A 67,138-nucleotide genomic window follows, 5' to 3' on the forward strand; every position below is an offset into this window, starting at 1 on the left:
GTAAGCCTGCACTGGTAATTTATCCAGAAATTCGTTGCCCTGGATAGACTTGATTTTCATACAAACCTGCATCGCACTGCTCTGTGTATTACTAAAATAAAACACATCTTCTGAACGATTTATTAAGTGAATGTCTGTAGGAATTTTTTTCCGATAGTTCTGAAGAATTCTAAACGATATCTGATCGTCTCTTTTAATTTTTTCTTCCGACACATCGGAAAGACTTTTGAACAATTTCTGGACTGTTTATCTGTAGTAATTTTTGTTCCGACAGATCTGAAAGAATTCTGATCAATGTCTTAACATCCTGTCGTATGTTTTTTTTTAAGTTTTTCTTCCGACAGTTGTAGCGTGTCACCCTATGTCTGATTAGAGAAGAGCGACATCTGGGTTTGAACAGTCTGTTTTTTTATGGCAGCTGGTGAATGCAACCCTGCGATACCAGCATATGTTACCTCCACATACAAAGGTAACTACTACAATGAAAATCGAGGAAACCATATGTCGTTTGTTTTTGCTATTTTGGAAAACAAAATTTTATGATGGTTCCTCGGTGGACATGATGGCTTGGGGGGACCATAATGGACAGTAAAGGGAAGATGACGAGTTCTTTTTGGATGGAGCCGTGCAAGCAGTAAGAGGTGGTGTCATCAGGAGTGTAGAAAGTGGTGTTTTCAAAAAGAGAGAAGGCTTTTTTTGGTTTTGGATTCGGCAGAGAAAAGGAGGCGGAACTGGCTTTTACCCAACAACAAAGAAAAAGACCAAATTCAAAGTTTTAAAGTGATTTATTGAACTTTCAGCACATTTGCTGAAAGAGGAAAAAAATTAACTATAAATTATTGAGAAGTTTTAAAAGCTGTAACAAAATAAATGAAAATAAATACAAATAAAAAAACTAAAGAGCTGAAAAAGAAGATTATGAAAAAAAAAGGTGATTAAAATAAATCGAACTGAAAGTTATTAAAAGCTGAAAAAGAAAATCTATGAAAACTCTGGAAAAAAAAAGAAATGTTATCAAAGTAAATAAAAAGGAACCTGAAAAGGGAAAAGTTTCGAAACAAAGCCAAAGAACCTGAAAAAAAAAGGAAAATACCAATGTAATAATAAAAGACCTGAAAAGAAAAAAAAAACTAAAAACCAAATCAAAGTCAATAGTTAAAAATCCTAAACTTGAAAATCAAAGACAATAGACACCACTAAAGTTGATCACAAAATAACAAAAAGCCAAACGCGAAAACATAAAGCTACACCTCCACCTCCTCTGTCCATCGTGGGAAGCTCTATATCAAAAGCACTGGTCAGCCGACAGTGCTGCAGGTACCCTTTTCCTCACAAACACTATTGCGGGACGTATACGTGAACTTAGACGGACGGACAGGACCTTGACACACATATTTCCTACGAATAAAAAGAAGGTTATTTGTTAATAAAGCGGCTAGGCAGGCAAACACCAGACACTTACCTTTCTATAAGTAACACAGCGCTAGAATAAATAGGCGCTGTCCTCAGCTGTTAGGTCGAGCTCAACCTAGGGCCAGGGGGTAAAGATTCTAGACCTTTGGGGCGGAAAGGAGCCCTTACTGCTGTTGGTGTTCGCTTTGCGAAGTTAGGCCTTTAAAAAGGAATAATCATGTAAGACATAAAAAAAAAGCCAAAGCTTTTATTTACGGGAAATACAATACAGCCGGAATACACATACTTACCACAACCAGACGGACGGACAGACAAGAGGAAAGCGTGGGCACTGCTCAGCCGCCCCAGCACTGACTCCAGTTAGGAGAGACGACCCTGAAGGAAGGCCAGACACCAAGAGAAGACCCAATACACCTGTGGAGGAAGAAGAATTTTATTACTATTTTTCTCTTTGAAGGAGAGGAGTCTATATAATTGAAGTTTTTTTAATTGCCACTATGCAATTCCTTGTTTTGTTTTCTTTGCTTTTTCGTTTGATTGAACTTTGTCTGGCAATGAATTTTTGATTCGGCTTAATAAATACATACCGTTTATAACGTTTGAAATGAAATTCGCCTTTGCCTAGTTTTCATTTCACAATGGAGGAGTAGTTATCTAAGGTAAGAAGGGGGTAGTGCACCAAGCTGTAAGGGGGGATAAGGGAGACCGATTCTGGGGTATCCAAAACTGTTGGACAACGGATACCATGGTTGGGGTGGGCCGTCCAGGGCACTGTAGGATATCTCAGTGCCCCCTGAAGAGCGAATCCATAGCGGAAGGTGCGAGTAAGAAGGCGAAAGACATGCCTGCCTTAACATAAGTGGGACCCTGTGTTTTTCATTTCCATCCAGAGCTGGTTTGAAATTTGTATTTTTTTTGTCACCTGTCTCTGGACATGGTGTGATGGCAAGAACCGCGCCCCAGACTGAGCCACAGCCGGAGCTCTAACGCCAACAGCCAGCGCTCGCCAGCACGCTATGTCCCCTTTCTCCGCTGAGATAGTTCGGACCCTCCGGGGTCCACGACAAGAATGGCGCCCGCAACATGGGGCCCGAGTTATCGGGTTGACCGCATCATTTTATCGCCACAGCCAGCAACTGATCGGATTTCGGTTACCGGATTGAGTCCCGATCGTAAGTTTTCAAAAGCTTGGATCGCGTGCCAAACTGGTGGTGACTGGAAGCTGGTTAGATGCAGGATGTGGCACGGTGTTTTACTAATCTTTAACTCCCGTAAGTCACGAAGTTTAAGGATTTTGGTATCCGCATTTCGTTTGCGACGGGCCTGAGGAGAGAAGGAGATGCCATTATATACAATAGTTAACTGCAATAGCCCAAATTACTTTTGCTTACCTGTCCGTCCGCTTAATACAATCATACCCATGAGCCAAAGCACATGAGACGTTGTTGGGTTTATCTTTATGTTTTCAACAACAGCCGTGTGGTTATGTCCGTAGGTAGCAAACGTAATACCAATATACTACAGCATCTCAGGGTCATACAATACATTACGGCAGAGAAAGCAGTTTCCGGATACGTTTGGAGAAGTCCTATTTGGAAACTTAGAATGCTTCGCTTATCCGCTTAGATTTGCTCTTCTCTCACTTGTTCCCCACCTTATAGTAGGATATATGCACTACACTTTCTACCTTGTTTGTGAATTTTGGTTTTCATATCTGCGTTTAAAGAAGAAGACATAATTAGTGTATTTAGAGTTTGAGTTGGCTGAATTTGGTAATTTGGAATTGTCATCAAGTTTAATTAGTAGTATAGGTTATAGGTTGGAGTAGGTTTAATGGTCAATTCCAGAGCAAATAGTTACACTAGTGAGGTTCCTGATCCGACCACATCGGCTATGGCAACAACAACAACCACAGTAACCAACATGGCGACAGCCATTACGACCACAGCAGCAGCCTCGGCAATGGCAATGGCCACAACAACAGCAACAGTCACCCCCATGATGGTCACGTCCGCGGTTTCCAGTCCAGCCTTGTCGGTATCGGATATGTCGGACGTACGTATAACTCCGGACACGCCGGAGTTCAGCAGCTTGACAGCTCAGACGGTCCAGAGAGAACGTAGAGAGAACCGGGAGACGAATGCTGCACGCCAGGCGCTTTACCAAGCTCCACGAGAAGGAGGTTCCCTAAACGCGGGCATAGATTCGGCCATTGGTGTGGGACAGTTAGAGCTCATCAGGTTACTCGATGAGAAGTTGAGGCAGCTGGTACCCCAGCTTGTACAGCAGAGCTTGGCCCACTTAAATGTTCCGATGGGCACAGGCGTCCCACAGACAGCGACCGCACAACCAGCGCAGCCACACACGGCCGTAGGCCAGCAGATACCACCATCGAATCGAATTCCGAGAGGCAGCGAGTACCGAGAGCCAACAATGAATCAGTACCAAACCTTTCCAGCCGTAGACGCCCCGCAGAGACCACCGGATGGGTGGCCATCCCCTCATCCACCACCGGAGCAGTACCACCTGGGTGACAGAAACACATATCTTCCGAATGCTGTAAACGCGCCGGCGCCACATTACCCGCAAGTTTCGCCTATTCCGAATCGTCAGGCCATTAGAAGAATAGATGTGGAGAAATGGCGGGTGAAGTTTGATGGCACCACGAAGTCGATGAGCGCCGAGGATTTTATGTTCCGTATAGAACAGCTTCGGGAGGATTATCGGTGTGAGTGGGATGAGGTGCTGGTGAAGTTCCCACAGCTGCTGGAGGGACCGGCGGAGGAGTGGTACTGGATGCAGAGGAGGTTGGGGTACATTCGCAGTTATCCGGAATTGAAACAGGCATTCCTGGCGCAGTTTCGGAAGTTCGAGAGCGACTTCGATATACAGAGGAGGATGATGGACCGAAGGCAAGGGTCCCACGAGTCGTTCGAGGACTTCTGTAACGCTATGCTGCGCCTTCGCCACCAGCAACGGGAGCCCATGAGGGAGGAGATGATGGTGGAGATGATGAAAGGCAATCTCAAACAGGCAATGGCGGCGCTGGTCTTTCCGATAAGAATGTATGGGTTGCAGCACTTCAGAGAGGAGTGTAGGAAGGCGGAGTTGCTGCTAGCAAATCAAAGGCAGTTCGCTCAGGCACACCGCCAGCAATTTGCCCCTAGAGTAAATGAGCTGGAATATGACCAAGAGGAGCCGGAACTGGAAATAGAAGCCATCAGTAGGCAGTCCAATTATATCTGTTGGAACTGCCGGGAGAAGGGCCACGGTTTTGTGGACTGCCCATCCACCACAAGGAAACTGTTTTGCTATGGGTGCGGGATGGAGAACGTGGTGAAACCCAAATGTCCGCGGTGTCAGGGAAACCGACAAGCGGGCCCGAGAGAGGGGGAAACGCGCCCGAAACCGATGCACCCCCAGTAGTAGCCGATCATGTGGAGCAGGACTCCGCTGGAGTAACTATTTTAGAGAATAAGGATAGGATTAAGAATGAATTGGAGAATGAATTAAATTCTGAATTGAGATTAAAGGAAATAACGCCTTGGACCATAAGGAGGGCGAAGTACCAAGAGGTTAGAAACAGAATTTTTAGCGAAGGTAACCTCAAGGTGAATAAGACAAGAATTGAGAAAGCCAGGCTCAGGTACAAGAAAAGGAAAGACCTTAGAAAAGAAATAGCCTCTGCGAAATTGTATGAGGGTGAAGATTCCCGGCTTTACATGCGGATAAAGATTGGTGAGGAAGAGGTCGAGGGACTGTTGGACAGTGGCGCCACGGTGAGTTGCCTTGGCCAGGATTGCATTGAAAGGGTCGAAAAGGCCAGGATTCCCATATTTGCATATAGAGCCGTAGTTCATACAGCGGACGAGACACCCCTAGAGGTCGTAGGCCGCATCCGAGTGAAGGTAAAAGTTAAGAAACTTGAGAAACAGATTGAGTTCTTTTTGGTCCCAGCCTTGAGCAAGGCCCTATACCTGGGCATCGATTTTATGAAGGCTTTTAAGTTGGTGGCCAGCGTCGAGAGTTTGTCCCTGGGGGCTGAAGAGGATGAAGAACCAGTTGACCCATCCCGTCACGCCTTAAACGAAGATGAGGAGAGAAGATTGGCCACGGTAATTGAGCGTTATCCATCCTTTGAGCATCGAGGTTTGGGCAAGACCTCTCTAGAGATGCACATTATCGACACTGCAGATGCGGAACCGGTAAAACAAAGGCACTATCCCGTCTCTCCAGCTGTGCAGCGCTTAATGTTTGCCGAGCTGGACAGAATGCTTGACATGAAGGTCATTGAGCCAAGCCAAAGCCCATGGAATAACCCGGTGACTTTAGTCCGAAAGGGCACAAAAAACCGACTATGCCTGGACGCCCGGAAGCTCAATGCCCTTACGGTTAAGGATGCTTATCCGCTCCCAAACATAGAGGGCCTGCTCAGCCGGCTTGGAGATACGCATTTCATTTCGAGTGTGGATTTGAAAGATGCTTTCTGGCAAATCCCGCTCGATATGAAAAGCCGGGAGAAGACCGCTTTTACCGTTCCAGGGAGGCCTTTATACCATTTTACCGTTATGCCTTTTGGGCTGTGTAACGCGGCCCAAAGGTTATGTAGGTTAATGGATAAAGTCATCCCTGCACATCTGCGTGAGAGGGTGTTCGTCTACCTGGACGACTTGCTAATCGTGGCTCCAGATTTCGGGACGCGCCTAGAGCTGCTGAGACAAGTGGCTGTTCTGCTCACGCAGGCCGGCCTCACAATTAATGTGGCCAAGTCAAAATTTTGTTTCCGAGAATTGCGCTATCTGGGGTACATCGTCGGTGGAGGCCGGTTGAAGCCAGACCCTGGTAAGGTATCGGCCATAATGGATTTTGCCTTCCCCAAAAGTGCGAAGCAAGTACGAAGCTTCACGGGAATGACTGGGTGGTACCGCCGGTTTATAGCAGATTATGCCACAATTGCCGAGCCCATTTTTAATACATTGAAAAAGGGGAAGACCTTCGAATTTGGAGAGGCAGCGAAATCTGCTTTTGAAAAGTTAAAAGAGGCTCTTACGAGGAGTCCCGTCCTGAGGCACCCCGATTTTGAAAGACATTTTTATGTCCAATGCGACGCTTCGGATGTGGGTGTGGGAGGAGTTCTTTTTCAAAAGGACGATGACGGCGGAGAGCACCCAATAGCCTACGTTTCAAAGAAGTTAACGGCAGCTCAGAAAAATTATTCCGTAACAGAGCGAGAGTGTCTGGCGGTAGTCGTGGCACTCAAGAAATTCAGGCCATATATTGAGCTTATGCCCTTCACGGTAATCACCGACCATTCGTCCCTAAAATGGCTAATGTCCAACAAGGAGTTAAGCGGACGATTGGCCCGGTGGAGCTTATTGCTTCAAGGGCATAGCTTTGAGATTGAGCATCGGCGAGGAAGCCAGAATGTGGTGCCTGACGCTCTCTCACGGTATAATATGGATGAGCTTGGTTTCTGGCGCTTGTTGGACATGGACGCACCGGAGTTCAGGGCCGAAAACTACCTCGAGAAGGTAAGGGTGGTCGAGGAGAATGGAGAAAGGTTGCCTGATCTTCGCGTTAAGGATGGTCGCCTCTATAAAAGGACGGTTCCGGTGACCACAGATATACCCAGCGAAGAGTTCGCCTGGAAGCTATGGGTACCAGAGGAGGTAACCTCGGAGGCTATCGCCAAGGCACATAACCCACCAACGGCCGCCCACTCAGGCTTTCACAAGACCTTGAGGCGTTTGAAGGAGATGTTTTACTGGCCGAATATGGGTGCTCAAGTGCGAGCTTACGTGCAGAGATGCCAGACATGTAAGGAGTCGAAGCCTAATTTCCAGAATATGCAGCAGCCCATGGGTGAGGAAGTCCAGATCGATAGGCCGTTCCAAAAAGTCTATGTAGATTTTCTGGGGCCTTATGTTCGGTCGAAGACCGGAAATTCGTTCATATTTATCGTTCTGGACCACCTCACCAAGTTTGTTTTGCTCAAACCCATGGGAAGGGCCACATCGCGCAACGTAATCCGGTTCTTGACGACAGAGGTTTTCCATAAGTTTGGCGTGCCTGAGACCCTGATGTCTGATAACGGTAAGCAGTTCACGAGCAAGGATTTTACTGCTTTCCTCGAAGCCTATGGGGTCACCCATTTCAGGACAGGTCTTTACTCGCCCCAGGCTAACGCTTCGGAGCGAGTGAACCAGTCTATACTGGCAGCAATAAGGTCCTATTTGCAGGAAGATCAGAAGGAGTGGGACCAGAATATCTCGGCCATCGAATGTGCCCTGCGATCTTCGGTACATGCTTCCACGGGTATGACACCATATTTTGCTCTATTTGGAACAAATATGGTAACTCATGGAAGCGTGTACAGGTTGGCTCGCCATTTAGATGTCATGAAGGACCCGGAGTATGCCGCTTTGCCTAAGGCTACCCAATTGGAACTCGTAAGGGAACGGCTTCGAAAGAACATATCGAAGGCCTATACAGGCAGGGCCGTTAAGTATAATACAAGGGCTAGAGCGGTTCGATTCTTCCCGGGTCAAGAGGTATACCGTCGAAATCACCAATTGAGCGATTTTAGTAAGGGCGTTAATGCCAAACTCAACAAAAAGTATTTGAGATGTCGGATTGTACGCCCGGTGGGAAGATGTCTTTACGAGATTGAAGACTTGAAAGGCAGGACAATAGGGGTATACCACGCGAAGGATCTTAAGCAATAGGCATAACGATGATAGATCGCTATACTACGGCGACACCTTTGATGAGGAAGTAGCAATCACTTACCTGGTTTATGGTACTTTCCAAATCCTCCTTAGGAATCCAAGGATAGTAGATGTAAGGCAATAGAATAGTAGGCTGTAGGATAAGTATTGAAATGAATTAGAATTTGAATTATCTTTTAATTTTAGATTTAAGGATACTTAGCTTTAGTTTTGGCAGGCACGCAGTTTCTGGGTTAAACTTAGATTTTTTTTTGTTCGCCTTGGGCGGCAGTTTAGGCGAAACCGTCTATAGATGGTCATTTGAATTGCTTCCATAAAATTCCTTGCAAGTTACATCCCATGGTCAACAGGCGGTGAAGGACGTGTGTGTGTGTACGATGAGTAAATGGACCTAGAGGATTGGAACTTTATACTTACCTTATACTTACCTGAATTATCCGTCGGGGACTGAGAGCGACGAAACTCGTGGTCTTACGCAGTCGCGAGTGCGGGGCCGCCAGGAGTGTTCCAGTGGTGTAATGTGCACAGGGGTTAGAACGAGGTAGTGCCATTTCTCTCTGCCTATCTGGGGTGCCTCGACCGCCGGAGAGCTCGCTGTCAACCTCGCAGTGGGTGACCCGTCTTTCTATCACTATGGCATCTTGGACATGGAGCGCGAGTTGCGGCGGAAGGCGTTTTGTCCGGACGAGAGATTGTCATCTTTCGATGCCGGCCCCAGGAGATCACTCAACCACGGTAGAGCCTCTTGACGACCTCGGTGTATGTCGGGCCGACCCGTCTTTCTATCGCTATGGCATCTTGGACATGGGGCGAGGGATGCCGTGGTGAGTGCAAGTAGGGGGCTGAGAGGAGTAATAAAGAATACGCCGTGGCGTATTATTTATTTGACAATTACCAGTTCATCTGCCCTGGGCACATTATGTCGCTGGTCCACGTCTGGTATGGTCCGTGCTCTCAAGCGAAGCGGCCGATGCGAGTTTGGTGTCGTTGCAGCATCTGGAAAGAGAACCAAGAAGAAAGTTTGTTTAGTCAAAATGCAATTTTTTTTCTAAAATTATTTATTATTTTAAGATTTTCCTTTGGTTTGATATTTTTAATTTTTTTAGAGGAATTTTTGTTTTTATTTTTTTTGAAATTTAGAATTTTGAGGAATTTTTGCTTTTGAATCTCATTGTATTTTTATCTTTGGGAGCTTCGTAGTTTTTTTTAGATTCTTGTTTTTTTTTGTTATTTAAAATTTTTCTGATTTAAATTAGCGGCTTGTTATTTTCACTTATTTGACCAAATGAAAATAGACTTTAATTTTGTTTATATTGTTTTTTTTAACATTTTTAACTTTGGTGTATGTATTTTCACTGAAATAATTCTTTTGTTTCACATTAATTTCATTCAAACATTTTAGCTTTGGTTCCGAAAATTTTCTTTGGTAGAGTTTTTTTTATTTTTATTTCGAAAATTTCTAATTTTCCATTTCCTTTAATTTTTTTGTGTTTACACAATTTTTATAAATTTTCTTTTATTTTTTTTCCCGTTTTCCAAGTTGAGATTTTACCTTGATTTTACTTTAACTTTCTCACAACACTTTCACTTTGCGTTCATTGAACTTATAAATGATTCACAGCATTTCATTATCGTTCTGTTTCTTTCGATCTGTTTAAATCACAAGAAGAAGAGAGTGTTAACACCTGTTCTATGTTTGCATTACATTAGGCACATGACACACACACATTTTCCGCAATTGTTTTTGTTGGTTTCTCACACTTCACTTTTTGCGGAGTAATTTGTCTTGGCACTCAGTTTGGTTTTAGCACCCCCACCTCCATTCATGATTTGAGTGGTTTACAGATGATGGTAGGGATACCGTAAAGTAATACGCACTTAAAGTCACACACACTTGCACATCAAATTAAACCGTTTTTTTTTTTGGTTGAATTTTTTTTAGTTAGTTTTTTTGTAGGTTACGTTTTGCAAACCACATATGATTTGTACATAACCACTTAAATTTATTTTTCTGCCAATTTTCACTGTTGGTTATTAAAAATTTAGGTTTTTACCTTTTTTTTTTTCTATTAATTCTTTGTCCGGCATTATTTACTGGCCGGTGCCTGTTATTTTAGTTTACTGCCGTTTGGTTCCATTCACACACACACAGCACCGTAGAACAATTTTTATCTTATAATTCACTTTTTCATGGGAATTCCTCCACGGCCGGCATATAATTTTCTATACATTACACTTTTGTTTATTTACATTTCATTTTTATTGCGTTTTGTTAGGCAAGTAGAGTTTTTTTATTAAGTTTTTTTTGGCGTAGTTACTCGTCCATTCATTTCTATACACACACACACGCACACACGTAAAGTTTACCGCACTTTTTTTGGTTTTTTTTGGACGCACCTTGTAATTTTTTTTTATTCAAAGCATTTTTATATGCTTATTTTATTTTATTTTTTTTTCGTTTTTATTTCACAATATTTATTTTTACCACTTTTACTTACCTTTTATTTTAAATGCTTATTCAGCATATTTTTTCCGTCCGTCCGCTTTAGTGATATAATTAATTTGATCAAGGTATGTCTAAGGAAGGTATAACTGGTTAGTCGAGTACCGGATAGGTACTACTCGACTCAAGGTATACTTATAGCCCAAGGTACATTTATTGGAGAAGAATTACTTTTTCTTAAGGAGGCTACACCCACTGAGATAGGTTTGACTAATGCTACGTTCACACGTTATGTTATTATATACATGACAAAAATTTGTTTTTCCCTCCCATCCTATGACGGTGACGTCTAAAGGATGATTGGGTTTGTAGCGTGTCACCCTATGTCTGATTAGAGAAGAGCGACATCTGGGTTTGAACAGTCTGTTTTTTTATGGCAGCTGGTGAATGCAACCCTGCGATACCAGCATATGTTACCTCCACATACAAAGGTAACTACTACAATGAAAATCGAGGAAACCATATGTCGTTTGTTTTTGCTATTTTGGAAAACAAAATTTTATGATGGTTCCTCGGTGGACATGATGGCTTGGGGGGACCATAATGGACAGTAAAGGGAAGATGACGAGTTCTTTTTGGATGGAGCCGTGCAAGCAGTAAGAGGTGGTGTCATCAGGAGTGTAGAAAGTGGTGTTTTCAAAAAGAGAGAAGGCTTTTTTTGGTTTTGGATTCGGCAGAGAAAAGGAGGCGGAACTGGCTTTTACCCAACAACAAAGAAAAAGACCAAATTCAAAGTTTTAAAGTGATTTATTGAACTTTCAGCACATTTGCTGAAAGAGGAAAAAAATTAACTATAAATTATTGAGAAGTTTTAAAAGCTGTAACAAAATAAATGAAAATAAATACAAATAAAAAAACTAAAGAGCTGAAAAAGAAGATTATGAAAAAAAAAAGGTGATTAAAATAAATCGAACTGAAAGTTATTAAAAGCTGAAAAAGAAAATCTATGAAAACTCTGGAAAAAAAAAGAAATGTTATCAAAGTAAATAAAAAGGAACCTGAAAAGGGAAAAGTTTCGAAACAAAGCCAAAGAACCTGAAAAAAAAAAGGAAAATACCAATGTAATAATAAAAGACCTGAAAAGAAAAAAAAAACTAAAAACCAAATCAAAGTCAATAGTTAAAAATCCTAAACTTGAAAATCAAAGACAATAGACACCACTAAAGTTGATCACAAAATAACAAAAAGCCAAACGCGAAAACATAAAGCTACACCTCCACCTCCTCTGTCCATCGTGGGAAGCTCTATATCAAAAGCACTGGTCAGCCGACAGTGCTGCAGGTACCCTTTTCCTCACAAACACTATTGCGGGACGTATACGTGAACTTAGACGGACGGACAGGACCTTGACACACATATTTCCTACGAATAAAAAGAAGGTTATTTGTTAATAAAGCGGCTAGGCAGGCAAACACCAGACACTTACCTTTCTATAAGTAACACAGCGCTAGAATAAATAGGCGCTGTCCTCAGCTGTTAGGTCGAGCTCAACCTAGGGCCAGGGGGTAAAGATTCTAGACCTTTGGGGCGGAAAGGAGCCCTTACTGCTGTTGGTGTTCGCTTTGCGAAGTTAGGCCTTTAAAAAGGAATAATCATGTAAGACATAAAAAAAAAGCCAAAGCTTTTATTTACGGGAAATACAATACAGCCGGAATACACATACTTACCACAACCAGACGGACGGACAGACAAGAGGAAAGCGTGGGCACTGCTCAGCCGCCCCAGCACTGACTCCAGTTAGGAGAGACGACCCTGAAGGAAGGCCAGACACCAAGAGAAGACCCAATACACCTGTGGAGGAAGAAGAATTTTATTACTATTTTTCTCTTTGAAGGAGAGGAGTCTATATAATTGAAGTTTTTTTAATTGCCACTATGCAATTCCTTGTTTTGTTTTCTTTGCTTTTTCGTTTGATTGAACTTTGTCTGGCAATGAATTTTTGATTCGGCTTAATAAATACATACCGTTTATAACGTTTGAAATGAAATTCGCCTTTGCCTAGTTTTCATTTCACAATGGAGGAGTAGTTATCTAAGGTAAGAAGGGGGTAGTGCACCAAGCTGTAAGGGGGGATAAGGGAGACCGATTCTGGGGTATCCAAAACTGTTGGACAACGGATACCATGGTTGGGGTGGGCCGTCCAGGGCACTGTAGGATATCTCAGTGCCCCCTGAAGAGCGAATCCATAGCGGAAGGTGCGAGTAAGAAGGCGAAAGACATGCCTGCCTTAACATAAGTGGGACCCTGTGTTTTTCATTTCCATCCAGAGCTGGTTTGAAATTTGTATTTTTTTTGTCACCTGTCTCTGGACATGGTGTGATGGCAAGAACCGCGCCCCAGACTGAGCCACAGCCGGAGCTCTAACGCCAACAGCCAGCGCTCGCCAGCACGCTATGTCCCCTTTCTCCGCTGAGATAGTTCGGACCCTCCGGGGTCCACGACACAGTTCGGTAGGTTTTCTGAACGATGTCTTAACTCTGTGTCGGATGTTTTTGTCTTTTTTGGGCTTGCTTTTTCACATATTAATTTCTTTGAACCATTCGGAATTTTTGTTAATTCAGTTTTAATGAAATTCGGAACGAATTTTGAACTCTTTGACAAAGTTTTTGTCTTTTTATACCCACCACCATAGAATAGGGGTATACTAATCTAGTCACTCCGTTTGTAACATCTCGAAATATTGATCTTGGAACCCATAAAGTATATACATTCTCAATCGCATGAAATTTTGCACAGATACTCAATATTGATGTAGGTCATTGGGGATTGCAAATGGGCTATATCGGCTCAGATTAAGATATAGCTCCCATATAAACCGATCTCCCGATTTGACTTCTTGAAGCCCTGGAAGCCGATATTTTTGTCCGATTTGTCTAAAGTTTTGCACGAAGTGTTCCGTTATGACTTCCAACAGCTGTGCCAAGTACGGTTCGAATCGGTCTATAACCTGATATAGCTCCCATATAAACCGACCTCCCGATTTGACTTATTGAGCCCTTACAAGTTGCAATTTTTTGTCCGATTTGGGTGAAATTTTGCGTGTAGTATTCTGTTATGACTTTCAACAACTGTGCCAAGTACGATCCGAATCGATCTATAACCTGATATAGATTCCATGTAAACCGGTCTCTCGATCAAATAAAATTATGCCTTTCAACTAAATTTATTTTGTATAAATTTATTGCAGAACTTAGCACGCTATTACTTCTTTATGCTTGCTTTCTTGTGGCACATATATTTTTACCTGTAGAAATTTTCCCGACAGTTTTTTGTTGCTTGACGATTTTCTATATGAATCCCTTTATAATTTGACGATTTTTTTCGGGATTTATTTGTACTAAAATTAACCCTAAAATAAAAGAAAAAAGTTCAGAATTATCGTTTATGTCTAACTTTGTACGACAGATCCACTGTTTAAAGGGCCGTTGTTGGTTGTGATAACTTTAACGCATTGCTCATATGTGTATTTTTCCATCATTAAAATTGAGTTAGTCTGAAACGCTTGACCTCGGCCATTCAAATTTAATGCCCATTTAAATATTATTATCCCTCCAATTTTTTCGTTATCGCTTGTTTTGTTTTTGCAACAAAAATTATATCCTCATTATAAAAAAAATTATATATAAATATTTATATGTTTTTTTTGAAAAATATTTGAAAAAATTTATTCAACCTTCAATATTATTAAAGTAAGGGTATTGATAAACAATCTAGTTGCCTTCCATCCTCCGAAAATCGCACCATTTAATTGATTTAGGCTAATTTAAGAGAGTGGCGATTCTGTGACGATTTGTTCTCAATTTTGACGATTTTTACGATAAACACCTGGCAGCACTGTGTTCAAGAGCAAATTTGCTTTCAAACACATTTGAATACTGGAAGAATTCTTTCAGAATTCGGTTAGTAAGTTGGAAAGTACAGCCGAATTCTACATATTTTTATTCCAGAATTCGGTCAGAAATCGATGCGATGAGTCGGAAAAAGCATTCGAATTCTTAAGGAATTCTAATTTACACATCCGTATTGATTAAGGGTTGGTATTCTATTCTGCTTTCGGAACAGGCGCGGAAATTTTTAATTGTTTCGCGAGCGTAATTTAACATCAATCAAATGTTTTTATGGAAACAAAAACATTCAATTGCTGTAAAATTTCGCTCGCGGAACAATTAAAAATTTCCGCGACTATTCCGAAAGCAGATTAGAATACCATCCCATTAGCAGAGTACTACTTTTTCGCTTATTTGTAGCCAACGTTTCGCCGACGTTTTTTACATGGAGTTTGACAGAATTCCGCCTACAAATCTGAACAGAATATTCTGCTTAACTCAACAGCAGAATACGGTCAAAAGTCTTAACGACAACTCTAAGTTTGCTTCCGAATTTCACATAATTTTGGTTCCGATTTAGGTGCGATGTGTCGGCGAAAACATCAGATTTCCCTCCGACATTGCGTTCGCTAAGAATTCGGACAGACTTCGGATCCGAATTCGAATGATTTTGCCGAATTTTCGTATAGACTTCTGACCGTATCCTGAACGTTTGGTTCACTGGGTAGGCACATAAATCGTCTTCTTTGTCTGCAACCTACCCCAATTGCTGCCGGCAAGCGCCATGAGGACCATGTTCCTACTTTTTTACTTTGCCACCGATTACTATATCCTGTGCTGACGACTTGTAGAAAACGGAAACGTTACACCATTGCATATCATACTGAGTAGCTGACGAACTTCCACTATTCATATCGTGAACAATTTCGTCAAAGATTTGTTGGCGGATGCCTTTAAAATTGCTTGCAGCGGAATAGACAAATATAACATCGATATTTTGATTGATTTCAATGAATTAAGCTTTTACGCATTAATAAAAAACCGAATCAAAACACCACTACACATATATCGCGCGAAGCACTATCTCTGAAAACCGGCGTTGGCTTATTCACTATTTGTTAAAAACAGAGCTGCACTGATTTTGATTTTGGAAGATAGCGTACTCATTTTATCGTCGGCCAACTACTCCTACCTTTTTATACCCTCCACCATAGGATGGGGGGTATACTAATTTCGTCATTCTGTTTGTAACTACTCGAAATATTCGTCTGAGACCCCATAAAGTATATATATTCTTGATCGTCGTGAGATTTTATGTCGATCTAGCCATGTCCGTCCGTCTGTCTGTCTGTCGAAAGCACGCCAACTTCCGAAGGAGTAAGGCTAGCCGCTTGAAATTTTGCACAAATACTTCTTATTAGTGTTGGTCATGGGTATTGTAAATGGGCCATATCGGTCTATGTTTTGATATAGCTGCCATATAAACCGATCTTGGGTCTTGACTTCTTGAGCCTCTAGAAGGCGCAATTCCTATCCGATTTGAATGAATTTTTGCACGACGTATTTTGTAACGATATCCAACAACTGTGCCAAGTATGGTTCAAATCGGCCTATAACCTGATATAGCTGTCATATAAAAAGATCTGGCGACTTGACTTCTTGAGCTTCTAGAGGGCCCAATTCCTATCTGATTTGCCTGAAATTTTGCATAACGTATCATGACCATCAACATGTTTATTATGGTCTGAATCGGTATATAGCCTGATACAGCTCCCATATAAATCGATCTCTCTATTTTACTTCTTGAGCCCCCAAAGGGCGCATTTCTTATTCGAATTGGCTGACATTTTACACAGGTCTCCAACATATAATATAATTGTGGTCCAAACCGGACCATATCTTGATATCGCTATAATGGCAGAGCAAATCTTTTCTTATATCCTTTTTTGCCTAAGAAGAGATGCCGGGAAAAGAACTAGACAAATGCGATCCATGGTGGAGGGTATATAAGATTCCGCCCGGCCGAACTTAGCACGCTTTTACTTGTTTTGGTTATTGAGGGTTGGACGAGTACTCGTATGTATGAACGACTCTTCATGTCACTAGGTTATCGAAGTCAAAGATTCTACAGTCGAATTAGGTTAGATTTGTGTGGCAATTTGCCATCAGACTCACTTAGACGTTTTCGTCCATTGTGATACCACAGGAACAGAAGAAGGAAGATGCCTTCTAGTCCCTAGTCCTGTTGAACCATCCTGATCGCTTGAAAGCCCAATAACTTGCCAACGTTCACATCTGCTAAATCAGACAGGTTCTAAAAGAAATGAGCAAAAGTCGTTACTGATAATTTTCAGTCTGTCAGCATGTTTTCCGATAAGACAGTGACCTGTCATGACGGACACAATGACTGAGACGTCTGTTCTAGCCAGTGATAGCAAAGCGGTAGACCTCTTTGTGACCATATATCCTTGGTTGTCCTTCGGGCCTGGTCCCAGAACAGGTGAATTTTCAACTGTTCAGCCACCTCGTTGAGAGATCTGCGACAGTCGAGGGCGGTTTTTTTGTTCTGAAATACGTTCTCCAGGGATTTAATGGTTGTCTGAGAGGATATTTATGACAATCGTCGTTATGACATTACATCTTAGCCATTTCACCGTTTCCTTAATTGCAAGGATCTCCGCTTGATATACACTGCAGTGGTCGGGTAACCTTTTCGATATGACCAGTTCTTGATCTTTAAAGTACACCCGAAAGCCCACCTGGTCATCTAGTTTGGAACCATCCGTATAGAAGTCTATGTAACTTCTATTACCAGGGATATCGTAGTTCCAATCGGTTCTACAGTACTTTTTATCAAAAAGCGGCTCATGTAGGATGTAATCCACACTGCCTGGAACACCAGATATTGCATCAAGGATAGCACAGTGTCCGTAGCTGCCATATGACCAAAGAGAAAGCTCCCATAACCTCACGGCAGTGGTCGCAGCAATTTGTCTAGCCACAATGTCCAGAGGCATTAGATGTAGCATTAAATTCAGTGCATCAGATGGTGTCGACCTCAGTGCTATGGAATTGCTGCGTGATGAATCAATTTGTTCCTTTTGTTTTTGTTTTCTATCATGTAGTAGTTGTTGTGTTTTTTATGAATGAACATTTGGTGCTCATAATTCTATTTTTGCCCTTTTCGCAAAGCTGTTCTAAGTAGTGGAAGGAGCGATTGTGGAACAGATTGGGTAACTTGTTGAACCTTTTAAATATGAGTAGTCGTTTCTCAGTTTGAGTACTTTGTTGTTTGTTCCACTTGCCGAACGTATAATAGCGTTCCAAGCGCCTCGATCTTCTGCGCTCATTCTAAAATCTCTGACACCAAGTTTCGTGATGTCTCCCACCATTTGATCTTTCCATCAGGCTTTTGGTCTTCCCGGTTTGCGTATACAACCGTGTTTGCCTTCAAACGACTTATTTACTATAGCTTCTTCATCCATTCTGACAACATGGCCTAGCCAACGTAGCCGTTGTATTTTGAAGCGTGTAACTATGCTATCGTCGTCATACAGCACGTGGTTCATACGTCGCCTATATTCTCCATTAACGCAAACTGGTCCACATATTTTAGGAAGAATTTTTCTCTCAAACACCCCTAGCACTGCCTCATCTGCTTTCACAAGTACCCATGTCTTAGAATCTTATAACAACACGGGTAGTATCAGTATTAACTGGCTACTTTATCAAAAGTATCATCTGTTGGCCAGTATTAATCTTCGCTTTATCTCAAAACTGGTGTCATTCGTTTCGGTCACGACGGTGCCGAGGTAGATAAAGTTACTGACTATCTCAAAGTTGTGGTTCCCAACTTTCTCCTTTTTCTTTATCTGCTCTGTTGTACAAGGCGTTTTGGGAGTTGAAACCATCCATTTTGTCTTATCTCCATTTACTGCCAGACCCATTTTCACTGATTCTCTTTCGATTCTTTCAAAGGCTGCAGTTACTACGTCCGGTGACCGACCCATGATGTCGATGTTGTCGGCATAGGCGAGTAGCATGTGTGCTCTTGTAATTAGTGTGCTATATCTATCCCCATCTGCGTCTCGTATAATCTTCTCCAGCAGGATATTAAAGAGATCACACGATAGGCTGTCTCCTTGTCTGAAACTTCGTTTGGTATTGAATGGTTCGGAGAGATTCCTTCCTATTCTTACTGAGGAATGCGTATCAGCAAGTGTCATCCTGCAGAGTCTTATATATTTTGCCGTTGAACGTAAAGTGGTATCGAAAGCAGCTTTGTAGTTATCAGACCATTCCTTCTATCGGATTACATAAATTATTTAATATATAATATTAAGGCATAGGCGTCCTTAATAGAATGGCTGTGAAATATTGGTGCGCCAGCGGTTGTTGCAGGTTTGCCGAAAAGTCTGTACGTTCGTTGGGTTGAACACCAATGTGAGAGGGAGTCCAAATAAAGGTGAGTGAGCTCATTTTTGGCTTGTTTATTTTGTAAATGATGTCGTTTACCAGGTATTTGTTTAATGTGTTATTTTTAACTGAAGGCGTGCATTCTTGCTGTCGGTAACAGAAGCTGCTTTTTCAAAACCATCTATTATGTCGACGGCATTATTATTTATATGAAGTTCAGGAGGTTTTTATTGTAATTTGAAATAAGAATTTGTGATTAGACGATATATTGCAGACAGTATGGAAGTGGGAGTGAATGTTTAGTTTGTCCTTTCCTGGTCCAATGCTTTCTTTGTATTTTCTGACCACTTGTCGCTGTGCTGTCATGGTGGCGTATGCGCGGCTAGTGCTCGCCGGATGGGTAGGTTATTGCGCAAGTGTATCACTTATCAGGAACAAAAGTTTTACATGTCAGGCTTATCTAAAAAAAGGTATGTTTGGCCCGAAAAAGAAACGAAATATCCAATGTCTAAAAAAGAGGAAGCACCACACCTACCACCTGTTGGTATGCCTTCTCGCCTGGTCTTATGGTGAGGAATAGCCCTCCCTCTAGACCAAGAGCTCCACCATAGCAACTTTCCAGTCTGTTGCTCCGTACCTACCTCTTCATCTTATACCCTTCCTATCCCCTTCTTAAGATCTACATGATCTCAGAGAAAGGCATGAGTTCCGTTAAACGTTACAAACATTTTTCAAGAACGTATTTATTTGCTATAAAATGCCTCCATAACTAAATTCATTTCAAATTTATAAATTCATTAATTACAATTCCATTTGGCAGAAAACAATCTAATGCTGATCCGGTCATATTAAAAACAAGTAAAAGCGTGCAAAGTTCGGCCGGGCTGAATCTTATATACCCTCCACCATGGATCGCATTTGTCGAGTTCTTTTCCCGGCATCTCTTCTTAGGCAAAAGAGGATATAAGAAAAGATTTGCTCTGCTATTAGAGCGATATAAAGATATGGTCCGGTTCGGACCACAATTAAATTATATGTTGGAGACCTGTGTAAAATTTCGGCCAATTCGAATAAGAATTGCGCTCATTGGGGGCTCAAGAAGTAAAATAGAGAGAACGACTTATATGGGAGCTGTATCGGGCAATAGACCGATTCAGACCATAATAAACACATTTGTTGATGGTCATGAGAGGATCCGTCGTACAAAATTTCAGGCATATCGGATAATAGTTGCGACCTCAAGAAGTCAAGATCCCAGATCGGTTTATATGGCAGCTATATCAGGTTATGGACCGATTTGAACGTTAATTGACACAGTTGTTGAAAGTAAGAATAAAAGACGTCATGCAAAATTTCAGCCAAATCGGATAGGAATTGGGCCCTCTAGAAGCTCAAGAAGTCAAATCCCCAGATATGTTTATATGACAGCTATATCAGGTTATGGACCGATTTGAACCATACTTGGCACAGTTGTTGGATGTCATAACGAAATACTTCGTGCAAAAATTCATTCAAATCGACCGATTTGAACCATATTGGCACAGTTGTTGGGTATCATACCAAAACACGTCGTGCAAAATTCCATTCCAATCCGATAAGAATTGCGCCCTCTAGAGGCTCAAGAAGTCAAGACCCAAAATCGGTTTATATGGCAGCTATATCAGGTTTTTGACCGATTTGAACCACACTTTGCGCAGTTGTTGGATATCATAACAAAACACGTCGTGCGAAATTTCATTTCAATCGGATAAGAATTGCGCACTCTAGAGGCTCAAGAAGTCAAGACCCAAGATCGGTTTATATGGCAGCTATATCAAAACATGGACCGAAATGGCCCATTTACAATACCAACTGACCTACACTAATAAGAAGTATTTGTGAAAAATTTCAAGCGGCTAGCTTTACTCCTTCGGAAGTTAGCGTGCTTTCGAGAGACAGACGGACGGACGGACATGGCTAGATCGACATAAAATGTCGCGATGATCAAGAATATATATACTTTATGGGGTCTCAGACGAATATTTGGAGTAGTTACAAACAGAATGACGAAATTAGTATACCCCCCATCTTATGGGGGGTTTAATTTAATGGGGGGGGGGTTAATTTAAAATCATTCATGTCGGACAAATACGTATGAATGTTTATCTCCATGGGACTAATGGGATCTGCATTCTCGTCCATTTCAGGGCTCCTGTTGCCAATAATGAAGTTTAGCCCTAATTGGACGCTTACTCTCCGTCCGTCTGCAGATCGTAATGTTTAATGTAGCTATTAGTTAAAGGTATAAATTATTTATTGTAGTTTGCTCTTATTTTTTTTATACCCTCCACCACAGGATGGGGGTATACTTATTTCGTCATTCTGTTTGTAACACCTCGAAATATGCACTTCCAACAACTGTGCTAAGTATAGTTGAAGTCGGTTAATAACCTGATATAGCTTCCATAAAAACCGATCTGGGGTCTTGACTTCTTTAGCGGGCGCAATTCTTATCCGATTTGGTAGACATTTTGTTGAACGGCTTCTGCCATGACTTTCAACATGCGTGTCCAATATGGTCTTAATCGATCTATAGCTTGATACAGCTCCCATATAAAATGGTCTCCCGACCGGTTTATATGTGCCTCCTACAAGGCACAATTCTTATCCGAATGGACTGATATATAACACAATGACTTCTACAATGTTCAGCATTCAATTCATTTATGGCCCGAATGGGACTATTACTTGTTTCTTTATAGGCCATTTCCAATGCCAAAAAGGACGACACTCTCTACCTACTCGTCCGGGAAAAAATCCCTGTGGAAAACACCTACCTGCCAATAGAAAACTCTTTGTACTGGGGAAGGGCAAGGATCGTAAATTAACGAGAAGGGCCTAATAAAAAATGAGTATCGGGAGAAACTGCGTGCCTTTTTCTCTATAAACTAATTTTTTATCCTTTTCTCTTTTTATACCCACCACTGAAGGATAGGGGTATATTCATTTTGTCATTCCGTTTGCAATACATCGAAATATCCATTTCCGACCCTATAAAGTATATATATTCTTGATCAGCGTAAAAATCGAAGACGATCTAGACATGTCCGTCCGTCTGCCTTTTGAAATCACACTACAGTCTTTAAAAATAGAGATATTGAGCTGAAATTTTGTGTTCGAAGATGGGCTATATCGGACTATATCTTGATATAGCCCCCATATAGACCGATCGGCCGATTAAGGGTCTTAGACCCATAAAAGCAACATGTATTATCCGTTTTTGTTGAAATTCGGGACAGTGAGTTGTGTTAGGCCCTTCGACATCCTTCTTCAATTGGGCCCAAATCAGTCCAGATTTGGATATAGCTGCTATATATACCGATCCTCCGATTTAGGGTATTAGGCCCATAAAAGCCACATTTATTAACCGATTTTTCTGAAATTTGGGACAGTGAGTTTTCTTATGCCCTTCGACATTTTTCTTCAATTTGACCCTGATCGGTTCAGATTTGCATAAAGCAGCCTATAGACCGAACTCTCGATTTAAGGTTTTGGGCCAATGTAAGGCGCATTTATTGTCCGATGTCGCCGAAATTTGGTACAGTGAGTTAAGTTATGCCCCATGACATACTTCTGCAATATGGTACAGATCGGTCCGGATTTGGATATAGTTGCCATATAGACTAATCTCTCGGTTTTGGGTTTTGGGGCCATAAAAGGCGCTTTTATTTTCCGATTTCACCGAAATTTGGGACAGTGCGTTGTGTTAGACTATTCGACATTTTTCTGCAACTTAGCCCAAATCGGTGCAAATTTGGATATAGCTGCCATATAGACCGATCTCTCGATTTAAAGTCTTGGCTGAACTTGACTGAAATTTGATACAGTGACTCATGTTAGGCTTTTCGACATCTGTGTCGTATATGGTTCAGATCGGTTTATTTTTAGATATAGCTACTAAAAAGACCAATATTTTGTTATACACAATTGAACAATGACTTGTACTTATTAGTATTTGGTCCAAATCGGAACATATTTCGATGTAACTGCTATGGGAAATAAGGTATGCAATTTTCACCGGATTTTGATGGAAGGTGGTTTACATATATACCCGAGGTGGTGGGTATCCAAAGTACGGCTCGGCCGAACTTAACGCCTTTTTACTTGTTTAGTTATACCTTTAAGCTTAACTTGTATTTAAATTTTCAGATTAGCTCATAATTTAGCTTTAATATTTGGTTGTAACTTTGTTCATTAGGATTAGTTGGTATTTTAGCTTTAAAATTAGCTTGTAATTTAGTTTGTCACGATTAGCTTTTAAAGTAGTTGTCTTCCTTTTTTTTAACTTTCAATAAAATATACAGAACGGTCTGCTTTGGACTTTTACATTCAATTTATTATTTAAACTTCATTTTCTTAAAAAAAACGCCCATAATTGTGGTTGTTATTCTTCTTCTTGTCTCAATATCACATCACCACACTTTGCACTTAGCTAGCTATTTGTTTCGGCTCATTCAGGCTCAATCCTGTTGTCGTTTGCTCACCTTCGGCTTAGTGCACAGTCAAAAGGAAAAAGAAAGATTTTCCTTCTTGGGCCTGTTGCCTGCGTTGTCATTTGCCCAATCATAGCGCACTTTCTAGCCAGAACTTCCTCTGATGGGCCAAATGACAACACAAAACCAACTGTCCTACTGTCATTCAGACAAGGGTCGAGGTTTACCCATATCCGCTGTTGTCCTATAGAGAGACAAGTTTGGAGTGAGGTAGTACCATATCATTGCAAATAGTGTTCTAAAGTATGGTTTGAATCTTAATGTAAGAGCGCTCAAGGCTGGTTTTGTGTGTGGGGGTTCTGCGCAATTTTGTCGTAAATAGGTCTGTTAAACACCTATCCTTAGCTGCTAAATATTGTGAGCATTATCGAAGCGGGAGCATTAATGATAAGACGTAAATTAAGTGCACTGGGGTTAAAGGTTTTAGGCCTAAATTTCTGCTTAGAATCTGGTTTAGAAATGTGGGAATTTTCTTGTTGATGTATGTTGACGAGATTGAATATTCAGTTTTCGAAAAAGGAAGGGACTTCGACAGGTTAAGTCTTATTGTGGGGTGTAGCCATGTTTTTCTGTTTTTATCATTTTTAGAGCAGGGCTGCAAGTCGAAATCACTTCTTCATAGTGATCTTTAACGGTCAGGCTGTTCTTGATGTGTCTGCTAAGAAACTTTATTTTTGTAACATTTGTGATTCTAGTGTTACCAATGCAGATGTCTGGGGTTTTACTTCCGCTTTTAGCCACATACCTAACCACAGTTTTTTCTGCGCTTTATTGCGGGTTTAATGAAATCATCAGCGAACTGATATAGGTGTGTTTGTGGATTTACAGTGCCGTGTAAGCCAATTGTGTAGATGTTAAATAACATTGGACTTAGATAGCTGCCCTGTGGAAGCCCATTGTAATTATCAAGCCATTCATAACCCACAACAAGAGTTCGATGTTTCAGGAAGTTTGTAATAAGGATCTCGCATGGACACTTGAGTTCCGAAAGTATTGTATGTAGTGCTTGTATTTTGACGCAATCATAAGCTGTCGGTACATCTAGTATACAATCGTAATTTTACGCCAATTATTGCTAATATCACAGTATTTCTAAGCTGCATTTATTGCTGCGAGGAGGTTCGCTTTTGATTTACTGGTTAGTTGACTAACCATTTCATAGGTAATGCCGCCCATACCAGCAGCTGATGGTGTTTTCTTCCTAAGAACTACATTCGATAGTTCTTTATTGGTGAGATCAGAGACTGGTCCCGATGTGATCATGACTGTGTTGATAGTTGTTGTTGCTGTTGTAGCCACATTTTCATGTGGAGGAGGCGATCCTCGTCAAGCTTCTATGTGAACAAGCTCGTTCCTGTCCAAAGGACCGATCGCCGCGAAGACTATTGATTATTTAAAGGCGCCAACAACTCGCCTTGTCATATCGAGCATCATAGGCACTCAGTATTTGTGCAATACATGGCCACATGGCCGCTCACTAAGACTCTCCGCTCGTCACCGCTAATTTTCCGCGACTGCCGTTGCAGCTTCTCCATATGGAGCATTCCACTATCCGCAACCTGTGGACGCGTCCGGTAGCTCCCAGCCAAGCTTCTCGTGACAGCAATGAACACCACAGAGATGGACTTAAATAACAATTGTTAGCACATATAGCTCTTACACTTTTATTTTGTTGTTGTAGCAGTGTGGTCACTGCGGTACGTACAATCAGGATATATTAATTTACAGGTAATGGCATTTGCCAAACAACAAAATATTGTGTTCACTATCTGTCAAAATCAGTGATTAGTGCATCTCTGATTTTGAGTATGTTACTAGTTCGCGCCATTTTTGTTGTTTGTGTGTGTTATAGTTCCTAATTATAAACCTGCGTGAAGTTAGCGACGTACATAGATATAATCGATATAATAACAGGGTGACACAAAGTAATAAAAATTAAAAAAGTTCGGAAATTATAAAGCGTTTTTAGTTTCGGTCGCCAGACAATTTCGCTGTGAGTTATTTACTTTCGCATACACCAAATTAAAGAGGAGAACAATACCTTTAATTTAAAACTTACAGATTTAGAAATTGGAGGGCAAGACACAAAATTCAGTCTGGTGATCACAAATGGACTTCGTTCAAAAAAAATGCATACACCAAAATTAGGGGAAGATCAACACCTTTAATTTGGTGTACCACATATACCCCAGAAATGATTTTCGTATACACTAAATCCAGTGTATAAGCCGTAAATGGACTTCCTTCAAAAACGTGCGTATACCACATTAGAGGAGAGATCAAAACCTTTAATATGGTGTACCACTCACACGTATACAAAGAACCGTTTTTCGTAGAACAATCCTTTCAGATTTCTATTTTGAAACTCGAGTGCAGGGCACTAAATCCAGTGTAGAAGCCATAAATGGACTTCGTTAAAAAAAGCGCGTATACCAAATCAATTGGAGGATCAACACCTATGGTGCACCACACATACCCCAGAACTGTTTTTCATAGAAAAATCCTTCCAGATTTCTATTTTGAAAGCGGAGGGCAGGATACAAAATCCAGTCTGGAAGCAATAAATGGAAATGGACTGGAAAAAGTGAGTACACCAAAATTTGGTGTGCCACACATACACCAACTGCAACTGTTTTTGCAGAACAATCCTTCCAGATTTCTATTTTGAAACTCGAGGGCAGGGCACAAAATCCAGTGTGGAAGCCATTAATGGACTTCGTTCAAAGATGTGCGTATACCAAAATAAAGGGACGACCAGCACCTTTAATTTGGTGTGCCACAGATACCCCAGAACTGTTTTTCGTAGAACAATCCTTCCAGATTTGTATTTAGAAAGTGGAGGGCAGGACATTAAATCCAGTGTAGGAGCTATAAATGGACTTCGTTCAAAAAGCGAGTATACAATTTGAAGGGAAGATCAACACCTTTAATATGATGTACCACATATACCCCAGAACTGTTTTTCGTAGAACAATCCTTCCAGATTTGTATTTAGAAAGTGGAGGGCAGGACATCAAATCCAGTCTAGGAGCTATAAATGGACTTCGTTCAAAAATCGAGTATACAATTTGAAGGGAAGATCAACATCTTCAATTTGGTGTACCACACATACCCCAGAATTATTTTTCGTAGACACTAAATCCAGTGTAAAAGCCATAAATGGACTTCATTCAAAAAAGCGCGTACATCACATTAAAGGAGAGATCAACGTCTTTAATATGGTGCATCACACACACCCAGAACTGTTTTTCGTAGAACAATCCTTCCAGTTTTTTTATTTTGAAACTCGAGTGCAGGACAATAAATCCAGTCTAGGAGCCATAAATAGACTTCGTTCAAAAAAGCGCGTATTCAAATTGAAGGGAAGATCAACACCTTTAATATGATGTACCACATATACCCCGGAATTGTTTTTCGTAGAACAATCTTTCCAGATTTCTATTTCGACAGCGGAGGGCAGGACACTAAATCCAGTGTGGAAGCCATGAATGGACTTCGTTCAAAAAAGTGAGTATACCAAATTAAAGAAGAGATCAGCACCTTCAATTTGGTGTACCAAACATACCCCTGAGTTGTTTATCATAGAACAATCCTTCCAGATTTCTATTTTGAAAGTGGAGGGCAGGGCACAAAATCTAGTCTGGAAGTCAAAAATGGACTTCGTTCAAAGTGCGTATACCAAAATAAAGAACGATCAGCACCTTTAATTTGGTGTGCCACGCATACACTAGAACTGTTTTTTGTAGATTTCTATTTTGAAACTGGAGTGCAGGACACTAAATCCAGTTTAGGAGCCATAAATGGACTTCGTTCAAAAAAGTGTGTATACAAATTGAAGGGAAGATCAACACCTTCAATTTGGTAGACACTAAATCTAGCGTAGAAGCCATTAATGGACTTCATTCAAAAAACCACGTACATCACATTAAAGGGTAGATCAACACCTTTAATATGGTGTATCACACATACCCCAGACCTGTTTTTCGTAGAACAATCTTTCCAGTTTTCTATTTGGTAACTCGAGGGACGGACACTAAATCCAGTTAGGAAACCATACATGGACTTCGTTCGAAAAAGCGCGTATACCAAATTAAAGAAGAGATCAGCACCTTCAATTCGGTATACCACACATACCCCAGAATTGTGTTTCATAGAACAATCATTCCAGTTTTCTATTTTGAAACCCGAGGGCAGGACACTAAATCCAGTGTGGAAGCCATAAATGGACTTCATTCAAAAAACCGCGTACATCTTATTAAAGGGACGATCAGCACCTTTAATTTGGTGTGCCACAGATACCCCAGAACTGTTTTTCGTAGAACAATCCTTTCAAATTTTTATTTTGAAACTGGAGTGCAGGACACTAAATCCAGTCTGGAAGCCATAAATGGATTTTGTTAAAAAAAAAATGCGTATACCAAAATAAAGGGACGATTAGCATCTTCAATTTGGTATGCCACACATACACCAGGACTGTTTTTCGTAGGACAATCCTTCGAGATTTCGATTTTGAAACTGAATGGGAGGACACTAAATCCAGTCTGGAAGCCATAAATGGACTTCGATCAAAAAGGTGTGTATACGAAATTAAAGGGGATATCCGAGTCTTTAATTTGGTATACAACACATATCCCGGAACTGTTTTGCGTAGAACAAACGTTTAAGTTTTCTGTTACCAAACTGGAGGGCAGGACACAAAATTCAGTCAAGAGACCATAAATGAACTTCGTTCAAAAAAATGCGTATACCAAAATAAAGGGGCGATCAGCTATGCCACACATACAACAGAACTGTTTTTCGTAGAACTATCCTTCCAGATGTTGATTTTGAAACTAAATGGCAGGACACAAAATCCAGTCTGGAAGCCATAAATGGACTTCGTTCTAAAAAAAAGATTTTATACCAAATTAAAGGGAACAACTTTTATTTGGTGTACCACAAATACCCCAGAACTATTTTTCGTAGAACAATCCTTCCAGATTTCTATTCTGAAGCTGGAGGGCAAGAGACAAAATCCAGTTGGAAAGACATAAATAGACTTCGATCAAAAAAGTGTGTATAGATAATTAAAGGGGAGATCCGAGCCTTCAATTTGGTGTACCACACATATCCCAGAATTGTTTTTCGTTGAACAATCTTTCCGGATTTTTATTATGAAACTGGAGGGCAGCACTGATACGGTTGATGATAACTGTACAGGGTGACATAATATTTTAAACAAACTTGTACTTAAAGCTCAGTACGCAGCTCTACTAAAATTTTCTCTCGCAAACAAATGTTGACAAAAAACGGTACATTTGTTTCACCAATCTGCCACACTTGTTGAATGATAAATTTTGCATTTATCAAAACTAAGCGATTTTATGTACAAATAAAATCCATGGCAACACTCGTTTGTTTTATACAACAACCACAAATCATATGGTACAATCCGCCATCTTGCCATCAATCTGATCGACGTTTTGCCAACACACACAAAGAAATTTGTGTACGTGTGCGTACATGAGTAGAGAATATGCGAGAAAGAAGACAAGAACAAAGAGAATGCAAACAAAAATCTGACATCTTAATACCGTCAAACCTGTCCGGCTGGTAATTGCTGTTCGCGTGAGACCACCTTTTTAAATCCGCCTTGAATAAAATCATTATGTGGTGTACAAAAGTGAAAACATTGGATATTTATTCAATGAAGACGAAATAAATCACAACTGTGTACCCGCCGCTTTTCATTCCACACTGAAATATCGTTTCATAATTAATTTACGGAAAATCACAAGGTAAGGGTGGTACTATATTCGCTTTAAACATTTTTTCATGATTAAATTTTTTAGATTTTGGATTTTGGAAATATCTTGCCGATTTCATTCAGTAGAACATTCCCTCATTATGGCTGGTACAAAGTTATTTTTTCACCGTTAAAACCCCATTTTTTCGCGATAACTTTTTTCAAACACTACACATATAAGAATGATAAAATAAATATTTTATTCAAATTTCACGATATGTAACGGGGGAATGTCATACTGATCGACGAAAAATATCGCGAAAGCGAATATAGTACCAACCTTTACCTATGACAAATTTTTCTTAAAAGTATTATGTTTTCATTGAGATTTTTGTAGTGTTTCAAAAAAGCAACCGTGAAAATATATGTTTTCAACTGTGAAAAACGAATATAGAACCAGTATTATGTTATTATAGAGATTATTATTGTGTTTCAAAAAGTAACCGTGAAAAACCTGTGTTTTCACTGGCGAAAAACAAACGTAGTACCAGCCAGTTGGCATGTTAAAGGTGGTACTACGTTCTTTTAAGTGAAAACATTTCGAAAATCCGTTTTTCACTTATTAAAACAGAGATGCCGTATTGGAAACTTTAGTGATTTCGACTATTAAGACCGCCTTTAGGTCGGTACTACATTCGGTATTCGCGGAAAAATTTGCCGAAATGTGTTCGTGTCGTCATAACTTGTTTTTTCATCTAGGGAAAATTTACATTTCGGGACGCCCATTGAGAGAACAGCCACAGTCGCTGTGCAACAAATCATTTACTTACACAACTTACCTCAATCTTCAATTGTAACTGGGTGTTTGTTAGTGTTAGTGATGTTGCTCACATGTATTTACTCTGGTTGGAAAAAAATAGTGTTTGTGGATGCATAAAAAAGAAAGTATTTTTTTAATATAAGTAAATATACCCGAAGGAAAAATAAATATTTCTTTCACAACATGCAACTCAATCAATCTGTACGAAATAATAATGTTTGTGAAAGAATGTGTTGCGCTTTTGGTCTTGCAATTAGAACAACAATATTTGAATAAAAGTGGAAGATGCTGACAAAAGCTTTTGGAAAGTTGTGCTTATTTAACTTATAACATTAAAAATACTACAAAATCTAATTATTTTTACAAATAAATTTTGCATTTGTCTCTTTTTAAATTGTTTTGTGTTTCATTATATATTAATTATTACGAAGGCGCGGGTTTTGGTTGAAACTACAAAAACATACATGAATTTCAGTACGACCCACACTCACATTTGTGTGTGTACACATGCTCGTAAGCAGCTGATAAATTATTTGATGCCGTATTATTTTTTTATATGTACATGGCAACATTTTGGCCAATTAATGGCAACATTTTGGCCAAAAACATCAAATGTGAGAACCTTGACAAACCACCGAAAGAACGATTTTCAGAAATTTTTCCGTAAAAAAGAACGTAGTACCAGCCTTTTTTCGTAAAAAAGCATCTTGCAGCATTGGTAAATGTCAAATAAACATATGTTTCATTAATTACTACAAAATATTTATTCTGAGTAATTAATGAGCAACAATAAAACGGCAATAGCTACAATGGTATTTAAAAAAAATGGTATTTAAAAAAAAAAAAACATTATTCTCATATAAGATTTGATGGTTTTCATATTAAGCTGCCTGTTACTCTAGTTGAACATTCTTAGCGATGCTTTGCCATTGTCACAAAAGCCGTAGCTAAAGTCGAGCATATGACCAAGAAATCCGAAGCCTGGAGAGCGTATCGAACACAGCAAAGGTAAGTGGGGTTTTAAATTAATACTTTCCAAATTTTTATTTAATAATTTGTGCATAGGAGTCGCTGAAGTTGCTGCTCTATTGTCACAGGCCAAGAGAATGGGCTTTATTGTACACGGAGAAATCGGTGCCGATAAAACTACTGGCGACAAATGATTAGCAAAAACCTCGCTCAGAGAGAGAATACCATGTGACTGAAAGAAAGGGCTCCGATGTCTTCTTTTATATCAACGACATGTGATCAAACTGCGAAAATTTGACTTTAACGCACAAAAACTATGTATTTTATTCATTTTCTCTAATAAGGTGAGTTTGTTTCTAAAGAAACATAAATAATGCTCATGTATTTGAAGAGTGCCATAACTCAAAATAATTGATTTTGCAGAAAATGCATTCGGAGGTTTCAAAATTTTAAGGTTTATAATTAACTCAAAAAATAAATTTTTTGAGATATGTATGTCACTCAGCAAGTACATGAGCGAAGCCGTTATTTTGTTCATTTAACCAATCATTTTTTTATAATTTTTTATTGATTGTATAATAGTCTATGTACTTCAATTTCTTTTTAGGGCGCAAGTTGTACACGGGGATGGAGACGAGCATAGCATTTACGGCCACCACCTGTCATGCGTGTCATTACGGGAAGACAATGACGACTGATAGTTGGAGTGCGTTGATAACGTTGCCGATGTTACTGAGGTACGTTTAGCAGCACTGTGGGCGTCCTTGAGTTTGCCCTGCAAATAAAAAACAAACAAACATACTCTTATGAAGTTAGTTTGTAAAAGTAAATCTATATCTACATATAAAAATGAATTTGTGTTTGTTTGTAAATTTGTTCGTTCCGTATAGACTCAAAACGGCTGAACCGATTTCTTAAAAATTTTCACAGATTGTGGGGAGTGGTCCGGAAGGAGCAATAGGTTATATAATTTATTGATAACGGTAGTGGGGCGGACCCTCCCCCTTACCCTAAAAGTACGACCCAAAAATAAAAGTGAACCGATCGGGACAATATGTAATTCAAATGAAAGGTATTCAGAAGTAGACTACGAATTTCATATTAAAAATTGGATCCATATAACTGGGGGTCGTCCCGACCCCAAAACCCCCTATAATAGGTTTATTGGATGATAATGACAATATGGGACTCGAATGAAAGGTATTCGGGAGTAGATTACGAAAATGGTCAGGAAGGAGGAAAAGGCTTTTTAGTTTTTTTGATATTGGAAGGGGCGGATTCTCCCCCGTTACCTCAAAAACATCACTTTATATCAAAAGTGGACCGATAGGGACAATATGGGTATCAAATGAAAGGTATTGGGGAGTAGAATACGAATATTGTATTGAAAATTGGGATCAAGTATGCGAGGGGTCGTCCAACCCCAAAATTCCCCCAAAAAAACGTATTGGACGTAAATATCAATATGGGACTCAAATGAAAGGTATTCGGGACTAGACTACGAATATGACATAAACAATGAGGTCCAAGTAATTGAGGGTAGCCCCACCCTTAAATAGGAATATAACTCGATCCTAGCTAGAAGGACCTTAAATTAAAGGTATTTGGTAGCAGGTTGCGAATATGACATTGAACTTTGTGTCCTAGAATCTAGGTGGTGCTTTACGTACTAAAGTAGCCTCCAATTGATTTGACCCACTAAAACAATAGGGGATCAACTGATAGATATTTTTAAGGAAGTACGTCATTCAAATTTGTGCTCAAGTGGCAGATGGAGTGAGACGCACAATTCTCCTATAGACGCCCCCCACCAAAAGGCTGTGTACACCAATTATGACAATGTGGGATTAAATTAAAAGTTTAAGGTTGTGGACTGCCAATATGGTATCTTTATTCTGCTCATATATCTAGCGGACCACCTTATCCTAAAACAGTTGATCAATTATAATGACCTAACAGGACACTGCCGCCATATCCCCAATGTTATGACGTTCAGTGTGATAGGAGCAGTTGCAAACCTTAAAGACAAGGTGGCCGCCATTTTTAGCTCATCGACAAGGAGCCTTCTTTTCCTAGAAAAGTCCAAACAACAATGGTTTAACTACTAAGAATTGTCGCCACCGCACCTAATATAAAGACCAGCAAATTAGTTCTTTACCACTGGTAATCGTTTAATATGGCAATTTGATTTGATTTAAAAAGACTAAATTATGACTATTTAACAGGTAGCTATATAGTCAGTTATAGACAACTAACACATGATGATCAATGTAATAGGCGCTAAGCCGCTCCAAACGAGGAAATCTATTGACTTAAACAATATGTTCAAAAAAGTTCCAACAGATGGAAAAAATTTCAATTTCTTATGCTTATGTGAAAGGGTATAAAAGTCTAAACCTTTCCCTTATCGATGGCAGCACTGACATTTAAATAAGCGCCATCTATTCAGTTTGCAAATGAATCAACTGAATGGAGACGCCACCACGAACAGGGAGAGGGCAAGGTGGCAAAAATTAATCAAGCAGCATTTATCTTTGTTATGGCAATCTATCGGTCCGTAAAATAAAGAAAAATAAAGTATAGGAATTCCGTTGCGGTTGTTTGCTGTATAATTTTTTAAATTTCCCGCCCTAAGACGGGTCTTAACAATAGGTGTTTCAGGTAGTTTAAGTGGCTATCTTTGCCATAGATAAAAATTAATTTTGTGGAGTGCGAATATCCAAGTTTGTGTTAAACTGTAAGAGGGGAAGGCTCAACGAACGTACACAGAATCAGAGTTGTTGGAGAGTAGGTTACGTTACAGAGGTGAAAATTTTCTACGTCTTGAAAGGGGTCGATTGAAAATTTAGCTCGAAGATAAGAAGTCTCCTTTTTATAGTTGAGCCTAAGTGGCGTGCCGATAAGCACACATTTTTTGTCACTTTCGTTTCGTTTTGTCACTCGATTCGTTCGCCAAGTCATTGAAAACAGCTGATTTTATAAAGGGAAAATTGTTGTTCTCAATGACTCGTCGAACGAATCGAGTAACAACAAGTAAAAGCGTGAAAAGTTCGGCCTTACATACCTACCATGGATCTCATTTCTCATTTTTTTGCCCGATATCTCTTTATAGGCAAACAAAGGATAATGGATAAAAATTGAAAAGCTATTGGAGCTATTTCAGGTTATCAACCAATTCGGACCATGCTTGGTTTGGCTGTTGGAGACCATAGTAGATGTCATTGTGCAAAATGTCAGCCAAAATTGTATAAGAGTTGAGCCCTATAGTGGTTTAAGAATTAAAATCGGGAGATCGGTTCATATGGGAGCTATATCAGGTTATGGACCGATTCAGACCATATTTGTCACGTATGTGGAAGGTCATAGGAGATGTCGTTCAAATAATGTTTAGCCAAATCGCATACGAATTGCGCCTTGTAGAGGCTCAAAGAGTCAAATTAGGAGATCGGTTTATATGGGAGCTATATCAAGTTTTAATCAAGTTTGACTTATATAAACTTTGAGACAAATCGAATAAGAATTGCGGCGTTTAGGGGCTCAAGAAGTCAAGATCCAAAATCGGTTTGACCAACTGACCTAAACTATTGTAATAGGAAGTATTTGTACAAAATGTAATGCTCCTAGCTTTATCCCTTCGAAAGTTAGCGTGCTTTCAACAGATGAACGCACCGACATGGTTAATCGACTTCGAATGTCAAGACGATCAAAAATATACATATATACTTTGTTGGATCTCAGAAGAATATTTCGATGCTTTACAAACGGAATGACGAAATTAGTTTATGATGGAGGGTATAAAAAGAAAAAACAAATTTAGTGGTATAGGCCGTAAGTTTTTGTACTGAAGTCTTAAATGGATAATGATTATTGTCCCAACTTTTATTGAAGGAATATACAGTGCTACGGTGACATTAGAGAGTCCGACATGAGTGGAAATTCGATTTAATCAAAAATAGACAAAACGATGACAATGTGATGGGAATCAACAGCGAGCATCACCAACAACAAATTCAGCGCCATCTATTGGGGGGTAGAAATTATTTGAATAGCAAAGCCAACCCGTACAAAGAAAACGAGCGCGAGAGGTACAGGAGAATGTGTTCAAAGTTGATCATATGCTTTTCACTACTGTTTTGACAAGTTGTCTGTCCTTCGAATGAATAAAAGGAAGGAACTAACCATTGACTGTTTTCGGTTTTATTTTTTTAACCCGCTTACCAAATATATATATATATACCAATCACGACAATATGGGACTAAAATGAAACGTATTTAAGAGAGGAATACGAATATGATACCCAAATTTGGGACCAAGTGTTTGGGGGACCTCCCCAACCCCCAAAACATCCCTAAATCTGACATATTTACCGACCATGGCAATATGAGACTCAACTGAAAGATATTTACGAGTAGAATATGAATCTGATATCAAAATGCGCGATTAAGTGTTGCGGGGCCACCCCTCCCAAAAAACACACCCAAACAGGACTTATCTAGTGACCATCGCAATATGGGGCTCATATAGAAGGTATTTGAGTGTAGAATATGAATATGATATCCAAATGTGGAACCAAGTGTTTTGGGGGCCGCCCCTCCCTAAAAACACCCCAAAAGAGCACAAATTTACGAACATAGCAATATGGGACTTTAATCAAAGGTCTTTAGAAATACCCCACGAATGTGATATCAATATTTAGGAAAAAGTTTCGATGGGACCAACTCAACCCATAACACCACCCAAATAGGAAGTATTTGCTGACCATTGCAATATGGGGCTCAAGTAAGAGGAACTTCATAGTATAATACGAAGCTGATATATATTTTCGGAGAAAGTCACTGAATGGCCGCCCCATCCCCCAAAACACCCTCAAACCGGCCATGTTTGCCGACTATGTAAATATGGGGCGCAAATGAAAGGTATTTTGGAGTAGACCACGAATCTGATATCAAAATTCAGGACCAAATGTCTAGGGGACGTCCCACCTCCATAACAACCCCCAAGTAGGACGTATTTGCTTACCATGACAATTTGGGTCTTAAAGAGATTGAAGCTTTCCACAAAGCGGACATATTTGCTGACTTTTGCAATAAGGGGTTTAAAGGTATTTGAGATTAGAAAACGAATTTGATATCCAAGTTTGAGTCCAATGGCAATATGAGGTTCAAATAAATTATATTGAGAGTAGAGCACGATGCTGATTTATTTTCAGGGTTAAGTGTTTGGGGGACAACCCCACTCCCCAAAACACACCTAAATCAGACATATATACCGACCAGGTCAATCTGGAGTTCAAATGAAAAGTATAGGGGAGTAGAGCACAAAATTGATACCCATTTTCGGGACAAATTTTCTGGGGGTCTACAATTATTTATTGACCATCGTAACATGGGCATCAAGTAAAGGTATTTGGGAGTAGAATACGAATCTGATATCCAAATGTGGGACGAATCTGATATCCAAAAATGATTGGTTACGCCTCATCCCATAAACTTCCCTCTAACCAATGGCCAATATGGGGTTAAAATAATTGGTATTTGAGAGAAGAGCATGATGCGGATGTTTTTTTCAGGGCCAAGTGTCTGGGGACCAACACACCCCAAAAATTCATATATACGGGTCAAGGCAATATGGGACTCAATTAAAAGATATTTGGGAGTAGATCACGAAATTCATACCCACTTTCGGAACCACGTTTCTGGCGGCCACACCAACCGCCACCCTGGAAGTCTTCTTACTCCCATAATCCACATGAGAATATGGGGCTCAAATAAAGTCTCTTAAGAATGGAGTACATCTAACATCCAAACTCAAATGACCCTTAACCCGTTGAGCGAATTCATAAATTAGTAAAGATCATGTGGGATTCAGATAAAGACATTTAAATTTTTTAACTGTTAGCAATGCGATATACATACAAATACTATTTTCGTATCATTTTATTTCACCAAAAACTCTTAAATTGTCGAAAATAAAAATTTTAAGGATATTTTTGGTCCATATAAAGTAAAAGAAGGCGCAGCGAAGCTGGCCCGGTTCAACTAGTTAAGAATAAAACAAATTCAAGTTTAATTTTAATATAAAAAACCTGGACATGTCCAACGCTGCGCATATAATATATAATGTTGCAATGAAGCAAATAATATACATAAATTAAAATGCTGATTTTGTAGTTGTTGGATAAGTCATGGATAAAGAGTTTGTGTTTGAAGTCGTTGTGGTGTCTTGGGTTTTGCTGGTAATAGAATTCGGGACTATTTTTGCGTAGTTCAGGCGGATGTGTTAACATTGAAATCAACTGCTTTTGTAGAATCGGAAGTATGCCAATAAAAAACTTTAGTAAAATGATTGTTTGGTCGAACCACCCTTTGCTCTTAGCTTGTTTTCACTCGTATCTTCTGCGGGGCGAACGATCATTAACTCCACCTCCCAATCCGCAACCACCGTAAAAGTACCAAACATTTTTTTTATATTTAACCAAACATATTTGTATCATATTTTACTGCTTTTTATAATATTCTGTGTACTATAACATCTTCGTAGGCCCCAAGTTGTTGCTGTGTCCATACTGATTCAATAAATAATACATTAAACTTTATAGTACAAACAAACAAACAAAATTAATAATTTAACACATATGTTGTATAAACATATGATCACCAATGCTAATAACGTTGAATTACAATGAGTTCCACAGCGATGGCGTTTTTTTGCTTGTGTTTCATAGCGACTATGACTGTGCTTTCCTTAGGCGTCGCTAAATGTCAAATTTCCAATAGTTGAAAAAACAAGTTATGATGAAATGAAAACTTTTCGGAAATTTTATCACTTTTTTATGAACTTTCAGTGAAAAGTGAACGCAGTACCCTTTATGTTGCAAATTTCACTCTATAAAAATTAATAAATAATTCATTGAATTTATATAAACGATCTAGGCTTAATATATATTGCAATTATATCGCACGTAAAAATTTTTTTTTGCTTGTGTTGGCAAAATGTCAATCAGCTTGATGCCAAGAAGGCTATTAACCATATGGCTTATATGTTGTTGTACAAATGTGACAATAATTTAAAACATGTTTTGACCGGTGAAAAACAAACATAGTACCCGCCATTAGGATTTTGTTTGATTTTCACCGGTCAAAACATATGTTTTTCACGTTTACTTTTCTGAACCACACAAAAATCTCAATGATAACATAAAACTTTTATGAACATTTTTTTATAAGTGATGAAGAAATGTCCTACTGAACGAAATCAGCATGTTCTTTTGCTTTAAAATCTATTATTAGATTCGTCAAGCAAATATATCGTTTTTTGTAACCATGTGTTTCCGATCAAAATTTAGACTGGAGCTGCGTACTGGGCTCAAAGTAGAAAATTTGTTTAAAATATTATGTGACTCTGTATAGTAATCATCAAATTACCATCAACCGTATCTGTGCTGCCCTCCAGTTTCTTAATAAAAATCTGGAAAGATTGTTCTACGAAAAACAATTCAGGATATGTGTGGTACACCAAATTGAAGATATTGATCTCCCCTTTATTTTGGTATACGCATTTTTTTATACGAAGTTCATGTATGGCTTCCAGACTGGATTTAGTGTCCAACCCACCAGTTTCAAAATCAGGAACAGCTGTTCTACGAAAAACAGTTATGGGGCATCTATGGCACACCAAAATAAAGGTGTTGATCTACCTTTTAATTTGGTGTACGGACATTTGTGACCGAAGTCCATTTATGGCTTCCACACCGGACTTAGTGTCCTGCCCTCCAGTTTCTAAACCGAAATCTGGATGGATAGTTCTGTGAAAAACAGTTCTGAGATATGTGTGTTACACCAAATTAAAGGTGATTTTGTCCTCTTTAATTTGGAACAAGCACTTTTTTGAACGAAGCCCATTTATGGCTTCCAGACTGGATTTAGTGCCCTGCCCTCCAGTTTCAAAAAAAAATCTGGAAGATTTTTTCAACAAAAAACAATTCCCCTTAAAATTGGTATATTTACTTTTTCGAACGAAGTCCGTCCCTGGCCTCCATGCTGGAAGTAGGTAACTCGCGGCTTTATTTTCTGACGGTCAAGCTCAAAACGGTCTATAATTTCTGTACTCTTAAATTTTTTATTATTTTGCGTCACCCTGTAATTTCGAAAATTTTGTGTTATCAGAAGATGGCGACGTCGCTAACTTCACGCAGGTTTTATGATGATTTAATTACCAGGTAGTGTACCGTAAACAGCTAAATACAATTTTTTCTCGCGAAGTGCACTATCTGTCAACTAGTTTTGATTGCGTGCGTGTATTATAGTTAGTTAACTATGTCACACACAAACAATGAAAAATGCCGCGATCTAGTAACATACACAAAATCAGAGTTGCACTAATTACTGATTTCGACAGATAGTGCACTCAATATTTTGTTGTTGGACAACTGCCACTACCTGTAAATTAATATATCTTGGGTTTCATGTATTCCGTACTTTGTGTCACCCTGTGATTTTCGTGTTTTTAAAAGTTAGCGACGTCGCTAACTTCGCGTGGGAAATTATAGACTCACGGCCAGTAAAAACATGACATAATTACCAGGTAGTGTTCCGTAAACAGCTGAGTACAATTTTTTTTCGCAAGTGCAGTATTTGTCAACAAGTTTTGGTTGTGTCTGAGTATTATAGTTAAGAACACACAAACAACGAAAAATGGTGCGAACTAATAACATACATAAAATCAGTTTTGCACTAATCGCTGATTTTGACAGATAGTGCACTCAATATTTTGTTGTTGGGCAACTGCTACTACCTGTAAATGAATATATCTGGTGTAAAACGAAAATACAGTTAAGTATAACTGCAACGACACAGAATGAATGGAATGCCAACGAGGACTCCACACAGGCCCGTCGCCAACGAAATCCTAAAGTAAAGTTTTGCTGTAATTTAGATTTTTTATTTTTTAGTACCTCTGCCGATATTTTGCTGTCAAAATTTGTGGGCACAAAAATTTCTGTTTTTCAATCCTCTTTGGCTGGTGCTAAAACATATGATAGGGTTGCCTATAGGTTTTTTTATTGTAAACAAAAGTTTTTAAGGATTAAAGGCTGGTACTACGTTTTTTGGGGGAAAAATTTCCTTAAATCTTTCTTGCGATGGTTTGACAAGGTAACCACATTTGATTTTTTTTTCGGTTTTCTTTGGGCAAAATATTGCCATTTACATATAAAAATTAGTATGGCGCCAATCAATTTATCAGCTGCTTATACACAAATGAGAGTGTATGTTGTTGCAATTTAAACCAAACCCCATCCCTTCGAAATTAATAAACAATGAAACACAAAACTATTTAAAAAGAAAAGAATTAAGCTTTCATTTGTAAGAATAATTAGATTTTATAGTATTTTCGTTGATTTAAGTTAAATAAGCACAACTTTCCAAAAGCCTTTGCCAGCATCTTCCACTTGGATAAAAATAATGTTGTTGTACTAGCAAGACCAAAAGCACAACACTTTCTTTCACAATCGTTATTACTTTATACAGATATACTACAATAGCTTGTTATGAAAGAAACATTTATTTGTTATTTATTTTAGAAGTATATTTATTTATATTTGTATGCAAATAGTTTCTTATTTATGCTTCCACAAATATTTTTTTCCACCCCGAGTAAGTATATATGAGCAAGATTACTAACACTAACAAACACTTAGTTACAATTAGAAGTTTGACGATCGCGTTTTTTTACGCAACAAAACGACTTGTTGCGCAGCGACAGTGGTTGTGCTCTTTTTGGGCGTCGTGAAATGTAAATTTCCCCTAGATGAAAAAACAAGTTATAGGGAAATTAATTTTTTTCGTCAATATACTCTTCTCATTTTTTTATATGGAGTTTCACCGCGAAAACCGAATATAGTACCAACCATAAGGGAAACAATTGCTGTGTTTTATTTTAGTACTGGATAGATGAGCCGTGAAGGGCAAAAACAAAACGCAAAAAAGGCTGTGTTTTATTTTAGTACTATGTATTGCAGTGCAATGAAATTTGTATGAAAATGACATCTATCTATAAATTAACATTGAAGACTTATTTAGACCATCCGTTGCCAGGATTGCCATGATATTTTTTCACAAATAATTGTGGCCACTTGCAGAAACATCTCTATTGTGAATGGGAAAAATAAAATTAAAGCCAATTATTCATACATTTGCGTACACAAATCTTTATAAATTTTATTTGACATTTGTGGACAACATGTACATTTTAGTTGTAAATTTTACAAATATTTGCATTTTTTTCTCGTATTGTTTTGACAGGTTGGCAAAAGGCGTTACCACCTCATGGCAAACAAACAGACTTGCAATGGAAACTTTTTCTGTGTTTGTTCTTCTACGTAAGCCTACACTGGTAATTTTACCAGAACTTCGTTGTCCTGGATAGATGTGATTTTCATGTTTTGTGAACATTTTTTGCAGTGAACGAATTGAATAGTACTAAATAAAACAGCAAATAAACTCATTCAATACGTTAGGGGCACTGATTATGGAAAAACAACCCTGTACTTGCTCTGTTGAGAGTTATCGAAAAAACAGCTGTTCGCGCCTTTTTGACGTTTTTCGCAAACCAATGAAAAGCGAATATAATTAAACAACGAAGTCGCAAAACTTTCAAAAAATTCCAAAATTGACATGAAAATGCAGTAAAAGCCAACGAAAATCAATTATAAATCATTTTGAAGCAGTCTCCTGTAAAATGAGTGGAAAAGAAGATGAAGTGGAATCACAAATGTACGATTATTTGGAGAAATATTTTGGCTACACTGAGTTTAAGTCCGAGCTACAGAGGAAGGCTGTGAAATCCGTTGCAAAAAGTAAGTAAACCACGAAATAGACTACGAAACAAACTAAATGTTTTATTTCCGTGTGTTATGCACTGGTTGGTCTATTTCCGTATGACGCGACACAGAAAAGCGAGATGTTTACGTGAGTATGCCGACCGGCTCGGGCAAGTCGCTCTGTTTCCAGCTGCCCGGTTTAATGTGCGATGGCCACGTTACGATAGTGTTTTCACCGTTGCTGGCTTTGATCAAAGATCAAATCGACCATCTGGGTAAATTAAAGATTCAGGCAGACTCGCTGAACTCTAAAATGAGTACGAAGGAACGGGAGCGAGTGATCAATGACCTAAAAGCCATAAAAACCAATATTCGATTCCTGTACATAACTCCAGAGCAAGCGGCCACTCAGGGATTCCAAGATATTTTGGCTCACATGGTTAAATATGACAAGGTGGCTTATTTCGCGGTCGACGAGGCCCACTGTGTCAGCCAGTGGGGTCATGATTTTAGACCGGATTACCTTAAGTTGGGCCAACTTCGCTCTAAATATCCCAAGATTGTGTGGATAGCTTTGACTGCAACTGCCTCGAAACAAGTCCGTGATGACATTTTCAAACAATTGCATTTGAATGAACCAATTTCAAAGTTTATCACTCCCAGTTTTCGCAAAAATCTTTTCTACGACGTTGTCTTTAAGAATTCCATAGAGGATGATTTTCAGCATTTGGCAGCATTCGCAGCGCACTGTTTCGGCGATGAAGATGAGTTTAAGAAAATGACACCCTCCAAAAGAGGTTGTGGTATAATATATTGCCGTACAAGGGAAAATGTGGAACGTGTTGCGATGGGCGTTTCACGACAAGGAGTTGGTGCAATACCCTATCATGCTGGACTAAAGGGTTCCGAGCGCAACGACGCCCAAGAAAAATGGATGGCTGGTGAATATCCCATAATTGTGGCCACAAATAGTTTTGGCATGGGCGTCGATAAACCCTCGGTGCGTTTTGTTGTCCATTGGGATGTTCCTCAAAATGTAGCTGCCTATTATCAAGAATCTGGTCGCGCTGGTCGTGATGGAAAAAAATCATACTGCCGTCTGTATTATGGTCGTGAAGATGTTCGTTCCATACGTTTCCTTTTGCAAAATGACATTAATCGTTCGCGTTCTTCCTCCTGTTCGGGTAAAAAGGAAATGGCTGAGAGAGCAATGAAAAATTTCGACGATATCGTATCGTTTTGTGAAATGATGCAGTGCAGACATAAATTGTTTTCCGATTACTTTGGTGATCCAACGCCTGAATGTGAGGATAAATGTGATGTTTGCAAGAATCCTAAAAAAATTGAAAAGGCATTACTCACATTTCAACGGTTGTGTATGGATAGCGTTTTTAAGACGGGAATCTCTTTGGAGGACAGCGCAGACTTGTACGAAGGTAAGTCAGTCTTGTGAATTATCAACATTGGTTACAAAAAGCCATTTGAAATAAATCGAAACTAAATTTAAGGCAAACATTTTAGGCTCTGTATGGTATATAAACATTTCATAACTGAGAAGGAACAATACCTTCTCTCTTTTCTCCTAACTGACTATAATCTTTATTTCTTTTATTGTTGTTTCATAAATCTATTCCAATTTTTGTGCATTTTTTGCAGTATTTTGCATTTGGGCTAGCAATTTACTTAAAGAGCCTTTCGGCTATAGTAGTCAAATGTGTGTACCGTCCGAATTGCATTTAACGAGCCATATTACGCAGAACTCGATCTCCAAGCACTGAGTTTACTCGGTGGCTGTTCACCGCTTTGAGGTCGTTTCTGCGTGAATGTGATATAGACCCGTCTGAAAGGCCGCCTGATCTAAAGAAAACCCTTTATCGTTGGAACTCCCGCAATAGATCATGTAGATCTATTGCGGGGGTTCCAACGATTCTCGTCACCTCCTCCTGTATGTGAGCAAGCTCCTTACGGTCCAAAGGACCGATCGCCGCGGGTTATTTAAAGGCGCTAATAACTTGCCTTGTCATATCGTACATCATAGGCATCCATCATTTGTACAAGAGCCGGTGCCGCCCGGCCTCTCACTGAGACTCTCCGCTCAATACCGTTGATTGTCCACGAATGTCGTTACAACTACTCTGTATGGAGCATTCCGCTATCCGCAACCTGTGGATGCGCCCAGTAGCTCGCAGCTAAGCTTATCGTGACAGCACTGAACACCACACAGATCGGACCTCAATGTTCCAGCCCGTGTGATGCTCACAGCTATCACGTGCCTGATGCATGTGGGCAGTGGATGCTTATCCATAAGATGGTAATTAAAATGGTGTCTGCGATATCAGCCCAGCTTTTTGCTTAAAAACAAAACAAATTTAAATTTCAGAAAATTTAGTGCGAAATATATATATAGGTTAAGTAACGAAATTTCACAAAGGTCTGAAAAAATGTTTAAAATGAGCAATTGATTTTGCCTCTGTTGCATTTCTGAACATACGTTTACGTTTACGTTTTTTTTGATCTAGTGGACCAAGTTTTGAAAAACTTCTGCCTGTCGGATCAAGTTTTGAAAAACCTTGCGGTTTAGGACATGTTTTCGTGCGGAAGTATATTCGTACTGCTTTCCATTGGTAAAAACTTTTCGCTCTAAGACTCGCCATAGGACTTTGATGTGATTGAAAGCTGGACTAAGTGTGGGCTAATTTAAAACTTCAATATTTTTGGAAGAAAGACACGGTTTTGTGGCACGCAAATTGTTGATTTTGGGATAATCCTACTTAAAATTATGTCCCGGCCCATTCATTTGTTATCAATTTCCAACAATGATAATTCCACAATTTCTGCATAATTCCCAAAGATAATTTTAGTTGTAATCCAAGCCACGAGAAGCTTGCCATGAAAGTAAAAGCTCCACAAAATCATTACGTACCACTTCCAAAACTTCGGCTTATTTCTTTTGGTTTTTATTTGCGTAAACCACCCCATTAATTCTAGAAACCATCGGGTCCATCAATATCGAATAATCAAAATAAATTCGTTTCTTTTTGTCTATGTTCATAAAAAGTGCAAGTCTAATCTTTATAATGAACTGAAACTATATTTCGCACCCGTTTCCATAAATTTTAAATACTTTAGCAATATTTGTAGAAAAACGTTTAAGACTAAGGCTTTGTAGGAAGCAAAAACACCTATAAATAATTAAAAATTTGAATTTAATTTTTGGGATTTTTACTTTTTTCTTTATATTTTCTGGTGAACCTAGATTTATTTCGCGTACTGTATATGGAAATCAAGGTTAGTGTTTGGGTGTTATTTTCTTTTAGAGAAAACAAGTTTAGCCACTGAGTTTCAAACGAATTATGATTTGATAAAAATTCGACGAGTTTTTGAAGTCTAAAGATCCCACCCGGCTGGGTTTTGGGCTTGTGAAGGTTAAAGGCGGTAATAACTCGGCTTGTTATATCGAGCGTCATAGGCACTCAGTACCCATGGGATTGATCCGTAACCTGTGGACGCGCCCGGTAGCTCGCAGTTATGTTTCTCGTGGTAACAATGAACAACACACAGATCGGATCTCAAAGTTCCAGCCTGTGTTGTCCTTATATTAGTCCCGTTCCGAGTTCTGACTTGGTCACAAATTGCAGTGGCATGTGCGAAAGATCTATAAAGACTGTTAAATGTGACGCCAAGTATTTTTTTGTTGTTTTGTTTCTTTCTTTCAAAAATCCTTACAACTAAACTAAATAAAATTAATACATTTGCACAAAAAATACTTGATTTTAGTAATAACAATTTATAAGTTTACATACAGAATATGACTTTGCAAACCAAAACAAAACAAATTTTTTGAGGCTTGAACACTGTTCAAATATAATATTAATTTCATTTTTATTGATTCACGGATCAATTAGATTTTAAAACTTATTGAATTCAAGGAAGACACGACGCAACGGATCGTTGTCAGCATAGTTGCTAGCATAATAATTAATATGAAGTAATTGATCATTTCGAGATGGTCTGATTGGGATATCTATTCAGAGTTCGTAATTTAATTAAATTTAACCATTGGGATCATGGGCGGTTCGTACAGACCGATCTTCCTTCTTCTCAAAAACGCTAGAGGCATTACTCCTCCCGAGACTCGTAAGTGAAGACTACATAGCTCAACAACTGCTTTTTATGCCATCCCCGCACAAATTTATCATGGCTTCAAGCAGCCCAGGCCATGTGATAGGACGGTCCTCGTGACACTGCCTTCGACCTATCGAAGGCATTCAACACATCGCCAACAAGTCCCCCCACACAGGCCTGAAACGCTGTGTCGCGAATTATCTCTGTGGTCATTTGTGGAATTCAGGGATAAGAAGTTCAAGCACCGTAGAGTAAAACAGGAAGTTCCCCAAGGTATTGTTTAACCTCTACACAGAAAGAAATATGTTCATGATATTAAGGATTTTGTTATTACATTTATGAAATGATTTATGATTTAAATGAAATCTTGCACATATATTGCAATCAGTAACATAACAATTCGTGCAAAATTTTGTGCTGATCGGTTGAAAATTGTTGCTACTATGGCCAGTTAAGTGCTAATCGGGCGATACATATATACGGGAGCTTTATCTAAATCTGAACCGATTTTAATGCATTTTTACAGATATGTTAAGATCATTAACAAAACAACCCATGCCAAATTTTGTGCAGATCGGTTTAAAATTGTAGCTACTACGGTCATTTAAGTGCAAATCGGACGATACATATATATGGGAGCTATGTCTAAATCTGAACCGATTTTTACAAAAATCAATAGCCACTAGACGTCCTTGGACCAAAAAAATGGTATGTGCAAAATTTCGTGATGATTGGACAACAAATGCGACCGGTACTTTTTTTACAAGAATACGTGGACTCACAGACGGACAGGCGGACATGGCTACGTCGAATCAGAAAGTGATTCTGAATCGATCGGTATACTTATCAATGGGTCTAGCTTCTCTCCTTCGTAGCGTTACAAACATATGCACAAACTTATAATACCCTGTACCACAGTTGTGGTGTAGGGTATAAAAATAATGAAATCAAAAACTTGGATATTTAGTTAAATTTATTGAGATGAAATTTGTACATAAATCTAGGTACTGTGTTGTTGCTGTTCTAGTTACACTTGTATGTGGAACGGGGGTAGCGACTGTTGACCAGCTTCTGGGAAGGCTGGATCGTTCCGATACATAAAATCGACGCTTTGCATTAATACAAGTGTTCCACAGTTGAAAAACAACCTTTTTTATGTAAATTTTGATGGTCTATCAATGGCTTCACTTTGGAAATTATGTACTAAGTTCTAACGCTTCAATCCCCGTACAGGCGATAGTCAGTTCGGGATGCTTCTAAAAATGTAAAGATGAGTTGTTACATTATGGATTTCTAATGAAATATCGCATATCCTCAGGTTTTATTTCATGTTGAAAACTTTTTTGGGGCACAAAAAACACTATATATACCAAGGACGTCGAGTGATTTAGTAGGCATTTCTTATTTAAAAAAAAAACTTTCCTTTAAAATTAAGTAAATTAATAGTTCAATTCTGTTTATTAAACAAACAAAATGAATAAAGAAAAATAAACGTTAAGGATTGTTTGAATGTCAAGTGCGCTGATTGAGGTGTTGTGTATCGTTCCGCGGTTGATAACAGACAGCTACTCTAAGCTGATATACGTGCAGCATAGGGTTTGCATACATTGATTTTAGTTAGGGGTTGCCGTGTGTGACATCTCGGCCAATTCTGACACCAAATCGTCATCGATTTGAGATTCGTCGTCGTCATCGTCCATATCATCCAAATTGGGGTATAGGCCAAACCACGGTTTGGGTTTATCGTAAGCGTAAATTGAGCTAAATTTACGTGATGTAATTTTTAGTTCAGGTACATCCTCAATTAAGTAACTATAGTTGGGGAGTACCTTCGCAATCATGTACGGTCCTTTGTATTTAGGTTCCAGCTTTCGCGATTCGCTTGTAGCACTTGGTTCGTTCTGGATGACAACCAAATCATCTTCGGAGTACTTACGAGGGATCGCATGTTAACTATCGAATCGAAGTTTCCATTTTTCTCGCTGTTGTGAAATATTTTCCAAAGCAATATTTCGCTTCTCTTCGGGTGTATACTCGTCTTCATTTTGGTCCATATCGTCTTGTATAGCGTTGACCAGATGGTTTTGGACCACGTCATTGATTTTGAAATTGAAAACAAGTTCGTTCGGTGTAAAACCTGTGGTTTAATTTATTTATTGACAATCCATTGAAATTCATTCAATATAACAGCATTGGCTCTTTCTACTTGGCCGTTAGCACGAGGAGTTTGAACAGCATTCTTAATATGTACGATGTTATGTTTTCCGCAGTAACTTTTAAACGCCTTGTATATGAATGCAGTTCCTCTATCAGACATACTTTTTCTCGGATTTCCAAAATAACCAGATATTTCGCTTAGTCTTAGTACTTTTGACGGCTTTTATCAACAATTTTGAAAATGCATCGGATATTGCCAAAATATGAGTGTTTCCTCTTTCCGATCCAATAAAAGGTCTCAAATCGTCTATATGAACCAAATAAAATGGTATCGGTTCCCTCCTTCCCTCCTTCCCTCCTTGTACGCGGTTGTAGCAACAGGTTACACATAATGGTATGTATTCTTCTACATATTTCCTTATTTTCGGGAACCAAAAAGAATTCTTAATACGTTGAATTGTCTTCTCGAGGGCAAAATGGCCCATTTCGTCATGGAAATATTTGACAATTGACAAAAGCAGTAAGGCTTTTGGTATAACGAATTTCAGCTATGTACCTACTTTACGGTACAAACGGTTTTTACAATCTGATAATCGGCTCACAATTGATTTTCCTCCGATGTCCTTATCTTTCCCATCGAAAAAGCCATAATGTGATTTATCCTTTTGTCTTGTAATTGCATAGTCAAAACCCAATCATTAATATCTTCGTCGATCGTAAAGATAAATCCTGCCGGCTCTACGTCCTTTGATGGTTCATCAGGGTATCGGCTTCATGCATCGACATGAGCTATGCGACTACCTTTGCGATGTATGGCTTCGAAATCATACTCCAAAAGTTTCATCCACCATCTTAGCGTAGTGACGAGAGCAGAATAGAATAGCGTTGTTCACTTTTCGTGCAATGTCGACTATGTCGACTATCGATTTTATGCTTGGTTTTAAAAATTACGCCTTAAACACAATTGTGTTTGTGTTATTGACCTTAAAAATATTGGGTTGCCCAAAAGAAAGTAAATGCATTTTTAATAAAACTTAGAATGAACTTTAATCAAATATACTTTTTTGCACTTTTTTTCTAAAGCAAGCTAAAAGTAACAGCTGATAACTGACAGAAGAAAGAATGCAATTACAGAGTCACAAGCTGTGAATAAATTTGTCAACGCCGACTATATGAAAAATCCGCTATTACTTTTTGGGCAACCCAATAGTATGTTTAATATAAAATTCTCGTCCTTGACATAAGGATTCATATCTTTAATCTAAATTTGAGGTGCGTTATACTGCAGTATATTAATTGTAAGATAAAGAAATTACCTATAAATTGAAGGAGACCACACAACTTTGATTAAAAGTCAAAAATAACATTCACGTTAGTAAGAATTTTTTGCAACTTTATTTTTAAGATGAAAAACCACTTAAACAAAAGTCAAGTTTTTATTTAATTTTAAGATATTGTCCTTATTATGAGACATATTTCCATATTTATTAAATTATACCTTATTATGGGGTCTAATTTAATAAATATGGGAAATCGGAGTCCAATCCCAATATTAATCAAAATATGGAGATAGATTTCCATAATGTCCATTTCCATATGTGGTCCATGTTCGAAAAGAATAATTAAATTCTCATTGCCGTTCAAAAATGGGAATATAGTGCATGATTTGGCTTGACATGAAAACTGTTAATTGCGGATGTTGCTGCCGAATTTTTCTGATTTCATGCGAATGTATATATATAAATCTAATTTTAAAAAAGTAAATCGATGGATCGGTTTTATACGGGCATTTTTAAATTTTTATAGACCTACCTAGCCGGCATTTGGTTGAGTATTGGTGGGCACTGTGCACCCTAAGTATCAATCAAATTGCATAAAAGTTTAGGCTTCTAGGAGCTCAAAAAGTTAAAAAAAAAAATAAATTGATTTGGGAACGTTATCGAAATCGAACCGACTCCCAACGATAATAAAGTGTGATTTGTGTGACACGATCATCTGTCATGTCGCTAAGCTGCACATGAAGCCAAAAAATCCATTGGTTGACGTTCAATCGCCGAGTGTGGTGAATCAAATTAGATAAATTGTTAACATCCGGAAGACACTGAGAAAAGTGCGGAGGCATCATGTCTTGTGTTTTGATGTCTTAGCGAATTTCATGATGCCGAAAGCATGGGTTTTAACCAGAAAAAAAAATTAGCAGCGGTGGTTATGTCTCATTAATACTAGCGATATTTGTGAGATCATTCATAATAAACTTCTGTACATTTTAGTTTGGTGTATAGGTAACAAAGTCAACAAAATATGTGAAATAAAAAATTATGTATTATGGCAAAGTTCTACTTTATTGTATTAATTTAACACTTGAGAAATCAACTCAGTCAAAATGACTGGTAAGAGTTTTTTATATATTATTTTATTTCATTAATTTATTTTTTTTTTGTATTTTGTTGGTATTAATCAAAACATCAATTAAAAACGTTAACATAAAATTAGGCATTTAGACCAGCTAGGCAAAATATGTGAAAAATTGTTCTTTCTAGCGTTATGTCAACAAATTGTTTTTGTTTTTCATTCTAGATATTCTAGGCGACAAAATTCAACTCGGAAATAACGATGGATTTTTTAAAATCATAAAAAAGCTTGACATATATATCAAGATGTTTGTGTAAATAAATACATAAATATATAAATTCGATTGGAAAGTGAATTGCAAGCGTAACATTATTCTCTTAGTTTGACTAAAGAATATATAATGCTGTTTTTCATAATTCTTTTTTTTTTTTTTGACAAAGAAACATTTTATACAACCGCGCAATAAAATAAAATTATCTCACTAATCCAAGTAGAAAAAGCTTTATAAATGTTTGGTAATTTTACCTAGAAATTCAAACAGAGTGAATTTCTTTTAAGTATCTTTTATTAAGTTGCGGCCAACTTTATTCCATTTCTTTTTTTGTATGGAATTAAGGGACTAACGCCGTTAATTCAAGTCTGCATTTCCTTGAGTTTTAAATGCCAAAAACCTTGATGTTAGTATTCAGTTCTTTGTGTTATGGATTCATGCATTTTTTATTTTAAAACGCCGTGTACTTGTTTTACATCCACACTACGTCATTTATAATAGGACGCTATCCTTGTTAATAAGTTGCATATCTTTGGCCGAAATTATTACCAAAATCCTAAAATTAAGGACGAAAACTTTATGTTTGAGAAAACTTTTTTTGAGTGTAAGAACAAAAAAGATAGAAAAATATGAATGTAGGGAAGAGGATAACTTCGGCACATGGACGCGTACATGCTCTTGCAGACAAAAGAAAGGAAAACGATAGGCTGCTGCAGAAACCGAAGAAACCACCACAGATTGATCCAAAATGACAAGGGAGTGGAAGGTCTGTAGAAGAGGTTAGAGAAGAAAAGATGTGTTCACCAATGATCCTACGGCTTCTCCTCACCATCGCGGGGCATTGGCACAACAGATGCTCGACTATTTCCACCATTGAAATCCTTCTCCTCCCAAGCCCATCGCGATGTCAGCGACCTGACATTGTAGTTGTCGGCTATGGCTCCCACCAACAATCCAAGGTCTAGCTTCCTCAGCTTAAGGACAATAGACGTTCTCGTTCCCGAGAACCTTGGCCATCGCACCGCCAATGTCATCAGTCCTTTACTTATTTCTATATTTATTTATCTAACCTGGGTCCCAGCCCAATTTTTCTCTTGGCTATTCACATAAATGGGTGGGCAACTGCTTGTGCTGTGAATTCAAAAAGACTACTGCTTCTGTTTCTTCGTTTACCATCGCACGCATTCCCTGATCAACTGGATCAGAGAATGACAAAGTGTACCCGGATTTTTCACAAAGTTTTGTGGGTATGTTAAAGATATATATCCAATTCCAATTGGGAACATACAATACTCACAACTCGAACGGAATGGACAGATTCTAAATAGCTTTTTGTTTGTCACATACGTGAACATCTCAAACATGTTCGAGAAAGGTTTGATCCTTACTCCAAGTTGAATGTTTCAGTATGATGGATATTTGAAGGTGTTGATTCTCGTCATGCTCCGCTAGATGAGTAAGCTCGTTCCGGTCCAAAGGACCGATCGCCGCGGGAACGGTGGGCATTGGTTATTTAAAGGCGTCAATAACTCGCCTTGTCATATCGAGCATCATAGGCACTCTGAATTTGTGCAAGAGCCGGTGCCGTCTCACTGAGACTCTTCGATCGATACCGCTGGATAACACGTCGCCTGTTTTACTGCCCAGCCATACATACTCGTCTCAGACCCAGATCCCTCTGGACGCACCCAATCTTATTCGCAGTGTTCTTGGATTTGCATACTCAACAGAATCAAGCAGACGAAAGAACACAACACACTGCTACAAGAACAACTAACACAAAATTCCATGGCAGCCGGTTGTACGCACCGGATTTACCCGGTGGAATCTGCCGCCCTTGCCGATGATGGGTGGGAGAAGAACATCCCGGAATGCCTTCTCCGCACGCTTCTGGTCCGTGCCGGGATTGAAAAGAACCCCGGACCCAGGTTCTGTTCGGTTTGCCAGAACCGCCGTCATCAACGGTCGGTGTCGGGGAGGTGTAACCAGTGCATGGAGTGGGTGCATTTCTGATCTTGCTCTGGCCTCACTTCACTACGGGAGTATAGTCATACTGGCTATGTCGCAAGGTGCTGTGCGAACATAGCCAGCAGTGGATCACAAGCGTCGTCGTCGCCGCCTTCTGCGTCCTCGTCGTCGGACTATGTGACTCCCCCGACCTCTCCCATACGGCAATTTACGCAACGGCAGCATCCCAGCCCAAATATTGCCAGGCCAGTGCCGGGAAGTGTATCGTTTTTGCAGTTAAACTGCAACGGACTTTGTGGCAAGATCGATGAGATTGAGGACTTTATGAGTCGGAAGAGCATATTGGTCGCAGCGATCCAGGAGACAAAGCTGACCAACACCTGCAGCTTGCATAGTTGTCACGGTTACAATGTGCTACGTAAGGATCGCTCAAGAAATAGAGGTGGGGGATTGGCGCTAGTGACCCCTACATGGAATGCATAGGGATAGCAGTCAGGTCCGGTACTGCCGAGATAGAGCTATACAACGTGTACATACCGCCGGTTGGTAGCTGTGTCCCGATGAATGGCCAGGCTTACAACCCCGACATAAGTGAGTTGCTATCTGGCCATAATCGTCTGGTTCTAGGGGACTTTAGTGCGCATCACACGTCATGGCATTCTCCTCTAGGTAACGACCAGCGTGGCGTAGCTTTGGCAGAGCAGATTGAAAGCTCCACGTTTTGCACGGTGAATGAGGATGCCCCCACTAGGATTACGGGGAGGTGCAGCATCTCGCTAGACATTTCCATTGCATCCCCTGATCTCCTGAGTGACGTATCCTGGCAAGCCGTCATCTCTTTGGGGTCAGACCACCTCCCCATAATTCTCACCATCGACCGACCACCCGACGCAGCAGCCACTCGCTTTATACCAGCCGGTCGAATACCCCAAGTGCGGCCCAATTTCCCGGCGCAAGCAGTGGTACTCGCAGATGAGCGTGATGGGATTCGTGCTATGGACCCTGCTAACCCCAGAATCAGCGAGCTGAATCTGGAAATAAACAGGGTTGTAACGAACATAAGCGGAATTTGTGGCTGCAACGCTTGGAGCAATGTGACTTATGCACCGGCACTGTGCATGTCATCACCGCACACATTTTCCCTGGCTTCAATCAGCCCAGTCCATGTGATAGGACGATCCTCGTGGCACTGGACCTATCGAAGGCATTCCACATCGTCAGCCATGCCCAATTATTTGAGGACATCGCCAACACGTCTCTCCAGCCAGGCCTGAAACGATGGGTCGCGAATTATCTGTGTCACTTGTGGAATTTAGGGATAAGAATTCGAAGCACCGTAGAGTGAAACAGGGAGTTCCCCAAGGTGGTGTGATATCTCCGGCACTGTTTAACCTCTACCTATCCTCCATTTCATCCACTCCAGACGGCATAGAGATTGTAACATATGCGGACGATTGTACGATCATGGCATCAGGCCCCCCACCCATTGATGACATCTGCGGTATTTCGCTGCAACAAAATTTGAAGATATCCGCCACCAAATCTTCGGCCTACACTACAAATACGCGTGAGGTGAATACTGAGTTGACTGTGATGGTCGATGGAGAAATTATTCCGACCATCAAGTGTCCCAAAATACTTGGCGTCACAATTGACAGCTCTCACACATTCTCCCCACATGCCACAGCAATCTGCGATAAAGTCAAAAGTAGAAACAAGGTCCTCAAGTCACTTGCTGGCAGCACTTGGGGTGCAGACAAAGAAACTTTGTTGACCACGTACAAAGCAATTGGCCGGTCTGTGGTAAGTTATACAGCGCCAGTGTGTGACACGCAGTGGAATAATATTCAGATCTGTCAAAATGCAGCCCTCCGAACTGCGACGAGCTGTCTCCTCAGTTCTCATGTGGACCACCTCCATCAGGAGACAAAGATCCTACCAGTGCGAAGACATAACTGCATGCTGTCTAAGCAATACCTTTTGGGCTGTTATCGCAGAGACCATCCAAATCATCATCTTGTGGATAGATATCCACCGCCCAAAAGCCTTAACGTAAATCTACATGATCTAGAGCGTGAGGTTCAGCGCAACAAGAGAGAACCTCTACATCAAGCGGCATATCAAGCAGGTTTAAACAACATTCATGCAGACACGGTAGGAGATGCGGTAATTGGCTACCGGGTGAATGTAGTGCTTGGAGAACGACCGCCACCCATTGCAACTAATGAAATCGATCTCCCCAGGCAAACCAGAGTAGTTCTGGCTCAATTACGTTCCGGCTGATGCAGCCGCCTAAATTCCTACAGAGCTAGGACTGATGCCGACGTGCAAGATGTATGTCCCGATTGTAACCAGGGACCGCACGATACACGTCACCTGTTTAACTGCCCGGCCAGACCCACTCGACTCAGACCCAGATCCATGTGGACGCACCCATCTTAGTCGCAGAGTTCCTGGGTCTTGACACTCAACAGAATCAAGCATCCGTGATTACCCGGATCTCTAACTGCAGGACCGTATTGTGTTCAGGGAGTCGGAAACATATCTCAGTCCTTGGGTTCCCAATATAGGGTCAGTCCTTGGGTTCCCCCAGGCCATCTCTCCTCCAGCTTTAATCCATCCGGGTAACATGAACTCCCAGATGGCAATACCAGATTTCCGTCAATCGAAAACTGTGCCGCTGTCAGCTGTGTCTCGCAATCAACCTCAAGTGTCGTCTCAGGAATCCAATCGGAAACCTCTTCCATTCCTTCCAGGTTACCGTTCGTCGCCTCGACTATGGTGTGACTCGCGTCATTCTCCCATCGCCTTGTGCCAATGAGTCGGAAATCTAGAATATATAGAAGACATTTTTTCTGAACCAGTTGTATTAACTTTATGTCGCACTTTTTCTCCATGGCAATTCTCCAAACTACCCAGGCGTAAGTAAATATTGGTCTAATCACGCATCTGTAGAGCCATGAATTCAGACCCTTTCACTTTTACTGTAATTGGCTATAACTCATTTCCTGTTAGTACCTCATTTCCTGCCTGTTTCGCCTTCCAGTCGTTGCAGCTCCGGCGTGGGTGGCGGTAGATAATGTTATGCCAGGTATACTCCACCGTCTGCCTGCCTCAGCTCTGCTGCATCCGACGTTGCTTGATTGAGATTGATTTTTTTCAAGACTTACTATCAATGCCTTTTATACGAAAGATATTGGAAAATACGAAGAATTTTCATCTCCTTTGAAGGACGTGAGAATACGCCTCAGATATGATAGATTTAGAAAGGCCAATGATCTTAGACGTGGTTGCCAAAACTAGAATTTTCTTTACGCTAACGTTGATGCTCAATTCACACATATTTTTGCTCTCTTGGCTTCAGTCGTTGTTGAGACAGTAACGAATGAACACACGCATGGGTGTGTTCTGTTTTCAGTCTAAAAACACTGTTTTCTTCTGATTTAACGTTAGACAGGAAATAAAAATTTATTTAAATTTCTTAATATTATGTTTACTTTTAGAAAACTATTGGTTTCTGTCAAATTATTTAACTATCAATCATGGAGAGAAATAAAAAAAAATAGAGAGTAACACACGCATACAATTCATTTTCATTTTGTGCACCTCTGTCTTCGATCAATATACCAATAGGCATTATATACCCCATAACTTCCTTCACCATTGAATAGCAGCACTAAGCAGAATAGCACCACCTTGAGGTATTGGGTTGCCTAAAAAGTAATTGCATATCAGTGCATATCACAAGCGTTGATTCGGTTTGTTAAATAAATTTCTTTCAATACATGTGGTACCCATATTAAAATTGACGCCAAACAAACAAATGTAAACAAAATTTCGCGCACTTTTTTTCTAAAGCAAGCTAAAAGTAACAGCTGATAACTGACAGAAGAAAGAATGCAATTACAGAGTCACAAGCCGTTGAAAAAATTTGTCAACGCCGACTATATTACCGACAATTACTTTTTGGGCAACCCATAGTTGCGACGCATTTTTTTTGCGGGCAAGTATTGGTGCTGCCACTGTTTATTCTCAATGTTTCGAAGATAAGTCGGTAAAAATACGATGAATCTTATAAAGCGAAATCCAGCTTCCATTTTTTTTTTAATTTATTTATATGATGGATCTTTGTGACTTCCCTGAAACTCTAGTTTTTGGTTAATTTTTCTTAAGAACCAATTTAATTGTATCTCATTCATTTCCCACTTTTTACGTAGGCGGCCGTTCAGGTATTAAGAGATCTGCCGGTGCCGATGATGATGACGATTCCTCTGGTGAAATAGGTCATGCACAATTGGCCAAAAAGGCGAAAAGGGAGTCTGAAGATTTTATACGAAAACAATTCCAACTGCGTAAATGCCTTGATGCGGCCAAAGAATTGGAACAAGAGTCTGGAGCACAAATAACCCGCATACATCAGGCTCAAGCGACCACAACTAAAGTGGCAGGCTTGAAGATATCCATGCGCGAAAACTATTTAACAGCGCTCGTTGAGGCACTAAAGGACAATGTCAAGGCCAGCGAAGAAGACAAGCCGCGCAGCTATTTGGTGCAAAAAGATTTCGAAGACATAGCGGCAGGTTTAGAATATGAATGTTTTTCCAAACAAAAAGTTGTGAATATGTACAGACACTCCGTAGCGAAAGAGGTAAGTCGGACTTTGCTTAGTATTTCCCTCAACTTATGTTGTTGCCTTTCTTTTTCTAAAGCTATCCACCATAAAATCCTTGACTTCCAAACACCGTTTAATGCCCATCTTAATGGACTATGTGCCGAAACCGGAGAAAAAGAAAAGCGTTTGGAATGGTGGCAGTGTGGAGTATTTTGAACGCAAGCTTAAAGAATTGGAAGAACAAAGACCCCAGTCACCTAATGGTAAGAGCAGCAGCAGCAGTGGTAGTAGTAAAAAAGATATTCCTAAAGCACTTAAAGCTCCCAGGAGCTACAAACACGAATCCGAAAAGCAGACAACCATAGGTTCATATTTCAGTAAAGTCACCAGTAAACCAGAGGAAGATGATGAGACGTCGCTTTCTTCAATATCCACCGAAGACAAGGAAATGGAAGAAAAGCTTTACATAAAAAAGATAAAAGAGGAGTGGGCCGAAATGTTAAGTAGTGATAGCGATAATTTAGATAAGAAGTTGGCCACAGATGCCGATATTAAAATGGAGAATATCGACGACAATTTAGAAAATCTCATTTCTAAAGAACAAAAGCTCAAGCAGGAAATCGAAAAGCTAGATAAGGAGGAATTGGAAGCAATCAGCAGCGGGGACAGCATTGACCAATATGACACAAAGGAAAATAACGATTACAATACAAGTGGAAAAAACTCCAGCTCAAGTTCGACATCTTTCGATCATTACAAGGTGGGAACTCACTTGAAATCGAAAAGAACTTCACACTACCATCGCAGTGCGAAGGATAATTATCAGAGCCACAATATCTACAAACCTCCCGAAAACGATGATATTAGTGATGAAGAGGACGACGATGAAGAGAACGGGGATGAGGATGGGGCAAGGACGAAGGATAACGGTGAAAATATACACCCAGTTACCAAGGAAATTGAAGCAATCTTAAGTGCAAGTGAGAAGAAGGAATTCTTAGGGAGCAAGGACAAATCACCAGTTGCAGCTACAAAAGAACATCACCATTATAACAGTTCAAAAGATCGATCTACCAAACCGGAAATTAACTACTATAGCAAATCATCTTCAACGGATAAAAGCAAATCCTCCGATTACAGCAGCTCAAATACATCACAGAAACCCAGTACATCTTCCAAGTCTTCTGCATCGACTGTTGTTTCCTCTTCTCGGCCATACATAAATTCTAGTAGTAAGACTACCTCCAACAGCATCAGCACATCGGCGAAACCAACACAATCACAATCTCAAAGGGAAACGGGGCAAGCGAAACCCCAGTCAACCGTTTCCTCTTCCAATTCTACACAATCATCAAAATCACAAAGCGATCGCCATCAGGTATACAAACAAAAGACAGACATAAGCAAAACAGTAGTTGAGTATCTGAATCCCTTCTACAAACGAAAAATAGCTACCAAAGAATTGTTTAAAATCTTGGCCAAGCGTATAACAACACGCGTCATAGACGGTAAGCTGGGTAAGTATCTGAAAAATGTGCCATGAATAGCCCTGGGACTGAATTCCATTTCCATTATTTCTTGTCTTTAGCTGTGGGCGATTGTAAAGCATACATTCGGGACATATTTCATAAGCTGACCATGATTGCCGAAGACTCTGATATCGATAAACACTTTCCTATGTCATAAAGGGGTTTCTGTCCCTTTGTTTTCTTTTTTTTTTTTGGTTTGCATCATTATTTATGTTTGATTTCTGTTTTAAGAATTTCTTTTCGTAAATATCGAACCCCTTCTTCTTGTAAACCACCTTTTTCTCCTCTCACCAATCTTCCTACCTTTTGTTTTGTTTGGAAATTTTCGTTAATGTTTAAACGTTTATGTTTTTCTTCTTAAAATTATAAACTATAAATGTATTTTGTATAATTTCTCACATACACATAAAAATACATACATGCATACATGCCTATATACCAATATACATACATAAGCAGTGAATTACCACACCACATAATACACACAAAACAAGAATAGATTTACGCAAGTATTGATTTTGGTCTTGGAAATGAAATGCTTATTTAAATGAAAAGCTCATACATATACATACATGCATAACTATTGTTTACACTTGTAATTTAAAAAAAATTATATTTTAATAAAAAAAAAACAAAAGCCACATATTTTGCTATATGTAAAAACCGTCGTAATAACTGAAAAGCATTTTTTTTCTGTTGTTGATGTTGTAGTCACATTTTCATGTGAAGTTGGCGATCCTCATCAAGCTGCTGTAGGTTAGCAAGCTCGTTCTGGTCCAAAGAACCTATCGCTGAGGGAACTGTGGCCATTGCTCATTTAAAGCAGCCAATAACTTACCTTGGCATATCGAGTATCAAGGCACTCAGTATTTATGCAAGAGCCGTGGCCTCCCGGCCTCTCACCGAGACACTCCGCTCGATACCGCTGATTGTCCGCGACTGCCGTTGCAGCTACTCTGTATGGATCATTCATTCCACTATCCGCAATAGGGTGATGACTTTTTTACAACCTCATATCCCTGTATCATATTTGGATGAGTTTTTATTTCCGATCAGATAAAATCTTACATTTAAGGTGATTCGATAAAAAAAAAACCCCATGCACAGAATGATTTCAACATTTTCATTCGGCATTTTGGGCAATTTTCTGAAGTCACTGTAAGCAGTTATAAAATTGAACACAAGCTTTAGAACCGCATATATGCCCATGAACATTCCATTAAGGAACAGGGGCAAACACTCAAGGAAGTTAAATATCTACATTGTCATTGGGGAGGTTCAATATGAGTGGGATGTTGTCCTTGTAGCGGCAAGAGTTATACAAGTCTCGCAAAATTTTGATCGCACGCCCACAACCCTAGTTGCTCCGGGCAAAGTTGACTGAAGATTCGTGTTTTTTCCAGTGTGTCTTCGAGCATTTGAGAGCTTTTGGGCAGTCATTCAGAGCTACAGATAGTTCTTCAAAATCTTCAGCGGGAAAAAATTGACTACTGAACCAATAATCATCCCATGAGTAAGAAATGAATGAACAGAGTTTACGCAACCTGTTCCGGGTTTCAGGCATCAGAATAAATCAAGAAGAGCTAGAATGCACGAGAGTTCCAGCGTGCATTGCTGATGTTTGGGACCTGGTAAAACTTTACAAAAGGGAATTCACTTCTCTCAGTGAAGTGACGGAAGACACGAGTGAGATGAAAGAGAATATTCATGTCTTTTTCCCAGTCCCCTGTTTCCTTAATCTCAGTTTTACCATTGCTGAAGGCTGCTTTCAATTCGTCGTAATTGCTCATCAATTCCTGCACAAAGAAGTACTCGACGTTTGGTGCTTTAGATGTTGTTGTAGCAGTTTGTTGTTGTTGTAGCAATTTGTTGTATCTTTCGTCTGTTTGATTCTGTTGAGTGTCAAGACCCAGGAACTCTGCGACTAAGATGGGATGCGTCCGCAAGGATCTGGGTCTGAGTCAAGTGGGTCTGGCTGGGCAGTTAAACAGGTGACGTGTATCGTGCGGTCCCTGGTTTCAATCGGGACGTACATCGTGCACGTCGGCATCAATAGGAGTTGAGGCGGCTGCATCTGCCGGGACGTAATTGAGCCAGAACTACTCTGGTTTGCGGGGGCAGATCAGTTTCTTTGGGCGCAATGGAAGGCGATCGTTCTCCAAGGACTACATTCACCCGGAAGCCATTTACCGCATCTGTTACGGTGTCTGCATGAATGTTGTCTAGACCTGCTTGATCAAGAGATTGCTCATGCTGTAGATCATGTAGATCTAGCTTAAGGTTTCTGGGCGGTGGATATCTATTGACAAGATGATGATTTGGATGGTCTTTGCCCAAAAGGTATTGCTTAGACAGCATGTATTGGGTTGCCCAAAAAGTAATTGCGGATTTTTCATTTAGTCGGCGTTGAAAAATTTTTCACAGCTTGTGACTCTGTAATTGCATTCTTTCTTCTGTCAGTTATCAGCTGTTACTTTTAGTTTGCTTTAGAAAAAAAGTGTAAAAAAGTATATTTGATTAAAGTTCATTCCAAGTTTTATTAAAAATGCATTTACTTTCTTTTAAAAAATCCGCAATTACTTTTTGGGCAACCCAATAGTTATGTCTTTGCGGCATTCTGAGAGATCTCAATATTATTCCACTGCGTGTCACAAAACTGACGAGACCACACTGGCGCTGCATAACTTACCACAGACCGGCCAATTGCTTTGTACGTGGTCAACAAGGTTTCTTTGTCTGCAACCCAAGTGCTGCCAGCAAGTGACTTGAGGACCTTGTTTCTACTTTTGACTTTATCGAAAATTGCTGTGGCATGTGGGGAGAATGTGTAAGAGCTGTCAAATGTGACGCCAAGTATTTTGGGACACTTGATGGTCGGAATCATTTCTCCATCGACCATCACAGTCAGTTCAGTATTCACCTCACGCGTATTTGTAGTGAACAATGTGGCTGAAGATTTGGTGGCGGATATCTTCAGATTTCTTGCAGCGAAATATGAGGCAAGTTCGTTGAGGTAGACGTTGAACCTATAGCAGATGTCAACAATGGGTGGGGGGCCCGAGCCATGATCGTACAATCGTCCGCATATGATACGATCTCTATGCCGTCTGGAGGGGGTGGAATGAAGGATAGGTAGAGGCTAAACAGTGCCGGAGATATCACCCCGCCGGTTTTTCGACTTCCTATCCCTAAATTCCTCAAATGACTGGCGACCACACAGATAATTCGCGATCCAAGCCTGGCTGGGGGGACGAGTTGGCGATGTCCTCAAATAGTTTGGCATGGCTGACCGTGTCAAATGCCTTCGATAGGTCCAGTGCCATGAGGACTGATTGAAGCCACGGCAAATGTGTGCGGTGATGGCATGCAAAGCAGTTGCAGTCTTCGAAATCCATGTTGATGCTCGGCGAATGAAAATTCTCCTACGAGGCTCGGGAGGAGTAATGCCTCAAGCGTCTTTGCTACTGGTGAGAGAAGGGATATCGGTCTGTACGACTCCCCCAAACTCGGGTCCTTATCAGGCTTTAATAGCGGGATCACTCTGCACATTTTCCAGACATCGGGAACTATAAGAGTGTTCAAAGACAGGTTGAGGACAGTAGTAAGGTACTCAACTCAAGGTAAATCCAGATTCGTCAACATCAATGTAGAGATTCCGTCGAGACCCAACGCCATGAATGATTTGGCGCCATGGATGACATTAGTAACTTCGCCCACGGTAAATTGTGATGGCTGTCCATCGGCTCGGAGATCACGGATACGACGAATGACTCTCCTCCTATCCCTGTCACTCTTGAGATGCTCAATAAATTGACGGTTGACAACCTGGCGCATGTCTTCGGCTCAGTCACAGTTAAGTCGCCAAAAGTGACTGAGATCCCGTCGAGCGGGTCTGGCTGGGCAGTTCAACAGGTGACGTGTGTCGTGTGGTCCCTGGTCACAATCCCGAAATACATCCTGCACTTCGGCATATATCCTTGCTCTGTAGAAGTTGAGGCGGCTGCAGCTGCCGGATCGTAATTGTGTTGCAGGAGGAAGCCAATTTCTTCACGTGCAATGGTAGGCGGACGTTCTCCAAGGACCACATTCACCCGGTAGCTATTCACCGCATCTGCTACCATATCTGCACGAATTTTGTCTAGACCCGCTTGATCTAGAGCAGTGATGCCCAGCCCTTTGCGATAGCGTTGAATGCAAGACATGCATTCTTACGCTCTCTGTTTCAGTCATTGTTAAGACACCAACGAATGAACATGCGCATCGTTTTTCTCTTCAATTTTAGAAACAAGTAAATAGGCGTTAAGTTCGGGTATATGTGTAAACCACTTTTCGTCAAAATCCGATGAAAAATGCATACCTTATGCCCCATAGCAGCTACATATATCGAAATTTGTTCCGATTTGGACCAAATACTAATAAGTACATGTTATTGTTCAATTGTGTAAACAAAATATTGGTCGTTTTAGTAGCTATAACCAAAAATAAACCGATCTCAACCGTATACGACACGGATGTCGAAAAGCCTAACAAAAGTCACTGTCAATTTCAGTGAAATCGGATTATAAATGCGCCTTTATAATCCGGCCTATATGGCAGCTATATCCAAATCTGGACCGATTTGGGTTGCAGAAAAATATCGAAGAGTCTAACAAAACTGACTGTCTCTAATTTCTGCTAAATCGGACAATAAATGCGCCTTTTATGGCCCCTAAACCTTAAATCGAGAAATCGGTCTATATGGCAGCTATATTCAAATCTTGACCGATCTAGACCAAATTAAAGAAGGATGTCGAAGAGCCTAACACAACTCACTGTCTCAAATTTCGGCGACATCGGGCAATAAATGCGCCTTTTATGGGCGCAAGACCTTAAATCAAGAGATCGGTCTATATGGCGGCTGTATCCAAATCCGAACCGATCTAGGCCAAATTGAAGAAAGATGTCGAAGGGCCTAACACAACTAACTGTCCCAAATCAGCAAAATCGGATAATAAATGTGGCTTTTATGGGCCTAAGACCTTGAATCGGCGGATCGGTCTATATGGCAGCTATATCCAAATCTGGACCGATCTGAGCCCAATCGAAGAAGGATGTGGAAGGGCCTAAAACAACTCAATGCCCCAAATTTCAGCAAAATCGAATAATTAAGACCCTAAATCGGCGGACCGATCTATATGGGGGCTATATCAAGATAAGGTCCGATATAGCCCATCCTCGAACTTAAACTGAATATACCCCTAACCTTCGGTGGTGGGTATAATAACCGGGTGTGTTCTGAAACTCACTTTAGCTGGTGAAACGCCCTTTTCTCCCCTGAAAATGCATTAATGTACATATGTATTAATAGCTTCATGCAAGATACAGCACATATGTATCTTATTAGCCAAAAAAAACTAAAACGATTTTTCGTGTGTACCGGGGCGACATAATAGGCGCTGCAGAATTTTTTCTTGAAATTAAAATGTATTTTTTTAATAGGTCCATGGTACAATGCATCCGTGCATGCAATGCATGGTACAGTTCATCCTGATTAATTTAGAAGGGGTGGGTTTTGGTTGAAACAACAACGTATATGAATTTAAGAACGCACATTTGCAGCTGATAAATTGAATGGTGTCATTTTATTTTTTATATGTAAATGGCAACATTTTTGCCAAATAAACCAAAAACAAAATCAAATGTGGAAACCCTGTCAAACCACCGAAAGAACGATTTAGGGAAATGTTCCCAAAAAAACGTAGCCTTGCACGAGAATTATTTATTACTTTTCTCGATTCCTCTTTGTGTTTTTCGTTTTTTTGGGTAGAGTTGCCAGAGAGAAAAATAGATAACGATTTCTGTTAACGAGGAATTAGGAAATAATACATAGACATATTTAACTAAACAATGTTCCTTATCAGGATTCACTAATAGAAGGTTAGGTCACATGCAAAAACACAAAGTGGATAGGCCCCATAAACATCATTAAGGATGTCAAATCTGACGAATTCAGTGAATCCTGGTTCCTTATAAGTTACAGAATTTTGGTGCTGACGTATAAAAACACAAGTTAATTAGCAAAAAGAAGCTAACAACAAAGAAAAAAGTGTTTTGTACAAAAAATTTGAAGTTTAAAAACAAAAAATTGTCCACAATCCATTGAAAATTCATTCGTTATCCATACACAGTTATATTGAAATTCTCTCTTCTCTTAATTTTCTTCGTTTATTTCTAATCTTAGTACCTGGCTCATCTTAAAAGAGTCGATGGCACCGGCACCCATGTGCCGGTTAAGGTTTACCGTTAGGATAAGTAAACATGCAAATTTGCCCATGAACATTCCACTTAGGAACAGGGACAAACTCCTCATATATCAATGACTGCTGTCCGATTCAAATTTTAAGCTCTTTTTATAGCCGAGTCCGAACGGCGTGCCTCAGTGCGACAACTTCTGGGAAGAAGTTTTAACACGGCATAGTACTTCCCAAATGTGGCCTGCATTAGGAAAGGATAACCAACTCTGAAATTTTTTTTTTGATGTTCTCACCAGGAATCGAACCCAGGTGTTCAGCATCATAGGCGGACATGCTAACCTCTGCGCTACGGTGGTTAGGATAAGCAACAACGATATATTCGGAAAAACTAATCCCTTTAAAAGAAGTATATCGTATATGAAACTCCATAAAAAAAACAAACGGAAAATTTTGCCGAGATGTGTTCGTTTCGTCATAACTTGTTTTTTCATCTGGGGAAAATTTACATTTCGGGACGCCCATTGAGAACTCAATCAATCCGTTCGAAATAAAAATGTTTATGAAAGAATGTGTTGTGCTTTTGGTCTGCAATAACAACAACATATAAGATGCTGACGACGGCTTTTGCAAAGTTGCGCTTACTTAACCTATAACAGTGAAAATACTACAAAATCTAATTATTTTTACAAATAAATGCTGAGTTTATCTCTTTTTAAACAGTTTTGTGTTTCATTATTTATTAATTTCGAAGGGTTGGGTTTTGGTTGAAATTGCAACAACCTGTATGAATTTGACGACGACCCAAACACTCACATTTGTGTGTACACATGCACGTAAGCAGCTGATAAATTGTTTGATGCCATGTTAATTTTTATATGTAAATGACAATATTTTGGCCAAAGAAACCCAAAAAATATCAAATGTGATAAACTTGGGAAACCACCGAAAGAATGATTTTCGAACATTTTCCCACAAAAAAGAACGTAGTACCAGCCTTAAAGGTGGAGTTACATACCTCGCGCAGCACATATGCGTGCATGTCAAAAAAAAAAAAATCAAAATAGGCTGGTTTGTATTATGAGTTGCACAACAAATAATTTTTTAAATAATAACTGTTAAGTAAAAACAAAATATTTTAAAAAGTGTCATGCTGAAATAGTGTAAAGCCTAGTGCTGACTTCATTCGCAGCGAAAATGCCTTTTTAATTATTGCGAAATCCGACAGACTCTATTCTTTGCCAGAACACAAACAACGACACACAACAAAGACGACATCATTGAAACAGAGTTGATTAGCGCCCTTTTCGTGAGCATTTAATTACATTGGCAATTAATTGAACCGAAATTTGTATTGGCGCAGCGATAGGTCGCTACTATTTTGCTTATAGAACTCAGTACCACTTGTACGGAATGTGTTCGCATTTTCCTTCTCACCATTTTTTTTATAATGCGTTTTGACAGTTGTTCGGCCGAAAAGGCGAAGTCAATACTAGACTTAAAGCAGAAAAAATAGGATTTGAAAAAATTAAATAAGTACATTAAACGAAACAAATTTGAGGACATGGAAGAAGGTAAACGAGGTTATTATAAATATTATTTTATTTTAATATGTAATTTCCCCTTAAGAGACTTTATTGGCTTGGAAAACGACGCTGATGACGGATGATAACAAATTCAGTATTCCTTCATGTGGATCTACATTTAATGGTATTGTGCGCAAAATGTTAAGATTGGTTTTTATTACGATTCACTAGTTTTTACAAGCGGTATCCACGACAATGCCCGGCTGACACGGAATAACTATGAGCACCACACAGGCTGGAACTAGGGGCTCCGACTTGTGTGGTGTCCATCGGGAAGCTTAGCTGAAAGCTACCGGGCGCGTCCACAGGTTGCTGATGCAAAGCTTCGTTTTTATGAGGAGTAGCTGCAAATGCGGCCGCGGGCAGTCAGCGATTTTCGAGAGCAGAGTCTCAGTGAGGAGTCAGGTGGCACTGGCTCTTAATTAAATACTGAGTGCCAATGATACTCGAGATGGCAAGGCGAGTTATTGGCGCCTTCAAATAATCAATGGCCTACATCAGCTTCTGTTCCCAAGTAAGAGGCGGCTGGAGGCGAGCGTCGGAGCTTGGAGCAAG

At 39.7% G+C, this 67,138-nt stretch overlaps 1 protein-coding gene and 3 long non-coding RNA genes across 4 annotated transcripts; 1 reads left to right on the plus strand and 3 right to left on the minus strand.

Moving 5' to 3' along the window:
• Positions 1-766: 766 nt before the first annotated feature.
• On the minus strand, positions 767-1,599 carry LOC131995153 (uncharacterized). The gene is made up of 2 exons (XR_009397210.1): positions 1,463-1,599; positions 767-1,398 (listed from the first exon to the last, which is right to left on the minus strand). It is a non-coding gene; the product is annotated as an uncharacterized LOC131995153 (long non-coding RNA).
• Positions 1,600-11,372: 9,773 nt separating this feature from the next.
• Positions 11,373-12,207, minus strand: LOC131995156 (uncharacterized). The gene is made up of 2 exons (XR_009397214.1): positions 12,071-12,207; positions 11,373-12,006 (listed from the first exon to the last, which is right to left on the minus strand). It is a non-coding gene; the product is annotated as an uncharacterized LOC131995156 (long non-coding RNA).
• Positions 12,208-23,911: 11,704 nt separating this feature from the next.
• On the minus strand, positions 23,912-28,611 carry LOC106089147 (uncharacterized). Its single transcript, XR_001221562.2, has 3 exons — positions 28,365-28,611; positions 26,344-28,302; positions 23,912-26,287 (listed from the first exon to the last, which is right to left on the minus strand). It is a non-coding gene; the product is annotated as an uncharacterized LOC106089147 (long non-coding RNA).
• A 12,929-nt stretch (positions 28,612-41,540) lies between these two features.
• Positions 41,541-58,956, plus strand: LOC106089150 (ATP-dependent DNA helicase Q5). Its single transcript, XM_013254929.2, has 5 exons — positions 41,541-41,789; positions 41,885-43,189; positions 56,844-57,274; positions 57,336-58,755; positions 58,827-58,956. The coding sequence occupies exons 1-5, from the start codon at positions 41,672-41,674 to the stop codon at positions 58,922-58,924; spliced, it is 3,372 nt and encodes a 1,123-aa protein (XP_013110383.2). The 5' UTR covers positions 41,541-41,671; the 3' UTR covers positions 58,925-58,956.
• Positions 58,957-67,138: the final 8,182 nt, after the last annotated feature.

This window comes from Stomoxys calcitrans, chromosome 1 (genome assembly GCF_963082655.1).
Source record: "Stomoxys calcitrans chromosome 1, idStoCalc2.1, whole genome shotgun sequence".
In the NCBI taxonomy this organism is placed as follows: domain Eukaryota; kingdom Metazoa; phylum Arthropoda; class Insecta; order Diptera; family Muscidae; genus Stomoxys; species Stomoxys calcitrans.

Bases quoted from the DNA above. Each gene is read 5' to 3' on its own strand.
- LOC106089150 (XM_013254929.2), top strand. From the start codon at position 41,672: ATGAGTGGAAAAGAAGATGAAGTGGAATCACAAATGTACGATTATTTG. The intron at 41,790-41,884 runs GTAAGTAAACCA...GACGCGACACAG, and splicing joins TGTGAAATCCGTTGCAAAAA to AAAAGCGAGATGTTTACGTG. The intron at 57,275-57,335 runs GTAAGTCGGACT...CTTTTTCTAAAG, and splicing joins GACACTCCGTAGCGAAAGAG to CTATCCACCATAAAATCCTT.